Source organism: Podarcis cretensis, assembly GCF_951804945.1.
Source record: "Podarcis cretensis genome assembly, chromosome: 12".
In the NCBI taxonomy this organism is placed as follows: Eukaryota; Metazoa; Chordata; class Lepidosauria; order Squamata; family Lacertidae; genus Podarcis; species Podarcis cretensis.
Genome location: NC_137181.1, coordinates 26,916,657 through 26,978,204, shown reverse-complemented (window position 1 = coordinate 26,978,204; position 61,548 = coordinate 26,916,657). Strand labels below are relative to the sequence as shown.

The following is a 61,548-nucleotide window of genomic DNA, read 5'->3' as shown; positions in this document are numbered from 1 at the left end:
AGCAAAGTGTCTTGGGCCAGCCCTGGATGTGAGGCTAACGCAGGGCTAGCACAATGCCCTTGACCAGCCATGTCTAGGAGAATATAGAATACTGTATAGAATCACACGACAAAGAAGTGGGGTTGATGTGTATGAACATTCCTTCTCCCTCATCACGTGTCCTGGGTTGAATGTGAAATTGTCCTAAGTTTGGTTGGCTAAGGCAAGAGGGATTTCTCTAGTACATGTACATTCAACCATGTCACCTCCCAGAATCCCAGCCAAGGTGGCAGAAGTGGCTATAGGCCTTAATAATGCAGCCCCCTTCCGCGGTCCTCCTGATGGACCGACTCATGCATCACGTAATAGATGAGACATATTAAACTTCTACCAAATGGTGGCGCCAAAAGATAGCTGCCTTCAGAGGCAGGTTTTGCATTAGGCCTCTCCGGCAAAGCCTTGACATCTCCCAACTTTGGTGGGAGGGAAACAAGACTTCAGTATTGGTAAAATCGGGAAATTTCACTGTTACTTTGAGAGAAGTGCATTGATTTTGTGTCTGAATACTTTGCGCTGCTGTATCCATTAGTATATCCCATTCTGTTTAGGACTTTGTGAAATCAATGCACGAGATCAGGTTCAACTATTTGCTCAGTCAGGGACTTTTTGTATGGCCTTAGACCATGGGCGTAGTCAGGATTTATTTTTTTGGGGCAAGCATTATGTTGAGGGGCAGAACTGAGTACAATGCAGTTAGCTAGTTAAATAATTTTATTTATTTGTTTGGGGGGGGGGAGCTGCCCTCCTGCCTTGGATAGTCTGTGTTTTCCAAAATTAAGATATAATTCCAAAATTAAATATAAAAATCACAGCCTTTGGCAGACTTTCAACCTGTTCTTAAAAGTTCAATTAGAATTAGTGCAAAGTACTGTGTGAATGTACCAGCTTGCCATGTTAAAGCAGACTGAAAACTAAAGGCCCATCTATAAGGATAGAAAAATGGACACAATTCTAATTGCTTCTGTTTTCATAAACTCTATTACAGCTGCTTTTATAGATAATTGCACACTGAACTCCTACAAACCTATGTAACACAAATGAAATATTTATTCTGGTGTAACACATTACATGTTTGTACAAGAATGTCAACAACACAAAATGTGCACCCATCTCTGGGTCTACATTGTTACAGCCAAGTAGACAATAACCGTACAATAAAATTCAGTAGAACCTCAAATTTAATTTAAGTATTATTCAAATTTAAATATCATTCATCTGTATCTATCAGCTACAGTTAACAAGTAACACTTAAATAATTAAAAAATTAAATCATTTGCCACATTTTAAGCACAATAAAAAAGTTTATTACAATTATGGAAAACAAATGTTACAAATGTCATTTCAAATGTTTTAAATGCATGTAAATGATATTTTGAAAGCACACATGGACTATATTAAGCAGTGGTACAGCATTATAGTGCATTGTAATGAGATAAATTAAGTTATATTAATTTTCAGAAGAAACTAATAAGATAAATATTTGAAACTCTCAAAAAATATATATAGACCAAAAATATATCAATCAGCCATTCATTTTTAGGCTGTGAAATAATGTATTATATGGCTTATACCCCAATCCAAAACCTCTTACATTGGCACAGGCTCCACTGAAAACATTGGGAGAGGTGTTCATACAATGGCCCAGTTAGAAATATTTATCTTGATTCAATAAACCATAGTTTATTGTACTGAGAATGAGTGCTGTAACATGTGAATGTGTTTTCTCATCCTTTCTCTTGTGCATCATAATGGAAACATGGGGTTTATTAAACCAGTTACCTGTTACACCCATACCAGGTAGCTGTGGTTTAATATCTGATTACAAACCAGGAAGGCATATTGGTTTGCAGCCAGAGATTTAACTGTAGCTTCCTAGTTCAGATGTAGTGGTGAAATAGTTTAACAAGCTTTGGAAATTCTCGTTGAGGCATATGAGAGAAGCAAAGAAGGAAGGAGAAGAAGAAACCATGGAGACACAATTATTGTTTACAGTGCATTAAACAATTATTTATTTGGAATGAAATTGTTAACATCAGAATTGGACCAACGTCTTCCAAGATCTGTGTATGGCCAAGACGTACACACATAGACAACAAAATATGAATATCTGGAGAAAAGCTTGATCTGATGAGTATTTCAGTAAGTAGTAGCATTTATACAGCACAAGCTGGCTTGGGCTAATAAACATTGAAAATATTGGATTGTGGTTGTGTGCATTTTATAATTACTATTTTATAATTACTGTAGATTGCAGGATCTGAGCCACAGTGAATTTAATAAAATGGAGTGCAATTCTGCATCTTAAATGCATGCTTGTAAGGCTTATTTGCATGAAAAGGACCTGCATGCATTCAAGTGGGTTGAAAATTGCTCCGTGAATAGTCAGATCACTTAATGTGTCAAAACCCTATATGTAGCATAAATATTTTAATAGTACTCTTCTTTGATTTTATCCAAAAATACAATTTTATTAATATACCTATCTTAAATAAATTTTAAAATAAAATAATATCTATGCTATTATATAAAACCTTTTGAAAAATAATTCAAGATAGCATTTCCCTTAAGACATTTTTGTGGCCCGAATTGAGTATGACATAACGCTGCCATTGAAGAGTTTACACCCACATGCTAAATACCATTTGGGATCCAGAACTCTGAACTTGCAGTGGTGTTATCATGTTTAAGGGGGATACTTCATGCATAAGGGTATATGCACACGTACAGAATATGGCACATACTAAGAGCACCACTCACAAGCAGAGAATGAGAATCCCCTGCATATATGGGAATAAGCATCTGATTCCATCCACACCATACATTCAACACATGGCTTTCCCCAGAGGATCCTGGGAACTGGAGCTCACCCCTCACAGAACTACAGTTCCCAGCACCCTTAACAAACTACAGTTCCAGGTTTCTTTGCAAGAAGCATGTGGATGTGACTGATGTAAGAATGTATGCATGTGGCCCTTGGCCGAACTTCAAAAGCCCTCTATGAGTCATTAGTATATACTTCTACAAGAGGAGTATTAGAAAAAAAAGTTGGTCAACCCAGTTTTGGCTCTGTTCCTGCCCATACGGCATATAGCCCCTACAAGTTACCCCAGAGAGAGTGCAGCCCTTGACAAAAAACTAGAACATCCATTGATTTCAATGGGACGAATTACATGGTCCATAAAAGTGCTCCATTGTGGTGACGGTTCTTCAGTAAGTGCAAGCAACGGAACCAACAAACCCCAGGTCTGCCCTTGAGCTGGAAATGGCAGTCTGGTGTCTGTGGTTACCATAGGTGTATTTCTCAGGTGCTATTGTAAGTGCATCTTGGCCAGGAACAGGGCAGCACGGAATCATTGTCTATGTCAGGGTAAGAAACCTTTGCCCTTCTGATGCTGCTGAACAGAAACTCCCATCAGCCTTAGCAAGCATGGCCAATGGCGAGGGATTATGGGAGTTGGGACATTTGAAGGGCCACAGGTTCCCTAACCTTGCCTTAAACTGTTCCACTGTTAGTCGATGGTCCCATTTAATTTGGTGTAGCACATCTTATATTGGCACAGCATTTAAAGATCAGGTTGCTAGGCACTTCCTGCCCCGCCATGCTAAGCAACAAGTTCTAATTTTCAATTTATTTTATATATTTGAATAAAAGTGGCAAAGGAATTAGTACCACCTGTGAAGTAACAATGGTTGCAATGAATTATTTTGGATTTAAACATTGCAAGTAGAAAATCAATCCTGATGAAAACTGGTGTCAATGGAAGTCTTTATCCCCAATGCTAACAGATGGGGTGGGGAGGCAAGATTTTAAGTGGGATTGTGGCTGGGAAGCAAAGGGTTAAACCTCCATGTGCTGTGTTCCATTAAAAAACCCCTCCCTGTTTGCTATTAAACAAGAGCCCTATAATACTCTCCAGTGTCATGTTCAGTGCTATAATTAGTTTAGCCCTCAATACTTTCGTTTACTATAATCTAGCTAGACTCTCACTAAACACAAATATTTGCACAAATAGTGTATCATAAAAACACAGCCATCTACCTTGCATTCTTTGGGGCTGTAGAAAAAAATTAAAAAGTGATGGGAATTTTTGTTTTGAATGTTTATTTGACCATTTATGCTGGCTTCAGATGGTAATAGCAGAAACAAACTAGTGAAGCTACTTGCAGTTTAGCAAAATAGTAAACAAAATTCTCGTGGGTGGACATCGATAGTGCAATAGGGTCCCCCCCCTTTCACCCCATGCCCCCATGGCTCTGGGTTGTGTGTGTGCTGACAGAACAATTGCCATAGCACTACAATGAATTCCTACCTAAGCGTCATTCCAAAATTTTAGGAACCTAGGACTAAAGTTTCAGAGTGGAACTTTAGGTGTAAGGTATCATAATTATTAACAAGGTGTTAAAACTATGAAGATTTCATTTTAGCACATTCATTGCAGATGATTTTGTTTTTCACACACAAACAATATATCCTTTGTGCGATGTAAAGCATTTTAAAAAGATAGTCTGTAGCAAATTATGAATAACCAATGGACTCCCCCCCCATAGTTACACAAAAAATAGTTATCCCCCCAATTATGCTAAACACGTTAAAATCTTTCTGAGCTTATTGTTCCAAAGGCCTCAGTCCAGAGATAGGTGGAATCAAGAAGGCATTGTACATGACGGAGCTGGCCAACGTGGTGCCCTTCAAATGTTGCTGGACTGTGCCTTGCACCTCCCCTGACCTCTGGCCCTCCTGTCTGCGGGTTATGGGAAGTGGATTCCAACAACATCTGGAAGGCACCATGTTCTCTATCTCTGGCAAATGACTACTGTGAGCATAGAGAAAGCACTTGCAGTACTGTCAGTGTTCACGGGTCTGCATCCTTCTTATTTAAGGTGCTGCAGAGTCCTAGTCTGTGATTCAGTGGCTCTGCACCCACATCTCTACTGGTTAGTCATAGACAGAGACCTTAAGTGCATGGAAGGCTTACAAACTGTCCATTTTCGTCTATTTTTAGCAGCCTCCGGCCTGCCGTTATGCATGTAAAACAGGAATCCCACTTTCATAGCGCCCTTACTGCGAGTGTGTTAAGCGCGACTGTGAAATATCTATTATTTGTAATTTTGAGCCAAATAAATACAGCCATACCTCGGGATGAATACGCTTCAGCTTAAATATTTTCGGGTTGCGCTCCGAGGCGACCCGGAAGTAACGGAGTGTGTTACTTCTGGGTTTCGCCGCTCGCGCAATGCTCAAAATGATGTCATGCGCGGAAGCGGCGAAACATGACCCGCACACACACGTTTTATGTTCGCTTCAGGATGCGAACGGGGCTCCGGAACGGATCCCGTTCGCATCCAGAGGTACCACTGTCCGCTGCCATGTCTAGTTTAGTCTATTAATGCCCCTTACTTTCATTTCATTGTTCACTAGTGCTTGTGCTAACTTAGGTAGTAATCTACCTAGCAGAAACCAGCAGCCTTTTAAGACCGTGGATTTGAGCACAGTTATAAATAGCTAGCTTTGTAAGGTTTGATCTTCTTGCAATTTCAAAACACTACTGATCATGTAAACAAAGGGTAAAGACTATGGCAGCCTTATCAAAAGCTGGAAAACAACCATATACTGTACTTCAAAATATCATGGTGCAGCAGGAAACAGGGCAGCTGCAGCTTCTCTGGTCCCCTCATTCACCATGTCATGGCTGGCTCTGGGTGAAAAGTGTACTGGGAAACGTGGGCCCCTTCCTCTGTCAGTGTGAACTGATTAGCTGCGATGGCAGTGCTCCCAATGGTGTCCAAGTCCAACTGGAAACAATGGAACAAATGCTTGCAAGTATGGGTGAGGTTGAAGAAAGCTCTCTCCTGCAGCCTTTCCTCCATTTGGCCACCATTTAAGCCTTCCACAATGCCCCAGAGCAATGCTAACTTGTGCATTATGGGATGTGCATTAAAAGGTTGGCAAGATCCACCTGCTTGGTGCTCCTCAGTGTGTAGAAACAGGATCTTGTTTCAGGGGAGCCAAATTCAACAGTGATTCTTTGGGCAGGTGCTTACACCACACCTCCAACCTACCATAATGGATCAAGGTTCCAGGCATGGCATATAGCAAGCAGGAAAGGATGTAGATAGCTGGGCCAGGGAAGGAAAGGATAGGACTTTTGTAACATTAATAGATTTAAAGGAAAATGACTGATCTCCAGCGCTGAATCTGGCAGCCTAAGGGAAGACAGCTGTAACATTATGAATGGTGCAATGCTAAGAATCTTCACTCAGATATAAACCCCATGGAGTTCAATGGTATTTATCGTCTGGTCAATATGCTTAATAAACCCAAGTGTGGCAGAAGAGGTTTGAGAACGCATTTTCTCTGCCCAGACAGCAAATCTTCAGAATGCAGGGATGTGCTCAAAGACATTTACGCCACATTAAAAATGTTATGTCTGCACTGACCAACACTGCCCACTTCCTAATAGTTTACAGCATATCATCACTTGTTTCCCACAGGTTTCAGTCTACAGTAAAGCTTCTATGAACTATATCACTTTGAAAGGACAATGCTGACAAAGGCGATAGCGTCATTGTGGACTCACATTATAGTAACCCTTTCTGGTGAGGGATGTGAACCAGTTCCACTTCCATCTTCCATAAATTGTCTTCTTTCCCATCCTCTTCTTATCCGCCTCAATTTCCTGCTTATGCACGGCAGGAGCAAGAATACCTTACCCAGAATTACTGTGCATGGCAAGACAAGTGCAAGAACAAAATTTGGTGGTGTGTAAAATCTGTAGTATTGTTCCTCAAAGGCTCTTTTCCACCCATAAATTAACACATGGAAAGTACTTATGAGCAGAGCGACGTATCCAAGAGTAGACTGAAAATATTGGGGGGGGGAGGAAACAGATACAAATTAACACTCTGGAAACCCAATTAGCAGACATAGCTAATAAACTATTTAAAATTTCTGAAAAAGACTGAGTTAAAATCAGCACACGTTGTAAGTACATTTTATCTGCCTGGCCTTCAAAAATGGTTGAACAAGGTTCAGTTCAGGACATGGGTATTAAAAAATACAACGAGCTTGCTTTCAGGATTTCTGCTGGTTTAATAAAAAGGTCGCTCCTCATTTTTATTTTTTATTTTACTGTGATGGCCTGTCAGGGAACTGCCATCGGAAGGGCAGGCGGTGGAAGGGCTCACGGAGGTTAGGAGAGACTCGGCAGCAGAGGAGGGAACCAGCAGGGGGAGAGAAGGAGCTCCAAGGGAAAGTGAATCAGAGGGATGGCTCAGAGAGACTTCCAGCGAAAACAGTGGGGAAGTTTCAGGACCTCCTATAGGGACACCCAGCCCTCGCCGGAAACTGTCGCGCCGAGAATCCAGAAGACGCGTTTCCGTTAAGGAGCTTCTATGTTGGAAGCGTTTCCGCAAATGCCCACTGTCGGATTCTGCCAGCGATTGAGGGAGTCATGTTTAAGGGGCTCCGCTATAGACAGAGCTTTGATAACCAGGCCAAACTCTGAGGGACTAAGCTTTACGCACAAGCAGCTCATCATCCCATCACATGGCCCAATATGTATTCTGATTTTTCAAATTAAGTTCTGCAGAGGAAAACTGAAAAAGCAGCTCGGAATATGAAAAGGAGCATCCAGAATGCTCCTCTGGCATTTTCGAAGGTCTCTAGGGGCAGAAACCTTTTGCTGGAAGAGCAGACTGTGTGAGATTTGCTGGACTGATAACGAGTCTGGGAGAAAAGGGATGAAAGAGGCTGCTCACTTGAATCAGCAGGTATGGTTGCATAGAAAAAGGCGACAAAAAGCAGTATCAGAAAGATACTGCCAGATATCTTTAGTGATATACATCACAGCTTCTAGCCCTTCCTGGATTTGCTGGTGCTTGGTGTCCTCAGCGGAGATGTGTTGGTTTGTCATATCAGTGTAATGCAGTAGAATTGTGGATAATATTCTAAAACTGTGTAAGTCCTGAAAAGAACTGCTTAAAGCCTCAACTGCTTATCTCAAACACATTTTGGGTGAAAAAAAATTCAAGGAAATGCCCTTTGACCAAGCATTTCTTAGATTTGGAATTCTTGTGAAGTCAATTTACCAGAATGAAAAAATAAAGAACACTGCCTTACAGTGTATTCTTACACGTAGTTACTTGGAAGGAAGCCTTCCAGGGCGGTTTTTGCTAAGTACTAGCATTTAGGAACTTGTTGACATTTCTGGAGCAATCCTGTTAAATATCAACACTGAAGTGCCTTCTGATAGATTAGCTTCTAATATTGGGTTTTGCTACAATACACACCTGGATAAAACTGAATTCCCTCCAGTTTAACGACCTGCTTACTGAAGGAATAGAAGTTACAGCCAACAGAGAAAGCAGCCCCAGGCTCATTATTCCAAAGGAGACATACATTTCAATCCGCCAGACCTCTTCCTCATTCCATGTATTTTCAACATCCGCATGGACCTGAAGAAAGAGGACGAGAATTTTTTAGAACATGGAACACATTTGTATAAGAGGAGTTTTCATTCATTCCGGAGACTTGTTGGGTTTCTAAGTGTGCCTGGTGGACTGTCCGGAAGCTGGGAGGAAGGGGTGGGGGGAAGCTGGTCAGGATTTCCAGTGACTGTGAAGAGGCATTCATGCCCTTAATAGGCCTGTCCCTTCCTACAACTAGGAGGAGGAGAATAAACTATGCAAAATGGAAAACAGATGCAAATCTGAGTGATTTATACAGATCTCAGAATTCAGTGCTTAGGGGCTTGTTAACAATCTCTTGGAATGGATGCTACACTGAAGCTAAGCAGGCCTAGACTTGATCAGTAACCTGAACGGAAGACCACTGGGAACCCCATTGAGAATCACAGTCTCCAAGTTATTTTCCTTACCTGCTGATAAGCCATATTGAGGAACAAGTACCGTTCGGACCTCCTCATGGGCAAGCAGAGGCTGTAAACCACGTGCACTGTTGCAAAGAAAAAGCTAAGCAGTCCAAGCTGTTTCCTACACTGCAACCAGCTCTCTAACCAAGGTGGAAATCGCCTGTACTTAGTGCCAGAATAAAGTTGATAAGCAGCTGCCAGCAGCCCTGATAAATACACTAGAGACAATAAAGTGATAGCAACAACTGGCAATGTCTTATTCACGATCTCAATAGGAATTTTGTAGAAATCACTCTGCTGGTTCCTCACGTAAGGATGAATTACATCTCGGATGAATGAATAGATGAAGAAGAAGGTGGCCAGGCTGACAGCCACTATTACTGGTCCTTTCCACAGCGTGAACAAGCGAAGAGGCAAATTTTCAATCTCCTTTGCAGATGATAAAGCGCCCAAATCAAGAGGAATGAAGCTGAGTTGACGGGCAAGTTCCATAACTTGATGTCGAGCTTGAAAATTATTACTACATATGTAGACCTTTAAAAAAACAACACACAAACACACAAACATGATTATGATGTACCAATATAAAGATGAATTCAACAGCTGCAATGGACTAAATTCGTGTCCTCCAGATGTGGCTGTACCACAATGCCCATCAGTCCCAGCCAGAATGGCAAAAATGAGAGTTCAACAACATCTGGCAGACAACCCATTGGCTACTCCTGAACGTAATGGTCAAACTGCAGTAGATGCTACTAGCAGATAAAAGTGCCCAGACCACTTTAAATGCATAAATGATTTTATATGTTTAATTTGTTTTCATTCATTGTTGTCAGCAAGGTCATGTATTTCACCTTACTTATGTTTCCAGTGACATAACTGAATGTTAAAGTTGCTATAATGATGAAACTAGGGAGTTCTCTCGTTTTGTTTTCTAGAAAGCATTGTATGGAAAACTAAAGCATTCTCTGCAGCCAGCTGCTTCTGGTCAAATGTTGTCTAGAGCACTGATGGAATTATTTTGTGATAGTTGACCAAACAAATTATTTCAGAACCAGATATTCCATTTCCCCAAGCTTTTTTCTTTAGAAAAAAATTAAATTCTATGTTTTACATACCATTTTACATATGGTTTTATTATAGTGTAAATAGTTTGGGATGCTTCAAGTGAAGGGATTCATTAATAACAATAATAATATTTTATCTCTGTGAGCCACCCAGAAAACTCTGTTGTTGGATTGTTAGTACTGCAGCAATAACAGTAAAGATGATGACGCTTTGGCATCCTTGTGTGATGTTCTTCCTCAATTCAAGCTCAGCAGCACTGATGACTGTTTACAAGCTAGCATGCTGAGCAATGTTTACTCTCAGTGCTGGAACAAATATTGAGATTGGCAAGACAGTCACAACTATTCCAACCACTATTTTCATTCCGCTTTTTAAAAAGACATAAATGCATAGCTTACCTGTCTGCTAGCATCTTTGGGTCCTAACTGCAGCGCCCAGGCTGAGATAACGTTGAATCCTTTGACAACAAAAGAATCTTGGAAAAGTGACTGCAAGTATTCTGCATTAGATTCTGGATACTGGTTAACTCTCATGTTATTGCTGACATCTACAAGGATTTTACCAACAAGCAGGTGTTTGAGGTCCCACAAAGCAGCATAGTGTTCTCTGTGTATAGCAACAAAAATCAAATTTGCTTTTGCTACAGCATCTTCGTGATGAGTGACATCAACCACATGTGGAAAGAACTCAGCAGCAAATTTAGGGTTTCTGCTTCCTATGACCACATGGTACCCACACCTAATAAGCCTAATGGTCAGTGATTTTGCAAAATCTCCACTTCCAATTATGCCTATTGTGACCTTGCTGGTGTCCTTGATACCGTTTACACCATTTGGCAAGAAAGTTTCATTTAAAGATTTGGGACTTCCCATCATAGAAATTGATTCCATAACTCAACAGGATGAGATTAGAGGGCAATTTTCTAAAAGAAAACAGAGAGGAAACACACGTAGTTAATATGAACCCATTAACACATCCTGCATCATGAAATATTTTTTTCCCTACTTTCACACATTCCTCTACAAGCCAGGCAATTGTGTTCTAGCACCAGATGAAATAAAAACAAAAAACCCCGATTACTGTACATATGATGGCTTGGATTCCAAGCCATAAATAGATTTGTTTATGGAATTGGGTTTTCCCATCTAACTCTTCCCACTAAGACCTCCCCACATCCCCTGATGATTCACTCCAGCGGAACCTTCTAGAACACAATGGAATTCTCCCTCCCATGTAAGCAGGCACAAGCAGAAGGCACCTCCCCCCCGCCACAACCCCTATGTTTATAGGGTGGGGGAACCTATTTTAGGCTGCATGCCTGTGCTGAACATGGCCATAATCAAAAGTGCAGTAGACTAGCTCTACACACATTCACACACCCCTCTCCATCCTTCATCCTGACAAGCAAGAGGCATCATCAAGGTTCAAGGACATATTCCACATTCTAGCCAGGCAGAAACACTTGGGTTGAGAAACAGGGCCAGATTGGGGGTATGGCCTACAGAAGAGTTCTGAGGGCCTGGATGGTTGCCCCTTGGCCTGAGTTTCCACAATCCAGGTCTACACAGAGAAAACCACCTCCATAAATAGCAAAAGAATTCAGCAGACATCAATAAGGGAGAAAACACATCTTTCAAAGATGCTTGGCAGAATCCATAAAAGATCTGAAATATATGACCCGAGAGAACATTCCCTACAGAATTCTTGAGCTTGAACAAATTTATGTCTTCATTGGAAAGCTGAGATTCTGCAGGTACACATTTGTCTGCCAAAGTGTCACCCACCGTTGCAAATTGTGTGAATCTTTGTCTACCACAGCTGGCGAAGAGTTCAGTCACTACCTCTCATCTTCATTTCCTTTTCTGTAACATAACGACAACCATCCAAGCAACCACAACAGCACACCAATACAAACATTATGTAGCAGTTATAAAGCCTGGCAGGACATTCCCCCTCATAAATACGCTTGCTGTGTTGCAGGATGACACCTTGTGCTTTTCCATTGTTAACAATGGAAACAATCTGCACTTAGGATTGCGGCCTAAGGCAGTGTGCCATTCTGATGCTGAAGCAGACCCACAGCATTATTCCACACTGAAGATACTGGCGTAGCCCATGCTAACACAGAACAGTGTATATATAGAACAAGACACACATTGTGTACTGGTGCATCTGAACCAAAGCATAGGATATACTATAATAATGTATAAATAAATAATGTGATAAACTGAAAGTTGGTACTATTTCAGACCCTATTTATGTTTACTGGTATTCCATGGCTACCAAAGTAGGGCAACCACCTAATTCAAGTTGATTAATTGTACAAGATTTAAGTTGCAGACCTACATAAATTTATACGGGAGCAAATCCTGTTGAATTTAGTGGGATATACTTCCAAATAAACTTTCATAGAATTGAATTGATAGTCTGCCTAAAATTGCATGAAAAAAAGCAGTAGCTCTAAATAAAAAAACATAGATGGTGCACACCCATCAGACATTATCTTAGAAGAGGCATTAAGGTAAAGGTAAAGGGACCCCTGACCATTAGATCCAGTCTTGGACGACTCTGGCCTTGCGGCGCTCATCTCACTTTATTGGCTGAGGGAGCCGGTGTACAGCTTCAGGGTCATGTGGCCAGCATGACTGAGCCACTTCTGGCAAACCAGAGCAGTGCATGAAAATGCTGTTTACCTTCCCGCTGGAGCAGTACCTATTTATTTACTTGCACTTTATGCTTTCAAACTGCTAGGTTGGCAGGAGAAGGGAACGAGCAACAGGAGCTCACCCTGTCATGGGGATTCGAACCGCCGACCTTCTGATCGGCAAGCCGTGCAATCAATTGTTGTTGTAAAATTAAAAAAAAATGTGCTGCCTTATTAATGAGGAGAAAGTTATTAATTTTATTTAACATGTTTCTAAACTGTTTTTTATGCTTGGTAATCCTCCCAAGGCACTCCCAGAGTAATCAATAAAACAATACAGTAACATTGCACAGAAATACTATTACTATATTTAAAAAATCAGCAGCATATAAATAAACTGAGTAAAGCATCAGTGTGTTAGTCAATCAAAATCTAACTGATTAATTGACTAAATGTTACAGCCGTACATTAAAGGAATTCTGTATGCCATTCTACCTCCTCCAGGAATTTATATATTCATTTGTCTAGGAAAATAAAATGTAGAAGGAAGCATATATAAAAATAAACAAATAAAATGTTAAGGGAAACTGCAAAGTCAAAGGCAACAAAACCTTAAACCAAGTGCCAAATGGCATGTAGGATTGTGATAAGGGAAAAACCCACAATTTCTTAACTCTGAAAAGCTATATTTTCTAAATGTCATTTTATTACCGAAATAACTTGCTAGCAGTTGTTGTGCTTTACTAATTTTGAGGAAATGATTCACTCTTAAATGTGAGTTGCAAATCCAGCAGGAATTGGTCAACAACTATTTTAGCCAAAGCAAACTGAGGAAAAAAGATTTGTGTGTCCTGGAAATGTGATTCACTCAAGCAAATGACGAGATTGCATCCTATTTTTTTGTATTTAAATCTCAAAAGGTACATTGTGAAACACCCCAGCTATTTGGTAACATTTCTTTTACGAGAAATGGGCTACTTTTAACATTAAAAGAGGCCAGGGAATTGAATATTGAGCATTCACTTCATTTTTCATGCTCTTTGAACTAGTAAAGAAACCTAAACAGAAACTTAAAAATTCCACTGTTTACCACAGGGCTTATACTCAGATCCCAAATACACTGCTCAGAAAAAAGGCCAACATTTCCAAACCTTAGTTGCCAAAGGCAGACCTTCAGCTTTATATCATAACTCTGAAACACGAATCCCAATTTCGAATTTCTCTTTTAAATACTGAAATCTTAATCCTTTTGTCAGCTGCCAGAACGTCAACAGTAGAAAAAATTGCACTGTCTTCAGTATTTGACATGCCACTTTTTAAGTTCAATAAAATAAGGGAAGGGTGGTCAAATACTGCTATGCTTGGGAAAGCAATGAGGCCATTGGGTGGGTGGGTGATGTGTTGATGTACCTAAGATGCTGCTCATTGGATGCTTAGCATGACTGTATAAATTGCCATCATAGTACAACACGGGCGGGACATTGTAGCTTTCCATACTGATGTTGTTGTTGGGACTCCCATCAGAACTGGATAATGGTCTGAGCAGTGGCGGATTGGTGCCCATTGAGAATGATAGGGTGGAAGCAAGGGAGACCAATGGTGAGTGGAACCAGAACCACAGAACCAACTAATTCTAGATTTTCTCCCAGTGGGAACAGTGGGAAATTTAAAATGATGGTTGTAGCTTATTGCTGCTGCTGGTGGGTGGGTAGCCTGTGGCTGGGTGAGACCCACGGTTGTAAGGAGAGAACCAGTACTGCTGAAAGCCTCCTCAAACCTGAAGTTGGCCCTGTGAGCTATGAACAGATGCTTTTGAAAAATTACCTTGTTGGATCACATATGCAAATCAGCTCCCGGTTTCTGATGCCAGCAGGGATCAGAGCGCAGCCTGTGAAGAATAAAAAGAGGGTCTTAAAAGGCTTGTTCCTTGCATGTTGTGTACAGCAAGGCTTTAATAGTAGAAGTCCAAATTTCTGATGATTTATTTTCTTCTAATGATCTTGCATCTGACTCCCAATGGGACAGGATGGTTTTCTTAGAAGTCTAGAATTGCAGGAGAACCTGGCATGAACCAGAAATCATTTCCCCTAAGTTTTCAGGCTAGCTCCACAAACCTTGTGCAGAGCCATGTGCTAAGTAAGTGGCTTAGGGGGATGGAGTCAGATGCAAAAGACAATTTGGCGGCCAAATATTAACTGCATGACATGATATTATATAAGCCAACATCTGAGTTACTACAGATCAGTGTTTTCAGTTTGGGTGGTAGCTTTTTGCTGTTTCTATTGTTCCACAACTGGGAAACTCTTGATGATCTATTTTGAGTAATTGGGTCTACCAGTAAATTAAATCTACTCCCTGCCCACTCTAGTCATAAACAAAACTGTCAAAAGCTATAAAGCACTCTAGAAACTTGAAACAGTTCTCCCATTTTTTGAAAAAACCCGCAACCTTAAAAGTATTTAACCCAGAAAAAACCCTGCCTCAATTTTTATGCATGATTTGACCTGGCTATCCTTTACAAATCTATGAACATTTCAAGTCATTGAAAAGCTGTATACTTTTCAGAGTATACTTTTCAAAGTTTTGAGCTTGGGATTGAAAATGGACTACAAGAGGATTAAAATTCCAGGAACAATGACTCTTCTCCATTTGCCCCACAGTGATACAGTGGTATTCATCTGAGACTGCATAGATTTTTTAAAAATCCAGATAAACACTTCAAAAGGAACATCAGGTCACTGAACTATTAAGAACAAGAGATGTTCTTCCTGTTGCTAATGCATTTGTTCGGCAGTGCATTTGGCTATAAATTTAGATTACATAATTTTAATCAGAATTTATTTTTAATCCAACAAAGTCCTAATTTTCCACCTTTTCTTCTTCCATCAGAAGAATATGGAACCAGGGATGGCAGTGAAGCAGAAAGGGGAAACAAACTGAAGTAACAGAAATGATAATTTTGGGGGGGCGGGGGAAGAACATAAAAAATGATGGTCTGGACAAAAGGAAGCTGGAAAAGTAAAATTTATCTGTACTGTTGCCATGTGCAACTAATCATTCAAAGATCTTTCAGTAAAATTCAAGTCCATCTCCTACTATATATTTGCCTAAGTTTGTCATCATGCACTTTGGTCACTGTCTGATAGATGACATTGAGAACTATAGCATGACAATAGCTCTTGGAGAGCTGCTGTGGCCTTTGCAGTAGCACTGGAGAAGCTGTGGAGGAAGTCACAACAGCCTGTGTCAGTTCCTCAGCAACCGCCCTGCTCTACAGCTGCTGCCCACCTCACCAACGATGCTGTTTCAACCTCAGCAGAAGGCACAGAGGAAGGAAGCAATGGGTGAGCAGGATGGAGCCATCCTGGCCTGTCATGACTGTTCATGGCACCCCCTGGACCACCTGCCCTCCTCCTTGTGCAAGAAGATCTAAGGAGATGGGGGTGGGTGGGAGACATGGCAAGCCCTAAGTCAGTGGGGGGAGTTGGTTTGGCAAGGTCTAGAAGGCACTGGGGGCTTTGGTGAGGTGGGGGCAGATGGAATTGGTATTCCTTTGGACCTCCAACATTGGGTAAGGGACAAAGGAAAAGCAGGGGGAGAGCTGCAAAAGGCTGAAAGGATTAGTGCAGCGTAGGCTTTCTCACCCGTCCCCCTTCAACCTCTGATGTTGGGATTTGGGCAAGTGAGTGGAACAGACCACCTGCCAATCATGTCGCATCACAATTATGTCAATTATGTCATGTGAAGGTTGCCCTTCCCACCTAAGTTGGCCCCTGGGGTGGAAACCCTAAAAGATTATCCAGCTCTGGTCTAATGGCTGGGTGGGTGGGGGGTTGGCATGGTCTTGTGGGGGCGTTTCTGAGGGGTGCAGTGGGACAGAGTTGTAGGCGGGGTTGGCTGGCAGGGATGGAGTCCCAAGTCCGTCTATAAAATCTGTGGTCTCATAGTGAACCATGACTCATATTTAACCAAGGTTTTATTACAGCCAAGAGGTATATAAATCTTGTGAAATACAAAAAAATAAAAAATTAGCATGGATTCAGGGACAGCTACTTTTTGTAACCATATCTTTGTATGGTGCTATGGCTTCTGCTGTGACCTACTGGCTGAAGACTAAGGTCCAAACACATATGAGCAGAGGAAGTAGTAAAAGTGTACATAATAAAGCATGCTTGACCAGGCTATTTGCTAAGTTGCTTCCCTCAGCAGTCCTGTTCTGTCCCACAAAATTGAGAAATCAGGGAGCTAGAGCTCAGGAGCGGTGAGTTGTGTTAATTGGAACATGCTGCCTTTTAGCAGTCTTGTGGTTAGGGACAGGACATCTGGTGTGGATGAGTAATGTCTGATTTATTAAAAAAATGCTAAGCACAGTAAAGTTGTCTTAACTAATTAGGTGAAGGGTTAAAGCAAACAAAAAAGTGACATGTTTACTTCTGCTTGCTTAGCAACTTTACAGGAGCTCAGAATATTAATGGTACAATTAAGTGAGTGGCTAAACTGCATACAATCCTATTACAGCTGGAAAGTGCAGAAAAGACCGCTGCAAAAAAGAGGGAGTTGAGCTACTTAGACAGTTGGACAGGTGGGTTACCAAGGTTCGCATGAGTGCCACACCCTTCAAGCAGATGCCCTAGACATGACCGTTGAGCTTCTAGGCCAAGGATGGAGAACCTTTTTCCAGACTGAGGGTCCTATTCTTTTCTGGACAACCTTCTGGGGCCACATGCCAGTCAGTGGTGAGAACGGACAGTGGCAAAAGTGAGCCTAGCAACAAGTGTAAATTTTACCTTTGTACAGTAGGCTAGTTTATACACAAACCAGCCTCTATCCTTCACCCAAGCAAACAAGAATCATTTTCAGAGTTCAAGGACACATTCCAGCAAAAAACAACAACCCTACTCAAGGTGACTGTGAACCAGAGCCAGAGAGGGGCATGACATTGAGAGACTGCGTGTGGCTGGGGGCTGTTGTGGGGAGAGTCCTCAGGGCCAGATAGGGAGGCTTGGAGGGCCCTGGGCCTGTGTTTATCAACCATCAGGGACACACTACTTATCACTGTGATGTGCACGCTTACCACATGATAAGAAGACTGTGCTAATGAAACCAGGCTATATTATCTGCTGACGTCCAAGTAGCGTCTGCCCATTCTGTTGTCCAACCCAACACTCTTTGGCCACCTTTTTCTCCTATGATCCTTGTTTCTCATTTTGTCCCTGCCTACCTTCCTGTTTCACTGTTGCTTCCCCTGTGTGAAAACATAAGAGTCGTCATCTCCTTGAGACAGGGAGCAGTCCTCTCCCACTCTCTAAAACACCATCCACGTCAACAGCACAAACAATACCCACTCCTCCATATATCTCCCTCTCCACTGACTAATGGTCTCCTGTTCCCTTCAATGACTCCAGCACTATCTCATTGCTCCTTGCTGCTCCCTATGTGTGCAATTCCCAACCTCATAACATATACTGTATGATATAACCGCTCTTTGTTTCCTTCAAATCCCTTGTCAAAGCTCACCTACAGGGCCTAGACTCATCGTATTAATCCTAATTCTTAACCATAAGCAGGCTTTAATAATGTGCAAACATGTTTGCCTGAATTCTTCATTCTCTCCCTTTGACTCTCCTTCCCTTGTTTCCCTCCATGGACAAGGCAGGGCACGGGAGGGCATCCCCCAATAAACCTTAATCTTGACCCCCAGCTTTATTTGTCTGTTTGCTTGAGTACGTTTCTAGCACTTGCAGAACCTGAGATATAAGAAGATGAGAAGAAGAAGAGTTTGGAGCTTTATCACTACCCGAAGGAGTCTCAAAGCAGCTAACAATCTCCTTTCCCTTCCTCCCCCACAACAAACACTCTGTGAGGTGAGTGGGGCTGAGAGACTTCAAAGAAGTGTGACTAGCTCAAGGTCACCCAGCAGCTGCATGTGGAGGAGCAGAGGCACAAACCCGGTTCACCAGATTACGAGTCTACTGCTCTTAACCACTACACCACACTGGCAAGCCTTATCCTTCCCGTGGATGACCTTGTTTCCCTCACAGTTTTAGACTGCAAACTCTACGGAGGCAGGCTCCTATCTGTTCTCTGTATTTTATTGTTTATTTTAATTATTTACATACCATCTTTAAGATCACCTTTCCCCAAGGAACCTCATAATTAAAACAAGTATATTGTTTCAATAGGAAAAACACACATAACAAAACATGGCAGATAGCAAACTTTGGAGTCATATTTTACTAATGTTTAAAATGTTACATTATAAGGTGCCGTTTATACAGATTGTGCTTTATAAGCAGCTAATAAAAAATATTAATTCATGTTTCAGAAAAGTTACAGAGTTGGGAGAATCCGCACAGATCAAAGTTTAACATTTTACCACATTTCTGCTTTGGAGTAAAGGCCTCTTTGTTAAAATGCAGCAGAAAGATGAGGAGCTTGTGAACCTCCAAGTGTTGCTGACTCCAGCTCCCATCAGCCCCATAGCTCAGAAACATCCCCACCTCTCACTTAGCAAATAAGTACCAACCTACCCTGCGGCAGCTCCCTTTGTGATTGTATGATGCACTGATTATTTGTTCATGTTCTGGCAATTAGTTGACTATGTGGTTATGTGCACACAGAGGTTAAGTTACCACTTTGTAAGTGATTAGTCTTGTCTTTATCCAACCACCACCTACAGAAGCAAAATATAAATGCCTTTGTCTAACTGAGAAGCAACAAGCTTTGAGTCTGGGCACCCATTCCACCCAAGTGATCAATTCTGCAAGTGGCTTTATTCAGAAGGCAACCACAAAATCCATCTTTAAGGTACAGTGGTACCTCTGGTTAAGAACTTAATTCGTTCTGGAGGTCCGTTCTTAACCTGAAACTGTTCTTAACCTGAGGAACCACTTTAGCTAATGGGGCCTCCCGCTGCCGCTGCGCGATTTCTGTTCTCATCCTGAAGCAAAGTTCTTAATCCAAGGTACTATTTCTGGGTTATTGGAGTCTGTAACCTGAAGTGTCTGTAAATTGAGGTACCTCTGTACATCATAGCTGTCAACCATCCCTTATTTGGCGGGAAAGTCCCTTATCCCAGCGCTGTTTCCTGCTGCTGTCCCTTATTGATTATGTCCCTTAAATTTACCAGGTTTCAAAGGAAGCAGCTCCTCTCCCTCCCTCCCTCCCTGCCGGCCAGGGAGGAGGGAGGCTCCAACTGTGTTGCTTGGCTGCGTTGCTCACCCAATAAGGAGTCTAAGAACGACTGGGGGGGGTGGAGCTTGCATGCCTTGTGCTGATCAAATTGGCCGCATTGCCTGGAGACTCGCCTTTGCTCAGCGCTTCCCAGCGGAGAGGTGACGGTAGTTTTCCTTGCTGCATCCCCTTTGCCAGGTTGCTGCGCTGTGGGAACCACCTCTTGAGGCTTCGTTTCGCTGCTGGCTGGGCTTTCTGCCTTTGGCTTGGAGGGGCTCAGAAGTCGAACATACCTGTGCTAGGAAAATCCCTTATTTTGGCCCTTATTTTCGAGGCTGCTGGTCCCTTATTTTCAAATCTGTAAGTTGACAGCTATGCTGTACATGAGTGGGAGACTACCCTCTGTATTCAATCCAAGCAGCTTTTTCTATTACCTTTAGTTAAAGGCTGTAGCTCAGTGGTATAGCATCTGCTTTGCATGTAGAAAGTCCCCTTCAGTCCCCAGCATCTAGTAGGCCTGGGAATGTCTGTCTGAAAGCTGCTGTTACTCAGTGTTAACAATATGGAGCCCTGCTCATGACCTCTTGCAGCCACCATCCTATTAATTTCATCTCCCTTTCACTTCAGACACTGTGCAACCTAGGGACACATCCCTTGACCTCTGTGGTTAAACACACACCTTCCTCTTGGGCTGTGTTAGAAACTGAGATATGAAAGCTAGGCGCTAAATGGCACCTTAATCCTAGGTTATGGGTGCAACAATGGAATGTCTAGGCATGCCTTTTATAACAAGAATACAGTGGTATTTGTCAACTGCACATTGTAAAGAAAACGGAAAGAAAGGGACAAGCGACCAAAGGCCTTCTATCAACCTGTAACCCAGAGCAACCAGATCCTATAATAATTCCGCTTTGATCGCGCATGCCCTGTGTCCCGTTCCGATAGCGCTGTGCTGCTTTGCCCTTGACTGGCCCGGAAGACGATGGATGTTAGACAACACGAAGACTCCAGCTATGTTATTCTTCTTAACATATAAAATGAAATTGGGTTACGGGTGGGGTGGGGTAGGAATCTGGGAATCTGCAGGGATGGTTTGCAGTGTGACTGGAAACCGTGCTATTACGCGTCGAGTACAAACCGGCGCGAAAGCGCGCGCGCTTCGCCGCGCGGCCCGTTCCCACGCCACCCGCGCTCTGCTCGGCCAGGGCTTCCCCGTCCTCCCGCCTGGTTCTCACGCGGGGGCGCCGTGTTAAAAACAACAACAAGCGCAGCCCCCTTCTCGTCCTTCCGGGGTTGCAAGGGCAGGAGCCAAGGCGCCCATTGGTGCCCCCCGCCCCGTCCCGCGCAGCTCACCTCTTGCAGCGCCGGAGTCGCCTCGGCGGATCTCCCTCCCTCTCGCCTCCCGCGCTCCAGCCTGCCTGAAGCTCCCGGCAGAGAGGCGGGCGGGCGGGCGGGCGGCGAGCGGGGCGGGAGGAGGAGGAGAAGCGTTTCTTCCGTCCCTCCCCCGCCTCGGCCCGGCCTTCCTCGGGATTTTGGTGCTGCCAGCAAGTGGGTCGCGCAGGCCGGGCCAGCCGCGTCTTCCTCGTCCTTTCGCACGGCACCGAGAGGCGGGGGAAGCGGCGGCGGCGGAGTCACGGGGAGCGAGGCGGGAGACGCCGCCGTCTTCTCCGTGCGCGTTGCGAGGTGGAAAGAGGCCGGCGACCCGCTGCTCCTGTCACCCAAGGGTGGGTGGGGGTGGGTTGATGGATAACCGCGCAAGGCCCCAAAGGCCTGTTTATTATTAAGGGGATCTCTTTCTTTCTTTTTAATTCCCGGCTTTCCGATCCTAACTGCCCCCCCCCCCGAAAACCTCAAGGCAACTAACATTGTTCAAAATAAATGAATAAACATACACACACCGCTAAACCAACCCGCTATTCAAACAGCAAATCTAGAAACGGAAGACAGCAGATAATTTCAGAGCAAACAATCCCTGGGCCGTCACGTGTTCGCTCTGTATTAGCATTTTTCCTTATTATTTTCAGCATTCTTTGCGGATAGCAAATACGGAATGAAAACACAAAGAAAAGTAATGCAGCAAAGGGAATTTGCGTATAATAATAAACTTTTTTTTTATTCTTTTACATGGGCAGTGCAATCCTATAGTATGTAGCTGGGGGCAGCAACGCTGCTCAAGACCAGGGGCTGGAAACCACAAGAGAGCACACTTGCGCTGGAATCCCAAAGGCATCTGGTTGGCCAGAGCAGGATGCTGGACTAGATGGGCCAGTGGCTGCATCAAGCAGGCTCTAAATACTGTGGATTTTTAAATGGATAGTGAAATTTGTGAGTTTGGACCTATTGCGTCAAAAATCAGATGAAGTCATGCCAAAGTGATGTTTTGCTCCACCATCTTGAATCAAAAATGTGCCAGGCACCCAAATTTGACTAACACCACTCACTCCCCCGAGAACCCTAATGCCAAGTTTGGCAACAATATCTCAAGAGGTAACTGAACCTGTGCCAAAAATGAGCAAAGTCATGCCTAGGGTCTCATCCACACTTTTGTTTGTTCCATGATTTTTGTTCTTTTGTTCCACCGCTTTCCTCAGGAAAATCTGTTTACTGCTGAATTGGAACAAATATCAGTTGGGTTTTCTGTGGATTGATGGGAGGCAACTTCGTCAATTTCTTCTTATTTCCTGTATTGTATGTTATTGCATTACAAGTTGCATTCCCTAAAATTCAGACTGTAAAACAATAAAATAAAATACAATATAAAAAATATACAATTGAAAATAAATATTAACATTTAATGCAAACGTGCTACAAACCACCTGAAGCTGGCAGACCACTGGTGGTCCACAGACCAGTTTCAGATGCCTTGCTCTGGCAAATAGCCACGTTTCTCTGAAGCATATTTCTGAGGGAGTCCTAAGGGTCTGTGGTTCAGGTAACCTATCTTAGATTATATGAAAACATGTTCCTATCTTGACAGTTCCCATCAAATCCATCAGAATTCTTCCAAGACAAATGATATTTATAGGAACCTCTGAGGGAACAGCTCAGTCAGTAAAGCATGAGACTGTTAATCTCAGGATTGTGGGATTGAGCCTTGCACTAGGTGAAAGATTACTTGATAGCTGGTGGTTGGACTAGATGATCCTTGCGGTCCCTTCCAACTATACAATTCTATGTTCTATTGCATTCTATTGATCCAGAGTCTGTGGCTGCCGGTGTGATCCTAACAGTGCACATTTGAAAGGAATCACTAATTGCAGTTTATGCAATGGCGGTGGTTGGTGTTCATTGGGACTGGCAGTGCAGAAGGCAAATAGGCCAAAAGCCAATGGCAGATGCAGCCAACTAATTACTGCATTGTCCCTATCCTCCCCCCTGTTGAGTTACACAAGGAAAATGCTGAAACTGAGGAGGAGGAAGCTGACAGCCAGGGCCACTCCCCGGGCTGGATGCAAGGGAGAAGGCAGGCAGATGGGGGCTGGCTGACCTTGAGATTGGGAGCGCAGTTCCCATTTGCCACAGTCCATGCAAAAGACACCTAAAGCCTTGAAGTTGTGGATAGTGATTTTATACGTATGCCATTCTACTCCGACAAACCACAAAGTTATTAGATCAGCAGGCCACGTTAGGAACCGGTTCTGATCCTGAGCTTTTCAGTATTTTTCTTCCATAAATACATGCTAAGCTCTTTTCTCAGATCAGATTAAAAACACATGTCTAAATGTTGAAAGGTCCCCAAAATGAGAACACAAATTCCCCCTATGATAAAGTGTGCATGGATGAGCTGAATTTGTTTATAGCGCTCATTTAATTTTTAGCTTGTCAGCAATAAAAGGTTTTGAGATTACATTTACGGGGTCATTTATTAACAAGCAAAACAAAAGTGGGCCCCATTACCCTTCACCTTCTGCCATTTTATCTCTTGTAGGCCTTGAACTATTAACCTTTACACTTTTCTCTTTTATGTCCACTTTTGATGTAATGTATTCTCTTTCTCACTATATGTTATCTGGTTTGACCCAGTAAATTTTTTTTTTAAAAAAAGTTAAATAAACCTATGCTGCAGTCTTATACTCACTAATTTGCGATAAAGACGCATTAAAAAAGGCAGGACTTGAGTCAACATGGATGTGGATTCTGCTGTTAGTAAACTATCAGTGATCATAAAATAAAAAGCAAACACCAGAGACGGCTCTGTGGCACATTCACAACCTTTATTTTTTTTATTCATAAACATAATTTATAGGCTGCCTTTTAAGGCGTAGCCCTTACACAACATAAAACACAGTATGAAAAAATTTACTATAGAAGGAACATTGACATCATTTTTGCAAAATGTGCTACTCAGTGGCATGCCATTTTAAATTGATTAATTTACAGGTGCAGTACCCTTTTTGTGGTCTGAGGGCCACATTATCTCCTGGGCAACCTTTCAAGGAGTGGGCAGGTGCAGAGGCAAAAGTGGATAGAACTGGAAATGTAAACTTTACCTTTATACAGCAAGCTAGTACTCCCTTCTATCCTCTAGTCAGACGAGCAACATTACCAGAGGTCAAGGACACATTTTAGCCAGACAAAAAACACCTAAGGAAGGGTGGTAAGCCATAATAGTGAAGGGTGTGGCTGAGGAGAGTCCCAATGGGCAGATGGAGAGACTTGGAGGACTATGTTTGGCCCTGAGGCCCAAGGTTCCTCACCCGTGGATTAATCTAACCAGTATTAAATATTGTTCCTTGGCCTGTGCAGAGCTTGTCTGAGGCCCAGGGCGGGAGTCTTCTTAGAATAAAGTTATAAGCTCAAACAAAAAATCCGGGCCCTAGTGGGCCCCCCAGCCAGCTTAGCTAGGGTTGCCATATCTCAAACGGTGAAAATCCGGACAGAAAAGTTGTATAGTTTGGCCAAAGACGTATGGCAACCCTACCATAGCCCTCCAAGGCCTGGGGCAAGTGGACCCACCTGCCACGCCCCCCTGTAGAGGCCTGGTTACAGCCATAGTTCTCTAATGTTTTCCTAAGCAATTGCATCCTGCACATTTTGAGTTTCCTTTATGTTCTTTTACTGACATAGAGAATTGTAGTGTCCTGAAACCTTCATCACTTTTCAACAACAAAAGGTCAAACTCTCCAGTTTTCTGTGTCACAGTGCTTCGTTGAGTCACAAACTTATCTGACAGGAAGCTAAAACTGGTTTTGATTGCAATGCTTGCCATGAAAAAAAATAAAGTAGTTTGCCCAGGGGAAGGACTTGGACTTTTGCAAACACAAAGTCTAAACAAAAAACAAGTCCTATATTAAGGACTGCACAGATTTGGCTTATTTATAAAAAATAATATGTTTTGAATTTTTTTTTTTTGCTTCTTATTTAATTTAATGTCTATTTATTTACAAAAACACAGAAATACATATCATAATAACAAAAATAATATCCTCCAGAGTTTAAAATGCCATAGTTTGTTTAATTAGGTCTGGAAGAGCTAAAATGTTTTTGCCTGGCAACTAAAGATGAATAATGAAGGTGCAAGGCAAGCCTTCATGGGGAGAGCATTTCACAAATGGCGAGCCACCGCAGAAACGGCTCGTTCTTGTGTTGCTGTCCGGATCTCTCATGGAGGAGACACACAAAGAAGGGCCTCAGATGATGATCGCAGGCTTCAGGTAGGTTCAGATGGAGAGGTGGTCCTTGAGCAGTATTGAGCCAATTTAAGTATTTATAGGTTGAAAACAGCACTTTGAACTGGGCCTAGAAACTAACTGGTAGCCAGTTAAGTTGGGCCAGGATTGGTGTAATATGCTCAAACCATCTTGCCCCAGTGAGCAACCTGGCTGCTGAAGTTTCCAAACCATCCTCAGAGGCAGCCCCATGTGGAACACGTTGCAATAATCTAACCTAGAGGTTACCAGAGCAGATGGCAGAAGTTCGGTTACCCCTACCCAGATGAAGGTGCTACCTGCTGCAGTTGATGAAAGGCACTCTGTGCTACCAAGGCCACCTGAGCCTAAAGTGAAGGCAATGGATCCAGGACCCCCAGGCCGTGTACAATATACTTGTGTCCTGCTTTTGGCAATCTTGACCAGATCCTTACTTGCTTACCTTCAGCTGTGCTACAGCATTAAATGCCAGAGACTGTTTGCAAGAAATGGAATTGTTTTATAACAGTAATCACCATCTAGCTTGTTGGAGTCGCGTGACCATGAATCAGCATTTTTTATTATAGGTCTTAGTGGCTCCTCCTATCTCAGATATGCCTTCTACTATAAACAGCTGGAGAGGAGAGACTGACCTGTCTCCCATTAGCGACTCCAGCAGATCACTACAAATATATATAATTTTACAAAGGACTAGCACCAGCATGTGTTTCCTGTTCCTTCTCTCTCTCTTCCCCTTCTGTTTTGTGTCTATCAGGTTAATTGTTAGCCTGAGAGCACAGACTATTAAACTTTAAGCACTTTACTAATAAATAATTCCTGCCTTGTAATTTCAAAGCCCAGTTTAACCATGATCAAGGCACGCGCAGCTGGGATGGTATATTGTTAAGATGGATAAAGAAAGCGCATCTCCACTCACGGTCTGCAAATGAATGGGTCGCACCATGTTAGATGAACTTGAACTGCTCATCTATTTGGATGCAAATCTTTTCTGCACAATAGGTTCCCAATCCAGTAAGGGAATTGGATTGTATCCAACGGTGGCGTTATTCTGATGGGAGTCTCTGTTGGGTCAGAGGACCTTTCATCAGCAGAACGGAGAGGATTCGCCCATGGCACCTTTCTTGCTGCGTCAATGGGTCGCTCAACATTCCAGAGACTGTTTGGAGGACTGCAGAGGGAAATAATTAAAAATAGTCTCCCTCCCCAGTCTGCTAATGGAAGCCTTCACTAGATCAAATGGACTTGCATTGGTGGGTGAAGACAATTGGACACAACCCATAATGTGACGAAGGTTGTTTCTTCTTTGCTTGATCTGACTGTGGATGAGAGAACTCATCTCAGGGTTAATTCCATAGCACTGGCTGAATTGTGTATCTTTCATGTGCGCACATGGCACATCTCATCACGTCCACATATTAAAGTCTACTATGCTAAATTTATCTTGCTTAACAGTTACTGACTCATGGTCTTCAATTAACTATTTATTAGCCTCTGCCAATTAAAAAAAAAACCAATCTAAAAAGACAGACAAATCTTTGTTTTATATAAAACTGCTGGAGTATAGAAGTTTTATTGTTTTAAATACAATAAATGTGAAAAAACACACATTTTCTACAAGTATAGCTGAATTCTTATTTACAGTACTCAATTTACAACATAATTTTAAGAAATGCAGACTAGAGGCAAGAGTCTCAAAATGAAACAATTCTTTGGAATCCAAATTACTGTTGGCGAAGGGCTCAATCCCCACCTCACTCTGGAAAAATGTCTTCTAAAAAAATCAAATTGCAAAACATATTCCAGACCAATCCATGTCAAATACTCTTTAATACACATATTAGTTTTTATAGAAGTGAAATAAAACAATTTATGCGGTTAAGCAGCTCTCTCTTAACACTGTAATCTGCATTCACCCAAGACAGTTGAGTCACAGAAGTCCAGGACCAAAAAAAAGGACACGGGTGGGAATCAGCCCACCCGTCCAATTCAAGGAATTCTCTTGCCAGTGGAAGAGGAATTTCTGCCAAATCCTCCTTTACCATCAGCCTGAAAAAAGCTGCTCCAGAGGGTTAGGAACCTCCTGAAACAGCAAGGGAAGTGATGCAGAAGACTGCAGCAGAAAAACAGCAAAAATAGCCCCCCCTCTAACAACAGGAATTTCCACTGCATAGGAATCCCTCCGGTGAATGGAAGAAGCCCAGTATCCAGTCCCTGGTATTTAACTTATGGAATTTACTGGCACAAAGATGTGGTGATTGCAAGTAGCTCAGGTGAATTTAAAAGACGATTCTAAAAATCCATGGAACCCTCTTTCATCAGCTGTCAGAAATGATAGCTAAACACAACTCTCCTTGGATTGAAGCAATATACCCTTAAGACCCTTAAGAAGGTTATCCTGCATGTTGCAGAGCAGTATGCAAGACTGCATGGATCCTGGTCTAAACCCAGCAAGGCCTTCTTATGTTCTTAAGGCTGAGCTTGGTTTGATACAAAGGTTCTGTGTTGTTTAAATTATTAAGTAATCAGGGTGCATCCCATGATCTAGATATGCATTTGGATCTTGTTAAGCACAGGAGAGCTCATTGGGTTAATAATAAAGAGATGGTCTCTGAGCACAAAAGCATGTACATACTGATCTACTCCAGCCACTGAAATGAATTGAGAAACTGTTTCTGGCAAGGCAGCTCTGTGTCTGCATTTTAAAGTGTTATGCATTATTTATTGTATTGCATTTTTTAAAAGATCTGATGTGAATATAAACACTGTTGTGATAATAGTTGTGTTATTATTCCACAGTTTCCCTGAAGAGAAGGTTGTCATTGCTGTACTGGTATTGAAAAATCTTTGGTATTTTTAAAGTGAAGTTCACATATGGGGCACCTGAGATTTTAGTTTCCACATGCATACTTTAGCCTAAGCTCACGTAAACTTGTAATGTTAAGTAAATTTTCAGAAAACTACCTATAGTGAAGATATTTTAAAATACATCAGTAGAAAAAAACAATCAAAAAACTTTTAACCGATGTAACCCAGAAGCCTCACTGAACTCAGTGCAGATTACTCTATGTAAAAATAAAGATGACTTGTTTCCTTATGGTCTTTTTTTTTTAATGAATATTGCCAGCAAAGTACATGCACATTAAAAATCTACAGTCTGGAAGTTATCTGTGTACTACTTGCCAGAGCATTAGCATCACAGCCAGATCTGATCTTCTCTAGTCTCTTCCTAAGGCATGGCAAAAGCAGGATACCTTTACAAGTCAGAACCACAATTGGAAGAATGACTGCCATCATAAAAGTAGGGGGAGTATACCATATAAACTGGCCTATGTCAATCCACTTATTCCATGCAAACACTAATGCATGAATGGTACACAGCAGCAATGCTAAATGTCCCATCTTGCTCTAGAAAGAAAGAAAGAAAGAAAGAAAGAAAACAACAAGTTAACCTTTAAAAATGAAAGGAAATTAAAACAAACTATAATACACACTGCTGCATAGTCAGGGTTTTCATCAGACAGGTGGGGGGCATCTGCCTGTGTGCATTTATCAACAGTTTTCCATGCACATAATATGCAGGCATGGAGATAAATGTCATCTGCTGATTGCTGCAGATAAAAGCAGTTGTTACAGCACAAGAATTAGTGCTTGTTGAAGAATGCTCCTTGTTGTTTTTGCTGCATATTCAGTCCTATGCCAAAACATTATCTACCTTATATTTATATCCCCACCTTTCTTTGCTCATGGAACCCAAGGAGACAAACATGTGGTTTCCAGGCAGTCACCCATCCAGAATCTGACCAGGACCAAACCTGCTTAGCTTCAGCAAGGTGGTTGCCTCATGTGCTTAGAACACTGAGCTTCCTAGACAGGGGTCAGCAAACATTTTCAGCAGGGGCCGGTCCACTGTCTCTCAGACCTTGTGGGGGGCCGGACTATATTTTGGGGGGAAAAAGAAAAACTAATTCCTATGCCCCACAAATAACCCAGAGATGCATTTTAAATAAAAGGACACATTCTACTCATGTAAAAACACGCTGATATCTGGACTGTCCTTGGGGTGGATTTAGAAGGTGATTGGGCCGGATCTGGCCCCCGGGCCTTAGTTTGCCTACCCATGTTCTAAGACTTAGGTCTGCATAAGACAAATGGAACTCTACCACAGCCGACTTGAAATCTGGTAGAGTGATTTTGTATTTTCTAAACTTTTACTATCATTATTATTATTATTTATTCAATTTGTTAGTCGCTTTATCTCGTCCAGGGCAACTCAAAGTGACTTACAAACGAACAGACAGACAACACCCCTTTATAGATACATAAAAATAAAGAGGAAAAAGAAATACATTAAAAACATTCCACCCACTTCTAAAAGGACTGGTTATAGGGGAAATCTCTTGCGTGGTGCCTAAATTTAATAGATAAGAGATTCGTGCCACCCGCATTCTATAGCGGAAGGGTTGAGATCTTTGGTCTGTATCTTGACTAACTCTCCCTTTGTTTCCAGTGCAAGCTGTGCCAAATTTCCTTCTACTGGCCCTGGTGGGTTCAGCACTGCTCATTGCATATACAAAATGGGAGCAGGGAAATTACTTGCAAGTGTCCCAGTTTGCTGCATCAACCAACAGATTGAAGTGCATCCTTATAAGCAGATTTACATATGGAGAAGGCTCCGCATGCCGCATGGGCAAGAATCTGTGGCACTCCAGATATTGTTGAATCCCCCACACCCACCAGCCCTATTCAACATGGCCAACGACCAGGGATGGTGAGGGTAGTAGTCCAGCAATATCTGGTCACACAAACTCTTTTATGCAAGGAGCCATCTTTGGCTCTAATCAATTTCCATCTGGTGGTATGGGAATATGATCGCATCAGCAGCTATTTGTAAATGTCCAGTGCCGGATTACAGGGGGGGGGGTGTACCCTCCCCCCGTTTTTCAGATCTTCTCAATTGGCAATACCAGAGAGTGAACATCAAATCTATCACAAAGAGTATGTGTTTTACCACTGATCCATGAACAATCTACACCGTTTTGTTTATGTGTACCTGGATATAATGAAACTCTCTCCAGGTCAGCGAGTGGCTGACAGATGGAATTGACGTTACTGCCAATACAGCCAGCAGAGCAAGCCCCAAAATTCCTAGAGATACATAAATCTCCATTCTCCAGACATCGTGTTCAATCCAGGCATCTTCCTTTTTCTGCTTCACCTGTGGACAGAACACTACACTTTAAGAAGTGTTAGAATGACAACACAAGTACACTTAAGATTCCATGATGAAACCCCAGTAAGAACCAAACTGTATAGAGATTTTTTTTTTTTTTGCAATTGCAGCTATCATGGGAATAACAGTGGGATTAAAAAATAAATAAAAATACCCAGTTGGCACTGAAGTTTCCCCATCCAAGCCTGTATGCATTTCACGGATGGGATGAAAGTATCCAGGTGTGTGAACCAGTCTGTATCTTGTATAGATCATTGTCAGCTAACTAAAATGCTACACAAAACAGGATACGCTGGGATTCTGTTGATATTTTCTGTTCACCTGTGCATGCTACAAATTAGAGCACGGTCCCATTTCAGATCTTTAACTGCAGCATTGTTTATACTGATGTCCCCCCAAAAAGTGCCATCAGCCCTAACCATAGGAAAGTCAATTAGATGGAGAAGTATTTACTTCAGCAAAGTTTTGACCCCCAAGGAGACTTGTTCCAATTCCTTTTTAACTTGTTTTTCCCAGCAGGACTGCATTATTTGCTGACAAACAGAATTTCGTCTAAAAGCTAAACACAACCTTTGGCAAACTGTAATAAGAGGTAAGCAACGCTAAGAAGCAGTATTTTAAGCAGCTAATCAGTAGGCGTACTTGGCAAGTTTTTGCGCTCTGCCAGAGCAGCCAATGAGTCTAGATGTTTTCAAATAACCTGCATAATTGGCCTATATACAGAAATGAGCTGCCGTGATTTCAGTATTTACAGTTAGAACTAAGGTGTTGAGGTGCAAAGGAGGTCTGGGATCTGGAAACTTTCAACAGCAGGCGCAGGTTCTCCCACCTTGACAACTGCATCTGCCAAAATTCTCTGGAAGGCATAATTTATACGAGGAGAAGCCAACACAGGGCTCTACAGATGTTGTCAGACTGCAGCTAATCCCTGACCATGCTGGCTGGGGCTAAAGGGAATTAAGGAGCCAACATCTGGAAAGCACCACATTGGATATCCCTACCATTTTATTATTTTTGGCTATAGATATGGATAAATCAGAGATCTGTGATTTTAAAAAATAATAATAATGAGGGCTTAAAATATAAAGTCAGGTAATCAGTAGCTATCAAAACATTCTGTGATAATGATTTCCAGACATTATTCATGCTGTGGGGAATTGTATTTCTTCTTCTTCTGGACCATCTGATAATTAGTTCCATTGAATGAACCTGGGTACAAATGTTTTGGGATATTAATCTTTGTATTTGTTCTCTCTGCTTTATTTGTAAGTTTATAAACTTTAACTATGTCAGCCCTCACCTTGGTGTTTCCAACTCACAATTTCTAATCATTTAAAGGTGCAATCCTATACCCACTTACCTAGGATTAATCCCCATTGAACTCATCGGGACTTAATTCTGTATAGGATTGCAGTCTGTTACACTTTTGTATAAGGCCATCATTCTACAATATTCATTATGGGACTGGGAGACCCACACAGCATTCCAGATGCCAGCACACCATCAGCTTAAACCGATTTAATGGCATTATGACAAAACAAAATGGCGTACCTGTTGATATGCCCAGTTCAAGAGTTTGTATCTGTAGGATCTCCTCATTGGATAGCACAAGCTATAGCAGGCATGTAATGAGGCAAAGAAGAAGCTAAGAAGTCCAAACTGTTTCCTCGATAGCATCCATCTGTCCAACCATTGTGGAAAACGTCTATACTTGGTTCCATAGTGGAACTGGAAACCTGCAGCCAGTATTCCTGGTAAATAAACCAGAGCCAGCAGGGTAATCGAAACCACTGGTAAGACTTTGTTTATGACCAGGATTGGGATTTTATAAAATGCATTTCCTTGATTAGTTACAAGGGGATGGATGACGTCCCTTAGGAAAGTGTAGATAAAGGTTAACAAGGACAGTACCAATGCTGTCTTCACCGGCAAATGCCATTTAGGGAAAAGGTCGTGTTCGCAGTGCTTACTGGGAGGACAGTCAAACTCATCAATACAGATTCTTTTATGAACATGGGGGAGAGCATCTGGTGTGCCAACCACTTGTAAATCCATCACCTGAAAAGGAGAAGATACGATACATAAACCTAAGAGGTATTTAAGAGTACTTTATCCATGTTGGTAGATTCCTTGCATTGCTGACCTTTGTGGACTCATATATACTCTTATCTGAAACTGTTCTAATTGTGCACGAGGTTTTAGGATGCAAAATGTAACTAAAATATCAATAATGAACTGAAGCAACTTAAGGCTGGTTCCATTGCAGAGTCATGATTTTCACTGATGATTTTTAGGCACCAAGGTTTATTCCCAGAAGGGAGCCACCTCCGCAGATTACATTTCTTCATCAACCCTTTGTAAAGAGGTGGGAAGGAAATGCAATTCAAAACATGTAAATGGGAACGGAATGTAATCTCTAGTCTTTACAACACATTTATTCTTGTGTGAAATACAAAAAGGCACAGTAATGCCATTTTTATCTCCTGGACCATTGCAGATCCTTTGATCTGTGGTTTGGAGGTGGACATATCAGCAAAAAGAGAGGAGTAGGGTTGCTGTATCTATACAGGCAGGGCTTCCATACCGGGATGTGTTTCACAGCAGGTGCTGCTTCTGTCATGGTATAACTGAAATCATGGGAAAAAGCTGTGCCTGCTCAAATTCACTCTTTTACATGATGATAGTTCTTTCCATTACCAATTTTCAAAGCAGCAGCCATGTTAGCTTGCCCTAGCAAAAACAAGGGAGAGAGCCTTGGGGCACCCTAAAGGAAGCAAATTTGATTATGGCATAAACCTCTGTTGCTAGAGCACAGTTCTTGAGGTACACTAAGTGGGAAATTCAGTTGCAAAGTGTGGCATACACACACCAAAGGACAAGAAGATCTCTATCTCTCTATATATAAATGTTGAGAGTAGAGCTTGTGACAATTCTATTAGAGTTTAGAGTCATGTGAAATGTTGTTTACACATTTCCAACTACTCAGCATTAGGAAGGGCAATTTACTGGGCTGCCTTGGCACCTAAGTGTTTGTCCTTGCTAAAGCTGTTCTCTTGAAGCTTATATGACTATATGTCCCCATTCATTTTCCTAGCACTTTCCCTAAACTTGTGAAATTCAGATGAATGACAAGTAAGGTCAGATTCCAACCCTAAGGTAACAGAAGATATAGCCAAGTTCCTTGCTGTAGTCATCAAAACTAGATCGCAATTATTAAACGTCACATGTTTTGAGTCGAAATTTCTGTATTTTTAGCAATTTTAATTTTAGCAATTTTAATTGTTTACAGATTGAGGCTGCAATCATAACCCTTTAAATTACACAGGATTTACTTTTGAGTAGGCATGAATTGGAATGCGCTGTTATGCTCCCATTTTAAAAAGGTACCATTTGTCTCCATGTCTCATTTTGTTTTGCTGTGGTTGTCCTGATAACCCTACACTGATTATGGTCTGTAAATAAAATTGCACTATTTGCAAGGGCCTGAAATACTTTCCCATAGATTTTATTTTCTGGGGAGGCTGCAGATAAAGAGCCTGGGGAGTAAAAGCTCTTTGAATCTGGCAGGCCAGAGCACCAGAAGGATTAAGTGGGTCATTATGTCCCCTTGCCTAAAGCCAACCTAGCATGTGTAACATAAATATACAAACACACACACAAATAAAGATTACCAAATTGTTGAAATTCTCCCAAGTTCTTTCAGGATTCATTTTCTGATCTTCATTCTGTTCCATGTTCTTGACCAATGACTGTCCTGCGCTCTAAGGCAAGAGGATCTCTGCAAGACAATTTTCACATGGTCCATTTGTTTGTATCATGCTATGTATACGCAGTTGGTACTTTAGAAATACACATAAGCAATCAAATGAACTGTCTTGAGTTACTCTTGATGAACCTGGGGACTATCATAGATTTTGTCTTGTCACACAAATCTGAGAATTAAAAGTACGCATGTTCTATAAGTGAAATGATCTGAATTCTACACAAGTATTTTTGAAACACAACAATGACTCACATGATCTTTAAGCTGTTTCATGAACAGCCCCCTTCACAAACACCCAAACTGCGGCTCCAAAAGCTGTAGGGTTCTTATCATCTTCAATCTACTTCTTATTGTTCTCCTTGGGTTTAGTTTTCTGCATGAATCACATATGGCAGGGCTAAACAAATGAGCATGAGCTGATGGAATCCTCTTATTTTCCCACAACTCCAGAAGAGAGAATAAAGGCTTGAAAATAAAAGAAAATATTTCTCGCTTCTATTGTCCTTGAAGGGAGCAGACTTTACCAAGGTGACAAGAGAAACAAAGGAATGAAATAGAATCTCCACTCAAAGGTATCTGCTAGTCTTGGCCTATCTTCCTCACATGGGTATGATTTAAAAAAAAAAAGGGGGGGGGAGACAGATTTCTGTGTATCCCAGATTACAGCTATCATAAAAGACCAAGAGGCATGATGCCAGGGTCTATGTTTTGTAAAACAAACCCAGACAGCTTAAGCAAGTGGTATCTTCAGACTGGTGTACCAGAGACTTTTCAGAAGTGTCGACATCATGATCTTGCCTCACTCTACGCAGATGTTAACAGGCAAAAAAATGTTGCTAGGGATAAAGTCAGTTTCAAAAACTCTCTTGGTAGCTGTTTAAGGCTGTTGAGTAAAGCAATTAAAGAAACTCTGTTTGTTATAGCCCTTCATGTTCACTATAGAAAATGACCAAAACAAGAATCTGCAGCGAGGTTAAAGCACAGTTGCTTGGTGTCACAGTTGTTTTACACAGCCCCAGGACAGTGGCGGAGGAAGGGGGGTGCACCCCCGGGGTGTCATCCCTGAGGGGGGTTGACATTGCAGTGCGGCCCCCACCAGGGATGCTCGCTGCGTGGGCGGCGCCCTCTGGGTGCGGGTGCCAGAGCAGCTAGCTCCGCTTCTGCCCCAGCACCCTTGATCAGGAAGTGAACATGTACAGGGCTAGAAACCTCTGACTTTCCCAAATGAGATTCTTACCTTTTTCAAGCTATGGTATATCATCTGCCCTGCCCACATTTGCCTTTGGCCATGCCTACTTTCCCCTCTGACCTTGCCCACCATTGGAATGCAGACACTGGAAGTCTGTCCACAAGGAAACATGGCTCCTGCCGGGTGCGGGGGGGGGGGGGGGGGAGGATCCTCTGCCACCGCCTTATGGCCCAGGACCAGAGTATCTTAAGAACTGCATCTACCTGTACAAGTCTGTCCAAAAGTCTATAGGTGCCCTGTTCTATGTACCATGGTTATTTGAAGTACTGCAGGTGAGCATGTTACACAAGGCCTTTGGGGCAATGGTGCCACAAGATATGTCCTGCCAAAGGAAGTCTGTCTAGCCCCATCATTCAATAAGCAGCAGACATACTATTTTCCAATATGCTTTTTCTCATGCTGCCTTTAACTGTATCTCCTCTCGCCCCTTGGCTGTTTCCTTCCTCTCGACTATTCCTCAACAGTAGAAGCTATTCCCTCCTCTCTTCCTGCTGATGCAGCAAAAGGACTGCTCTAGGCAACCACCAAGACTTGTCTAGCAATAAGCCTGGCTTTGCTCATATGCCAAGAGTGATGTTGTAAAATAAAACCCTATGTGGAGAGCCAGTGTGGTGTAGTGGTTAAGAGCAGTAGACTCATAATCTGGGGAACCGGGTTCGTGTCTCCGCTCCTCCACATGCAGCTGCTGGGTGACCTTGGGCTAGACACACTTCTCTGAAGTCTCTCAGCCCCAGAGTGTTTGTTGTGGGGGAGGAAGGGAAAGGAAAATATTAGCTGCTTTGAGACTCCTTCGGGTAGTGATAAAGCGGGATATCAAATCCAAACTCTTTTTATCTTCTATGTGCTCATAGCAAGCTCCGAGCACTGATTCTTAGGTAGTCGGAAAGACACATCCAAGCACAAAATGGAGGTACACAGCGGTAGACATCGGGACACCCCAAGGGTTGCAATAAATTGGGGTATTTTTAAGAAGTGGGGGTAATCAAAACAGTCGGTGAGGATTTTTGTGTGTTCAGTGGCTAGAGAACATCTGAGCGTCTGTTGGGAGCTGGGAGCAGAAATCATGACAAAGATGGGCTGGAATGGAGTGTCCTCGAAAAGGGTATATAGCTAGTTGGCTGGCACCCTGATCAAAAGCACTCCAAACCACCAAGGTTTTTAGCTGGGGCAATCAGAATAAGATCCACTATTTGACTATTGATTCAAAACTCTAAAATGTATTTTATATAACTGACTTATTATTTCTATTCTTTGTATATCGTATTGTTGTTTTATTGCTATGGCCGATGGCTGACGCAAATAAAGATTCATTCATTCATTCATTCACTCACTCACTCTGAACCATGACGTTTCGTGGCAGGTCCCGTTGAGCACAATTACTTTTGCTTTCTTGGCAAACCCTGTAGAAGCCGCTGTGATTTAAAGCCTGCCCTGCAAAGCTTAACCCGATAAAGTTTTGGCCAGGAGGCGCGTGCTTCTTGTAAACGTGTACAAAAGCAAACACCTCTCCCCCAACCCCCTTTCGAGGGTGTTCTGTACCTTATGACGTACAGAAGAAGCCCGTCACTGCCCACCTATCGCCCCTTGTTGCCGTCACGGTTTCGTTTATTTATTAAGGCATTAATGAAATCTCGTTTGCACCGCGGGGTGGCGGGGAAACGAGCGGAAAAGCAGGGAAGGCTGCTGGTGGAGGCGAGAGCCGGCCGTGCTTGGAAAGCGGAGCTCGCCGTCCGGAGAGAGGGGCTCGGAATTTCACGGCGCCTTCCCGGGCTCCGCAAATATTTGGCTAGCCAGCCCGCCTCCCGCTGACATCCCGCCCTCCCCCGGAGAAGGAGGAGTTGTTCCGAAAGCTCGGGGACTTCTCGGCGCTACTTACAACAACTTTTCTCCGTCTCGGGGCCCGGGGCGACGCGATCCCGAACTAGCACGCGGAGACCCAGACTAGCGGCTCCTCTGCGGAGCCCGCTCGACATGCAGCCGCCTACCCCGCCCTTGGCAGCCCCGCCTTCGGCATCTCTCCCTGCCTGGTCGGCTCCGCCTTTCCTTCGCCTCAGGAGCCGGCGGATCTTGCAGGGTGTCGCCGGCCAAAGTTGTGTTGTTTGCTTAAAGGGGAGGGGGGAGAATCACTCTTGTAAACTGTTGCGCTTGGCGTAAAGATGTCGGCGTGCGCGCCGTCTGCATTTGGCGGCCAAGTGTCCGTAAGCCCCGCCCCGGCACACGACTCCAAACACTTGCAACCCCCCTGCCCTACTGTGAGATAGTATGAACAGACTTTAGGCTGCAGTCGCATTTCCTCATTTTGCTGGGAGTGAGTCCCATGCAGCAGAATGGGTTTATTTCTAGGTAGTTACTCATAGGATCGCGCTGCTGCTGTCGCGCGTCGTGCTGCACGTAGGCGCAAGAAGTCTGTACTAATCGCAGGGTCGTAGTTTTCAAGCCCCACTTCGGGGGAAAAAAGCCTGCATTCCAGGGGGTTGGACTAGAACACTAGGTGATATATGTGGTCCCTTCCAGCTTCACAATGTGGACACATGTTTGTAGCCTATACTTTCCTAGGCTAGTCAGCATATAGGATCACCAGTGAGCGGATTACCAGCACACCACACAGTTATGGTTTACTCCCACAGTATCTTGGGAACTGTAGTTTAAGGCTGCTGGGAATTGTAGTTTAGTGAGGGGTAAACTACAATTCCTAGGATTCTGTGGGAAACCAAGTACACCAAACTTTTCATGGTGACATGCTTTTTAGACATGCATCATTTGTGACACAGTAATTTAGTTTTACTAGCAAACCAGAGGTTGAACTAACCATTTTCCAGCCACAGGAGGAGCATGGGGAGCCTTCACACCACACACACACACACACACACACACACGGGTTGTGTGAGACCCCAGATGGTGAGAAACAGGGCCAGCAAAGCAGGGCCTCTGAGGAACAAGAGCCAGTGTGGTGTAGTAGTTAGACCTGGGAGACTAGGTTTCAACTCCTCACTGGGCTGTGAAGCTCACTGGCTGACTTTGGGCCAGCCACTGCCTCAACATACCCTACCTTACAGGGTTGTTGTTGGGATTAAATGAAATGGGGAGAGCCATGTATTCCACCACTAGCTCCTTGGAGAATGAAGCCAACAAATAAACACAAGGGAAATACCTACTTGTGAGGTTTGCAGAATGAAAATAAAAACAAACACCAACTCTGAAAAGAGGCAAAACTTCCAGGAAACAACAATGAAGACTTAAGTCTTGTGGACCCAAATAGTGAGCTAGAACACCATAGAATCAGAACTCTTCCCCAACCCCCTCAGAAAGTCCACATGGGGCTGAAAAAAGAAAAACCAATACAATAAAGGCATGGCCAAAGGGAGGGTGATGCCCACAGCAGCAATGGGGCATTGTGGAGCAACGAATCATAGAACTGTAGAGTTGGAAGGGACCACGAGGGTCATCTAGTCTAACCCTCTGCAATGTAGGAATCCTTTGCCCAATATGGGGCTCAAGCCCACAACCCGGCAATTAAGAGTCTCATGCTCTATCAGCTGAACTATCCCAGACTTCCTGTTCACTAGGCCTGTTGTGGAAGTTGGAAAGAATGGGTAATTCTGTGGAGAAAGATGACTGCCCTTCTACAGCTCTGCTCTTCCTACCATCTGTGCCACGACCTGCAGACTTAGCATTACTTTGAAAAATAAAAATAAGCAGATTGGGTTATTTATCTACTAGTCATCCTTGCAGAGAACCAGGGTGACAAAATTTTCCACAACAAGGTTAATGCCTATCTTGCTTGATCAAGTGTTGTTTTGTGTTTGAAGACTTAAAAGAATTTGAGACTTTCTAGTTGCGTGTAGATAAATATAGTGAGTTGATGTTTGTTGGTTTGTCTGTTGGTGGTGCTTAGTCAAAGTGCAGTTCAAAATATGAATAAAATACGTCTCCACCCCAATACAAGAAAATGAAGACTGGCCAGGGAATCATATTTGCTGAAGCAAGTGAATTCAGAGAGAGAGAGAAGAGGCTCTAACCCACAAACCTGTGAGCAAAATAAAGCCATTAATCTTTAAGGTGCCACAAGGCACCTTAAAAGGAGTTGCCTCCTCTTGTGTTTTGGATCACATGTCAGTTTGTCCTCAGGGTCGACAATCTATTTTAAACCAGTGGCAAACTGCAATGGTCTCCAGTCACAAAAAGGTGGCTGTGAGGTGTGGCACAGCACAAAATGGCCGCCACAACTACAAGGATTGAAAAAGTCGACTGGAAGACAAAAGGGTGCTGGTGTGCCCCACCCACCCCCACATCATAAATGGAAAGAAGGAACCCAAATCAGCCACCGCTGCATTCACAGAGAGCAGCCGTTTATGCCTGTAATCAGAAGGAAGGGTTGGTGTCCAAACCAATGAAATGTGGGCATGTTTAAGGATGTGTGTTCAATGTGGAAGAGGCTGAGCCAGTGCAAACAGGAACCGATCAGGAAGAACGGGCTCTTGTGGATTTTTGAGGGGACATTTCCTGAGATCTTTTGTGGCGCACCAAAGGCACTGTGTTGGTGACCCCTGCCTCAGGTGTATATTGGGTCAGCTCGCCACTCCATCCACTGTGTATTAGACAGATTATTCTGATAAAACAATTAAAAGGCAACAAAACTGAAACCTTGTGCAAGCTTACTTGGGGAGTACGTCTTACTGAATTCAGTCACCTGGACGAAGAAATGCTCAGAGTGGAATGGTGCGCAGGCAAACCATCTTTGCACAGAAGGGGAAAACTGCTGGCAAATTTGAAAGCATCTGGAAAGATGTAATGAACAGGCCATGCGCTTAGGGGAGCCAAGCCTCTGTAATACTGGCCACTACCACTCTCTTAGATTGTGCCTAGCTTTGAAGCTGAGGACGCTTGAAAATATGGGCTCTCGTGAGCAGGAAAGTATAGTCCCAAAGTCTACTAACCAGACTGCCATCTAGACTTTGCCCTGTGATGTCCATGCAGCTCATTTTACCAATCTATAGGTGCATCAACATGGGACTTTATAATGTGGATTCGAAGCAATGTGTACCCAGGGCTTTTTTTCAGCTGGAAATCCCTGGAACTGAGTATCGGCACCTCTCAGGTTATAAGAGAACAAGGAAGGCGTTCATGGTGAGTTCTGGCACCTCTTTTTCTAGAAAAAAATAGCATTGTACCTCATTCTTTAAATGGAGATAGGCAGTGAAGAGTTCTCTAAGCAAAAGCACTAAAAGGGTGTATGGAGGAAGATGAGACGTACAACACTTAAAAACCTTTGGTTCCTTGTCAGAGAAGTTGTAAACATCACTTTTATTTTTGGCAGGAGGTTTTAGGACTTTAAAAGGTGTAAGAGACTTCTTTCTTCCCTCTGAGACACTCTGTGTGATAAGAAACATATCATTCTGTCTGTGTGAGGGCTAGTACAGAAACTTAGGGATGGATAATTATTTGGGCAGAAATATGGAGTTTTTCAGAGTGGGTGGGTGTGGATTTTTGTTACAAGGGCTTCCTATAGCTACAAACAAATTAATGGCCCTGTCAAATCTGAAGTGCTTCCCTTTCTCCCATACATCTTCCATCTTTATCTCAGATGTTTAAAACTGATACTGTGGGGTCTAGAATATATATTATAGATGTATGTGGGTCTGTATTTATTTTGATTTATGTTTATTTCCTTTCCCTTTCCTTTGTTATGCTCAGCACTGATTTACAGCCTTGTTATTCCACTTTTGCTGTAAATGGGGATGGGGCAGGAAGAGGGGTTAATAACGTGTTTCTCCCTATATATCCTAGCTGTCACATCTTATCTGCCAATGCTGCAAGTTGCAATAATTTCATGACTTTTGAATGCTGATGGAGAAGTGTCTTATATATTAAAGCACAGAGAAATCAAAGGGATTGCATACGACTTGTATATAGTATGAAAGGGGGGGGGGACTTCAATAAATCTTTTAAAATTTAACTGGAAGATAATATATAATAAGTAAATAAGTTAAAAATGTAAAACAAGCTACCTCAGTATGGTAATGGACTAAGGCTGTGTACAGCAGGGGTCAGCAAACTTTTTCAGCAGGGGTCCGGTCCACTCTCCCTCAGACCTTGGGGGGCCGGACTATATTTTGAAAAAAATAATAATGAGCGAATTCCTATGCCCCATAAATAACCCAGAGATGCATTTTAAATAAAAGTACAAATTCTACTCATGTAAAAACACCAGGCAGGCCCCACAAATAACCCAGAGATGCATTTTAAATAAAAGGACACATTCTACTCATGTAAAAACACACTGATTCCCGGACCATCCGCAGGCTGGATTTAGAAGGTGATGGAGCTGGATCCAGCCCCCAGGCCTTAGTTTGCCTACCCATGGTGTACACACTCGTTTACTCTGCATCTACTACACGCCACCTGCTGGTTAGGGAAGCAATGTACACACACCATTAGCTGCCCACAACCCATGTTTATCCTGCTGTTTGTTTCTTTTCTAATTAATTTTTATTGCTTTTCAAAAAATTTAATAAATTAACATCAAATTAATTCAAATTTAATACAAATTTAAAAGTTGACTTCCCACTCCAGAACGTTGATGTTTCTCTTCCCTCCCTTGTTCGCTGCTCAATGTCACATCAATTTCCTAATTTCATTTCAATACTTAAAATACTTTTTATCCTGTTGTTTCTTATGACATACTATGTTTCAATGGGTTTCCTACCAAACCAGCTTCTGTCGGATTTGAGAAAAAGAAGGATTTAGCTGTGTTTTAAGCTGGACAGCGTGTAGATGGCCTAACTGGACCTTTGGTTGCAACTGCAATTTTCCCATCTGGTGCCACCGCCAAGAACCAATCTGAATTGACTTCAGCGTGCAGCATGCAGAATTCACACGGTTGGCTTTCCACAGATGGCATTTCCATGGCCTGATTTTCCCAGTGGCCTTCTTCATGTGCCAGAGGCTTACGAGAACAGACTAAGAAGATTGCCAAATATATACAGTGGTACCTCTGGTTATGAACTTCTGGAGGTCCGTTCTTAACCTGAAACCGTTCTTAACCTGAGGTACCACTTTAGCTAATGGGGCCTCCCGCTGCCGCCATGCGATTTCTGTTCTCATCTGAAGGTAAAGTTCTTAACCCAAGGTACTACTTCTGGGTTAGTGGAGTCTGTAACCCGAAGTGTTTGTAACCCAAGGTGTTTGTAACCCGAGGTTCCACTGTATTCCCTTTTAGTCCTCTCCGCTCACTTACAGGACAGAGCAGCAATGCTAGACTTCCAGTGGCGGAGCCACTCCTGCTTATCAGAAGGGAGGGGGGGTAGGAGTCAGGCAGGGGGTGGTCAGGAATGCACAGATGTGCCACAGGGAATGCTGGCTTGACTCTGCTGGTTGACCTATACACCCCTGACCTCCCCTACCACCTCACCCTTCTAAGCTTTGCAGCTACCATGAGGCTTGTGTTGCAGCTCTGTCCCAGTGGATAACATAGCCTACAACATTTCTCCGATGAAAATAGGGACACCTTATCCAACAACAACAGCAGCAGCAGCAGCAGCAACAACAACAGCAACATTTATACCCCTCCCATCTGACTGGATTGCCCCAGCCACTCTGGGTGGCTTGCAACATATTAAAAAAAATAAACATTAACAGGGCTGCCTTCAGATGTCTTCTAAGGTTGTATAGTTACTTATCTCCTTGGCTCAGGGATTGCATAACTTCGTACCCTCCAACATTTCTTTGATGAAAAGAGGGACATCCTAAAGAGAAGCGGGACATTCCAGGATCAAATCAAGGGTATGTGAGAGGTTGTGGCTTCTGTTTGGAGAATGTGCACATTCTCCACAACTCTCTTTTTACCACATTCGAGCATCTTTAAAATATTTTTTTTTAATCAAATTGTAAGAGTAAATAAAAGCATTATAGAACAGTGTGGTAATTTTGGTTGGCTTGATGAAGTATATGCTTCCGAGTCATCTGCCTTTAGATTAGTTCTATTATATATTTCATTGGACTACATAATGCTTACAGTGATACATTTATTATGGATGACTAGTAATGACATTATTACTTGCACGTAGTGTCTGACATTTTAATCACTTGTAATTCTTCTGCAAGGAAACAATTATAGTAACCAAAACAGGCTAAATGCTAAAACAACCCAACCACTTAATTTGCTGTTTGTTTCTAGGAGCAAGGAAATTGGTATATTATTCATTGTTTAGGAAAACATTGTTTTGCAAAAACGTTTGAAGCTCCTAGGAATTTTCATGATCTGTTGAACAAATGATTGTCTAGAATAGCATGTCTGAAGCTGATTATTCCATATTTGCTATTTATTATTCCTCCTACTTGTAAAGTTCCAGAAATGCAAAGCAGGGATAGAACTGACACCATATGATTAGGTGATTTGCCAGAGAAGTACAGCAAAATGGAAACAGCTAAAATAAACAGAAAGCTAAGACCCTGCAGCCTCTAAAATAATCTCACTTGGCATTTAAATAATAATAATAATAATAATCTTAATTTTCATTTCTGATATTTCTCTCTCTAGGTTAGCTTTTAGCCATGGATGAACAGACTTCATGCATGCCAGATTTCTTTTTATTTTTTATTAGAATGCTACATCTACCACTCAGGGCCAGGCTGTTTACAGTCTGCTAACCTCTAGGTTGGATTACTGCAATGTCTTATACACAGGGCTGCCTCTGAAGATGATTTGGAAACTGCAGATGGTGCAGAATTGAGTGGCCAGATTGCTTACTGGGGCAACACGGTCCAAACATATAACACAAAGCAGGTCAGAGGGGTAGCACAGACAGAAGAGCATGAGACTCTTAATCTCAGGGTCGTGGGTTTGAGCCCCATGTTGGCTGAAAGGTCCCTGCATTGCAGGGGGGTTGGACAAGATAACTCTTGTGGTCCCTTCCAACTCTACAATTCTAGCACAAATTCTGGCATGACTGCACAGACTACCAGCTGGCTTCTGGGTTCAATTCAAAGCGCTGGTTTTTTACTTTTAAAGTCTTATATGGCTCAGGACCCAATACCTCAAGAACTGCTCCCACTTGTACCACCCTGGTCCCTGTGTCCGTAATCTGTGTGCCACTCTATAAGCCTAGAAGCATTGAAAAGGAAATGGATTTGGTGGGCAGGTGCTCGGGGGCCGCAAGAGATTGCTTTTTCAAAATTGCCATTTGAAACCAGCCCAGGGGCAGCAAGTGGCCTCCGGGCTGGACTTTGGACATGCCTGACCTAAATGATAGCCCTCCATAATGGCTCTTTTGCTCTTGATTGCAGGCTCCTAGGCTGCTTTTCAGTAAGTTGTTGTGTCAAGGAAATCTGTAGATTAGCATTTTGCAGGAACATTTCCGTGCTTTGGGATCAGTTTTATTTCTGAGCTTGGTCAACTGTCCATTTTCTGCTGTGTGGAATTGCCTCCCCCTTCCAACTTATCCAAACACAGGTATAAATCCTTCCTATATTATGTTTTTGTCATGTGACTGAATGACCTGAAGAAGTCCTACAGTGGACAAACAGCTATCAGTTTCTTATGGTCAAGCTTTTTTTCATAGAGAATCTACCAGCTTCAAAGCTGTCACCACAATGTTCAAAAATCATTGCAATTCAGTAGCAACAGTTACTGTAATGAAATATCTCATAGTTAAGTCATCCAGCAGTCTGTCTTTTTTTCCCCTTCTGAACTATTGTGTGAAGCAAACGAAGAATATCTATCTATCTACCAGTATCTATCTATTTATGATATCTTAAAATTATTTCACAATAGTGCATTTATTAAAAATTTACATGTCAGGCCAGCAGATGTCTATGTTGGCTTAGCAATGAAGAATTTTTCTGTCAGATTCATGACAGTGTAGATATAGCCTTATTCTTTGTTGAGAAGCAGGATGCTTTTCTTTCTGTCAGCTCTACTACCCTTCTGTCCTGAGTGCACTGTCCTTTTCTGCTTGGTGAGAAGCAGGCCTGGCCCAGGGGCCCAAGCTATTTTGCTGCCTAAAGCAAATGACAAGATGGCACCTCCTCTCATTCCATTTACAGAAGCTTAACTGGATTGGCAGTGGCATCTTATTTCAGTGCTGGCAATGGGATAGTGCCCTTCAGTGGATCCAAGGGCAGCAGGCTAGCTGAGGGGATGCATGACAGACTTGTGGCTCACCTAGCTATGATCTCAACAGAAGGGAGTGATTGAGATGCATTGGGGAAGGGAGAGCTGGAAAGCTGCTTTAAAGCACCTGCTGCCCCATGCTATGGTCCTGGTCTGGATCTCCCCTCCCACTTCATCGCAGAGTAAGTTTGACCAGGAGCTTTGCACTCAACTTAATGTAAAGGTTGATTTTGGAACTTCCTCCTGTTGAGAGAGTGGGGGACCCTGTGAAGGCATCTGCTGGGGTAGCTCAGTTGGTAAAGTATGAGACTCTTAATCTCAGGGTTGCGGATTTGAGCCCCACGTTGGACAAAATATTCCTGCATTGCAGGGGGTTGGACTAGATGACTCTTGCGGTCCCTTCCAACTGTATGATGCTATGATATTATAAAACATTTCCATGTTGAAAGACTCCCAATTGTAAAATTAGAGTCCCTCCTATGTACTTCCTTGCTTTTTCCGTTGGGATCTCCTTCCACATGTTTATTTATGATACACATTTTTTAAAAAAGAGGTGGAAAATATACATACTGCCTATATTAAAGGTAATGGGTTTCAAAAAGATTTCAAAGCACTCGGTATTTCGTTGTTATTATTTATTAGGAACCTCAGATGCAACCCTTTTAAACCAATGGAGCATTTTAAACAAATGAAAGCAGAATAATTTTCTTGAATGTTCTCTTTCTTTTGCACTTTAAAAAACACTCCACTTTGTGGAAGTCCAGTTCTGCAAAGCTGCTTCTGTATCTTGTTGCACTTTTGCATTGGTCCGTAGTGTGAATGCTTTCCCCCAGAAATTAATCACAAGGTGGCAGTCAAGAGACACAGAAAACCCATATCTATCTGCCTAGGCTGTGGGATTTGCACAAACATAACGGAATGTAACCTTTTCTATATGGGCACTCTCTCCATACTGTGTATGCAGACACATATCCATTGACCCCCATCAAAAATGCCATGCTTATTCCAATCAAAGATGTAGTATATTCAAAAACATGTTTTCAAGTAGGATACTATAGAAAGAAGATGAAAGGATCTGTGTTTTCTAACTAACTCATTATTCTGGAATGAGGGTTTGTAGGTAAGAGAATGTTTATGCAATCATAGCCAATTAACCAGCAAGAGAGCCTTGGGTGTCATTAAAAGGAACCAAAAGAAAAAGTGAAAGTACGGAATGCAAAGTTTCCCGCAAATGAAAACCGTTGTAGCGTGAATTCCTTTGCCTCAGGTGAACCACTTCACCAATATTACAGTGGAATTATACTGTAAATGGGTTTCTCGCTCCGTTTCAGGGCAATGTGTCCCTCCCATTAACCAGCTCTTTTCAGTAGGATTGCTTAGAATCATAGAATTGTAGAGTTGGGAGGGAAGCAGAGGATCACCTAGTTCAACCCCCTGTGATGCAGGAATTTGCAGCTGGCCCATACAGGGATTGAACCCATGACCTTGGCATTACCAGCACCACACTCTTAACCTTGGGCCAGTCATTGTCTTTCAGCCGAACCTACCTGACAGGGTTGTTGTGAGGATGAAACAGGGAGGAAGAGAACCCATATATGCCCCCTTGAACTCCACGGAGGAAAGGTAGACAACAAATGCAATAAATAAATATCTGCAGCACCTGACACATAACCAATAATCAGGGGATATGATTGGAAAAAACTTCACTCGCCAAATTTGTGCATCAGGCATGTTAAAGGCACAGAAGCGCACACAGTAAATTGCTAGCAGTCTTATTTAGGAATGGTTAACCCTTGGCTAAATCAGAGTTTCTAATGTGGGATGCCCAGTTCTTAATGTCTCTGAAGACATATCTGGTTGCCTTAATGGGCCCCCCTTCAGCTTCCCTCTCTGGTGGCAGCCGCGGCATCTTTCCATAGCCAGTGCTGGAAGGAGCTGCTGTTTCTTGTCATTGCTACAAGCTTATTTGAATCTGAACGGATGAGATGCAGACAGAGCAGAATGCAGAAGGTCTCTTGATGTTGCGGGGCCGGAACTCCTGAATTGGGGTGAAAGTCAAATCAACAGGAGCTGGAATATGTTTTGAACCAAGGCTTCCCTTAGGGAAGTCCCTCCACCATGAAAATATATTCCTCTTTAGGAAATTGCCCCCAGTATTAAACCTGCATTTCCTTATACTGTCTCACTGCTTCATAGTTCTATCATGAAGAGCACAACAAAGCACTGGAAGATGTTTTATTCTGTCGATATGGCCAGATAGTTGAACTGTTTGTACCTGGTCATTTACATGGAATCAAATATGGCTGCATACACACTTTTTTATTAAAATATTTTCTTGGATAACAAAAGTACATACAGCACCAGCGTCTCTGTTTTTAAATCACAGATTCCTTCATACAGGTCAGTTACATTCAGCGTGAGATATTACTGTTATAGGCAGCAGGGGGTTGGGGGGAAAGAGATATGGGGAGAGAGGTGGGGGGAAGATGGGGGAGAGTTAGTAAACTTTCATTCTTTTACATAGTATGTGAGTGGAGTTTCAGCATCCCATAAATATATAACTTATTTGTGTTGGTGGTGCAAGAGGCCAAAGTATAACCAGATGTTTGAAGCATACATCTTACCCCAAAGAGTTCTGGGAACTGTAGTTTACACCTCTCAGAACTACAGCTCCCAGCAACCTTAAACCACAGTTCCCAGGATTCTTTGGAAGACATGTGTTTTAAATATATGGTATGTATGCAGCCCTCTCTTGTGATAATGACTAGCCACTGGGTGTCCCCATCTCAATGCTATGAAAACATAACGTTATCCAATACGAATTACCCTACCTGACCATTAAGATCAGCCAGGGATGCCCTCCTTGTTGTGCCATCAGTGGCTTTGACTATTCAGGTGCTGACAGGTGACAGAGCATTCTCAGTGGCAGCCCCTAGACCAGGCACCCCCAAACTTGGCCCTCCATATGTTTTGGGACTACAACTCCCATCATCCCTAGTTGACAAGACCAGTGGTCAGGGATGATGGGAATTGTAGTCCTAAAAAACATCTGGAGGGCCAAGTCTGGGGTTGCCTGGTCTAGACTATGGAACTTCCTCCCGATATCCATTCAGTTGCCTTCCACACTGGATACTTTGTAGCTCATTGTGAAAACGTCTTCTTTTCGCCACTCCTGTAGAGCATAGAATTTGTCCTTTGTCCTTACTGCTGTTTTATTCTGCTTGTTCTGTATGTTTTTTAAGCCAGCTTTTCTGTTATTACTGAATTCTATTCCTATTATGCTGTATTTGTTAGCTTCACTGGGCTCCTTTCGCGAGAAAGGGCAGTGTATAAATTCATAGAAAATAAAAATAAAAATATACTGAAGAGTTGTGGAGTGGATAATCCTCCACTGCCAATCTGAGAACTCAGAGGCAATTTTGCAACTTTTCTGTGCTTTTCTGTTTTCAGTTTAATTATTTAACAAAGCCCATATTCTCTATATGACTCACTCTGGTCAAGCTGCTGGCTGAAGTTGAGGAACGAGGGAGATATTATCTGGATGAATCGCCTGCCTTTTGCTCTGTCTGAATGCAAAAGCCAAATTCCCCCAGCCCTCCTTTATATTTGTAATGTAATTCTGAATAGAAAACAACAACAGACTGCTTTATTTACAGGGTCCCCCCCCCATCTCAGTCAAACTTTGCATTGGTACAGGTTTTTCCCAAAACAACTCAAAGGGAGGAAAACAGCGCCAGATAATAACATTGGCAAACAGTATAAGGGAGACCATGTACCATCTTCCACCCACCCTTTGACAGAATGTTGGGAAACAGAACTGCATTTATTTGTTACAATAAGTTAGGGTGTGTACACACCAAAGCTCACTTAAAGGACATGGCTAGGAATCCTAGGAAGTGTAGTTTACCTTCCACAGAGCAATGCCCAGCAATCTTAATGGACTACAGTTTGTTTGGTGTACAGGCAATAAACACCAAATAAATACAAAGTACAATGCAGACATAGCAAAACAACCTCGGGGGTGGGGTATGCAGTAGGAAAAAAGAGAGGGCAATGCACATGCACACAAATACTTTAAAGTATAACAAAATCCATAAACAACAAGAACTTGTTAAAAATGCAGATAATTTTGATTAAGTCAGAACTCATGTTCCTTTGATAACTGTAACCTAATTTTGATGGCTAAAGCAAAGAGCTTGGTAGTATTTTCTGTGATCTTAGGGGGTGGAATCTGCACTTAAAATTGAGATGTAAAAGTCATCTCAGATTCCCCAGTTGTAGTGAAAGTACCATGGAGATAAACTGGGATCTTATATCCCTATAAAAATTACAGGATAAGAGAACATGGGCTAATGCTTAGCCTTAGACTAATTCTCTTCTACAAGGATAAGCTCTCAGATGCCTTAGCACCTGTAAATCAGTGTTCTATAAGTCATTTAGATATTGCCTTTCAGGATACAATCAAGGCACTCTTAGCCTGCCTTCCCAGATTTCCTGGGATCCTTCCCACAGGGTACAGGGTTGTGGAATGGAATTGCAGTAGCCGGCAGAATGCACTGGACAGGGGGGCTATTTTGAAGTTGCCTTGAGCTTAAGATGAACGAGGAAAACAACTAAATCTTTCTGTGTTACTAATTCCACGATATGGGTGTCACAGAAGCCTTCCTGCTGCTCCTGGATTTGGGAAGGTTACATAGGCAACACTTCATCCAATGAAGCACATCTCTATACAGGCAACTCCCAATTCATGTGGGGGTTACGTTCCAAGGCACCGCGCATTTAAGTGAAATTGTGTATATTTGAAATACAAAGCCTGCAAACACTCTGTTCTGCTCCTTTTAGTGACATATTTGTAACAGTTTTGGGTCACTTATGGGTTTGGTGCAATGCACGCATGTGTTGTCGAGCATGCCTTGAACATGCGTAAATGGGGTGTTGCCTGTACACACTTAACATCATACTTGGTTTATATGTTACATTTACATCCCATTTTTTCCCCAAGGAAATATATTGCATACTTTATTTCCTCACCCGTTTTATCCCCCACAACAACCTTGTGAGGTAGGTTAGACTGAGAGATAACAATTGCCCAGTGTCAGCCAATAAGATTTATGACTAAGTAGGGAGTTGATTTTCAGTCTCCCCGGTCCTAATCCAATACTCTGATGCAGGCCTCTGCATCCTGGCAATCTCCAGATATTTTTTGGACTACAGTTTGCTTTATGCCTGATCATTGGCCATAGTGGCTGGAACTGGTGGTACAAAACATTTGGATGGCACCAGGTTGGGGGGAACGCTGTTCCACCCTGCTCCACCACCCTTAAGCTGTGATTCTAATGGTTCTTAATTCTTAGTAGACATGCATAAAATAGTCTCTAGAAATTGTCAGAATTGCACCATGATGCTTTCATTCTCCATATGGATGAACATGCAAATGAATTATTGGGCAGAATTGGTCAACAAAGCTGCCTTGGGCTCTGCAAATTGTTTCAGATGCTGTTCTCTGGGTAGATTTACTCCTATAGCCAACACGTGTGAACCTCTTTTCTGCTTGAAAAGCTGCCTTTTCAACTGAAAATTATGCTAGCTGTAGGTATGTTAAATGGATCTCTGCTGTCTACTTCTCACTGTCTTTCACATACACTTGTGGTCTCTGATTGCTTTCTTTTCCCATGAGCACAGCATTAATCATCTTGGCAGCTCCAGCATAATGTAGCTATTGTTAGTGACTAACATTCTGGTTATGAATTGTTAGGTGCTTTATACAGAGATTGTTGTTGTTGTTCAGGCACCCAACTGTTTAATGCAAAAGCTTCACCGTTAGCACTTTGCCTGTAGCTCCATGCCCTGGAAAGTCCTGTGCTATGGGCAATCTTGACCATGCCAAGGCATGGAATCACAAAGGGCATCCTCCAGTCTGGTGCTTTATTCTGCAATATTTTTTCTCTGCAATAACTGTGTGTCAGATTTATTCTGCTTTCACTTGTTCTGAGATACTTCCCTGTTGCTACCATGCTATTGCTGTCTGGAGGGGCTATGATGCAACAAAAGTGGGTCAAAAACAAAGCAAAACATTGGCATAAAAAGTTGCAGGAGTTCAGCGGGAAGTTACATAATATGCACTGACTGGAAAGAAAGCAGAGTGACCACCCCGGTACTTTGGCAGGTGTAAACTGTATTGAAAGCAGGATCACATATGACCGCCCCAATAGGATCACGAGAACAAATAATTATGGACACGCAGTAAAAAGGACGCCGAGAGGGGCCAACGGAGGAGGTGTAATATATGAACCAAGCACTCGCTGATTTAATATATAACAGTTTAACACCACTTTTCTGGAGCTCAAAGCCATTTAAAGAAGAAGAAAAATAATAAGTAACACCACAAATAGAGAAACAATAACAAAACAATCTCGATGGAATACTTTCCAACGCACTTGGCACTTACCCCGCAAATCCTAAAGTCAACCAAAAGTGGACTAATGACCTGCAGCCATTTCTTATAATGTGGAAAGAAGCCAAACTTTGGGCGATCACTCTGAAGCAGGGATGGGCAACTCATGGCATTCTAGAAGTGGTTTCATTCCAGTTCCCATCAGATCCACAGGCATGGCCAATGTTCAGGGTTGGCAAAAGCTGTAGACCAACAACCTCTGGAGAGCTGCAGGTTCCCCACCTCTGCTGTAAGTAAGGGTTGCCTTCCTAACAGCTCCAGTTCTTGCTTTGTGTACTGCTGGAATAAGAAGCAGGGCCTGATGAAAAGAAAGCAACAGGCTACTATAGGGAGAGGTGGTCTCAAAGACACATGGCTCCCAAGCAATGAAAGATCCACCTTGAATTGGGATCAAAAGCATACTGGCAACCAGTGCAACACAGACCGAATATGCTGCTTTCATAAGGAGATGAGTAGCCATATTCTGTACTAGCTCAAACATCTGTGTTGCCTTTAAAAGGAAGTCCCATATAGAGTGCAGTACAGTAGTCAGGCCTGGAGGTTACAAACTGTAGTCAAGCATAGATCAGGGTAGCAAGATAATCTCTGTCCCGTAAAAGGTGGAGCCTTCGTCATGTATTAAGCTGATAGCAACTGCAGCTACCTGCCTTTCGAAGATGAACAACCAGGCCACAAAGCACTGCGAAGTTCTCTCTATACAGAAGGGAAAGTCATGGCTCCTGAATCCCAAGCAACACCAACCTCTTCAAGGCCCAGGAGCACCCCAGAAGCATCACCTCTGGCGTGTCTAAATTCAGCTTCCATCTATTCACTCTCATTCATCTGACTAACACCTTGAAAAAGTAGTTTGGGAACAGAAATAGCAGATGCCAGGTGCCTGGTAGCGTAAATATGGAGTCAGTCTGCTGATGACACCTCACCCCAAAGTCACCCATGATTCATACAGAGCTGCATATAGATGCTTAACTTTGGAACCAGTTAACAGTGATGCATAGAGGATGCAGCTGGCAGCAATTTCTGCAGTTGTAGCAGTGGGGAAGGAAGCCCCTGTAATCACGGGAATTGCCTTTGCCTACATTTGTGATTGCTTTGTTAACACATAATTTCTGTCCACACACTTGTCTCAGAGGACAGTTGGGACCGCTCATACGTAACAGAAATTAACTGGCCCCGCTAATCCATTGAAGGCTTTCTTAGTCCCTGAAGACTGGCCTTTTTTCCTTTTTCCTTTTTTTTAGTCATTCCCTGTAACTAATCGTAAAGTAATTTACAATTTAACGTTTATTTCTCCTCAATATAAGGACTAATTGCATAAGAGCTTGCTTGATGCACTGAATAATTGCTGTTACTCTCTGTTCTGGCTTGCTGTCAAAACAGAACCCTTCAGATTCCCCCTCCCCCATAAATTCATGATTAATAAAATGAGTAAAAAAAGCAAACACACAACAAAACACAATCCTTAGAGGCTTTTAAGAGGTTTTATACTTCAACCAGTCCACATTAAAGCGGGTGTCTTGCTAGTAGTACTTCAACACCCAAAGTGTTTTTCATTTCCGTCTTTTGTTAAAGGCAGCCACCCACTGCTCAGAGTGAGGAAGTTTCTAATAAGAAGAAAAGGTGAGTCTCACTTTAAATTCTCGGCATGCACGCCTGTGCAAAGGCTTGATGGGACCAAAAGGGGAAAAAAACCGAACAAAGCATTAAATGGTACTACAATATTAATACTACTGCAAAAACACTGGAGAAGCTTTTTGGAAAAGAAAGCAAACACCTTCAGATGATTATAATCTACAGTCCTAAATTGTTCATTTAACGCTGTCCTTGTTGCTGCTTCGTAAGTGCAAAATGACTTGCTGCTAATTTCATTTTTGCCCTCTGCTCGTGTAGAAACGTTCCTGTAAACTGACATGAACACCCTGTGAATTTGAATAGCCGCGGCTTGCTGTTATGAGATCCAGTGGCAGAACAGGTGTGCTTTGACTCAGTGAAGAGGTGGCCTTTTGAGAATAACTCCTGCACAGGTTGCACATAGCTCAACAACCCGCCAGATACTTTAGGTCTGAAAAGCTTTATTGTTCTATTTGTATGATAGATTGTAAAGCACAAATACGAAGATGGGCATATGTTTCCATCTATTCTGAAGGTGAATGAAAGATAAACTAAAAGAGAACATGAGGCCATTCATGAGACCAGTTGTAGATAGTCAGATGGCAGTTGTGTCAATAACGTTTGAAGTTTGGCATAATCATATGGTCACCTCACCAGAAATCAGGTTTGTGGTAATATAACATTGCCCATTAGGGAAGTAAATGCCACCTTTTTACTGATGGTACTCACCAAAATAAATTTCCCACCTTTAGCTCATGTATCTGAAACTTCCAGTCACCACCCCAATATCTGAGCAGTGCAAGATTCCAGGGGTTGTTGGCGCTTTCCCAGGGTTCATGTTTCCTTCGGAATGAGTAACAGCGGAACTCGTAGTGTCTTTAAAAAGGTAAAGGTAAAGGATCCCTGACAGTTAAGTCCAGTTGCAGACAACTCTGGAGTTGCGGTGGTCATCTCGCTTTATAGGCTGAGGGAGCCGGCGTTTGTCCACAGACAGTTTTTCTGGGTCATGTGGCCAGCATGACTAAACCGCTTCTGGTGCAATGGAACACCGAAACCAGAGCAGCGCACGGAAACGCCGTTTACCTTCCCGCTGGAGCGATACCTATTTATCTACTTGCACTTTTGGCATGCTTTCGAACTGCTAGGTTGGCAGGAGCTGGGACTGAGTAACAGGAGCTCACCCCATCATGGGGATTCGAATCGCCGACCTTCTGGGCACAGAGCCACTTCCTTTGATACCTTAACAACCCATATTTACTAGCACAGCCATTCCATCAATTTGAATTCTTACTTGGATTTTAACACTTGCTGGAGCCAGGAGTTAGAAGGGTCTTGGCATACAGTCGATGCGCCCCCCCCCAACTCATAACAATATTTTATTTATATATTCATAACTATATAGCCCACCTTTCCTCCAAGGACCTCAAGGCAGTGTTTGCATGGTTCTCCCCCACCCCATATTATTATCATAATATCCCTTTTTGGTAGCTTAGACTGGAAAAAAAAGTGCCTAATACCAATGTCACCTTCACAGCTGAGTAGAGATTCGAACCCTGGTTTCCCAGAGTCCAGCCTAATCCTCTAACCACTATGTTACACTGGCTCTGGAAAATCTACATTTGGACAATGACACTTCTATTGTTATTTCATTTATATCTCACCTTTCTTCAAAGGAGCTCAAGGTAACATAGATAATTATCTCCCTCTCCATTCTATTCCTACAACAGCCCTGTGGGTTAGGTGAGGCTGAAGGATAATGATTGGCCCAAGGACACCCCAGTGACCTTCATGGCCGAGTAAGGATTTGAATCCTGGTTCCCCGGCCCCTTGTTTGACACTTGGTAACTACTATACCACCCTGAAATTCTTCCGAAACTCACTATTGATGCTTTTGTGATGCTTACAAGACTGTCATTGGCCACACAGGCCCCTGCTCCAAAATTTAGGAATTGCTTGTTGCGTGGGAATAGCATAGTTAGGAAAGGATGAGATTTGGAATTGGTTAAAATGGGAGCAAAGTGTAACAAGAGGGATTAAGAGAGGCCTCAAAAAGTGTGCCACACTCTCTATGAATAGTCCCTAAGTTGTCCTCTGAAGAAGTAGTTTTCACACTGATCTCCAATAATGGGAAAGCCACTAATGTGAATCCATCTTGAGCTGGCATGGTAATAGCATTGAGAAATGGGATTTGCTTATTGAATACTGCTGAACGTGCTTCCTATCCAGGATGAGAGAGGTAAAGTGGGGGGGGGGGGACTCTGCCGTTCAGGCTTTATAATTATGCTCATATCATGTTTTTAATTAACATCGAGGGCACCTAGAACTGGAGACAGGGAGTCTCTTATGATGCATTTAAATCCTAACACACAAATCAAGTTTAGCATCATACTGTTAGGCTGCAATTCTAAACACACTTACTAGGGAATAAGCCCAGTGAAAAGAATGGAGCGTACTTCTGAGTCAATTTGCTTGGGAGCACGCTATTAGTGAAGGATATGCATTTAAGCAACCTTAGCAATGACCTTTATCTATTGTTTCTTTAGAGCATTTGCTATTGGTACTTATTTCTCAGTTGATCGGTTAAATCTCTCCCCAGGGCTCCAGTCCTTTTAAGAGGTCTGAGGAAGAATATTCCTCCAAGAGCAGCTTCTCAGTGCTACAGTGATCAGGGATGGGGGGGGGGGATTCAATCTGTTGCATGTTGCCATGCTTAGAAACTTGTTTTGGCAAGTGTTCTTTCTCCCCATTGCTGTTACACAGCCTTCTAGTCATTTTGGGCACTGTAGACACTCCAGTTGTAGTCCAAAACATCCAGAGGGTATCAGGTCAGTAAAGACTGCTGTAAAATCATGTTGGGAGATGCTGAGCTGTGAATATTATTTATTTATTTATTTATTTATTTATTTATTTATTTATTTCCATCAATTTACTGTACATCCTTCCTTTCTCCCAGGTTGGGATTCAATGCAGCTTACAACATTTCAGAACAGCGTTGCAAAATGCAAAGCGATAAAAACAAGCTAGCTAAAAATAATAATTCAAACGCATCGTGTCAAGTACAATTGTTCAATTGTACATTGAAACAGAAAATAACTCTGTATAACTGTATGTGTACTGCTAAATGCTTAGCATGAAAGCTTCCACTGTAGCTAAACAAAAGACTTTCAGAGAGCCTAATAGTTGGTAACTAACTTAGAATGTATCTCTTCTGCTCTGACAGGAGATGTTTAACTTAGGTTACATCTACAGATAGGTAGCCGTGTTGGTCTGCCATAGTCAAGACAAAATAAAAAAATTCCTTCCAGTAGCACCTTAAAGACCAACTAAGTTAGTTCTAGGTATGAGCTTTCGTGTGCATGCACACTTCTTCAGATCTGAAGAAGTGTGCATGCACACGAAAGCTCATACCTAGAACTAATTTAGTTGGTCTTTAAGGTGCTACTGGAAGGAATTTTTTTATTTTGTCTTTAGGTTACATCTGTCATGGATGCTTTAGCTGAGATTTCTGCATTTCAGGGGGGTTGGACTAGATGACCCTTGTCTCTTCCAACTCTACAATTCTATGATTCTATGAAAGACTTTGAATTTCAGCCCTATGCATATGTTAATCTGTGGGCATCCATTTTGTGTGAGTTAGACTTTTGCTCTCTCAAGCCACCAAAGAGTGTGGTGTGCTAACGACTCTCTGTTTGCAGGAGATGCAGAGCTTTGTTTTCAGCTCTGGTTAGAAGAAATTCATATTTCTAAGATGCTGTACCTGTGCTGGGCTCAGCACATGACATTGTGCAACTATATGTGGGTGTAACATTGTTTTGTGTCTGTTCTGTTAGTAAAGCTTTTGAACCATATTTTTGCACTGGACAATTCTTATTTCAAGCACAGTCTGCTTTTATTCATCCCATTAATTCCAAATGTGCGATATTAACAACCACAATATATCAGAGCACATTTTAAACCAGCAATTGAAAACAGTTTGTCCTGACAGCATCCCAATGACTAGCATTGCTGACTCCTTAATTTTCAAAGGCCTGTCTAAGGAAGAATGTCTTTGCCTGCTGGAGGAAGGATACCAAGGCAGGAATTCCACACTATGGGAGCAGATAATGTTCTCTATAATGTTCAACTGAAAATAGGGCAAACATTTATGTACACATCTTAGTTCATTACTAGGTTGAGACTGGTGCTACTCTTTTGGCTTGGGGCAGGTCTATATGTTTCTCTTTTTGTTTTATTCATTTGGCATTTTTCTAAAACATTTAAGAAGTAAAGCAAGCAAAGAAATGGAGACAGCAGGCTGTGGACTGTGAAATGGATAAAGGATGGAATGGAATGGAGGAAGCGATGCAGGTCATTAAGTAGTCAAAAAGGAGAAAGGCTACAAGCCCAATCTTGGAACAAGCTCCACTTATGTTGGAATAAACCCCATTCAGTCCAGTAGGACTTACTGTCTGAGTAGACATGGTTAGGATTGCCCTTTCAGTCCAGAAAACGATTTTCTATGCTATCTATGCAGAAGATGTAATGAGTAGTAAAAGAGTAGAGGAGGTTAGAGGATGCAAAGTGAGTACCGTGGCAGAGCCATTGTACTCTAGATTGCTTGCTACTGATTAAATTAGTAGCAGGAAACAGGTTCAAAAGGCAGTTTGGCTTTGCTTTTGATTGCACCTTAAGAAGAGCAGCTTCTTCACTTCATCTGCTGTACCATTAAGCTGTTTTGTGGACGGCTCGATTCTGACACTTCATGAAATATATAATACACATTCACGCTGTCTTGACAGTAGCCGAGAAAATAAATGCTACATAGACCGTGTTTAGGATAGCAGTGCATCTAGCTATGTGTTACTGCCACGGTTCCTTGTTTTTTAAGATGAAACGACAGGCACTGAACGATAAGCGATGCCTTATCTGTTCAGATTAATACCTGTATATGCAATGGAGAAAGGAATATTATCAGGGTGGTGATGTAGGACTGCAAGCTTTGGACCAGCCATTTACTCTGTTGGCAAGGTATTCTGCTGGTGCATGGAGTAAGTTGCCTGAGATCTGCTGACAGGGGTCCTGGGTTCAAGCCCACTGACACTTAACATTTACAATCAAAGTTTGCTTCAGAATACCAGAACTACAGGTGGTGATTGTGCTGAGAACTGCAGGTGAGGGTAGGGCTTTTGTGCTTATAGGCTTCCCATGGGCATCTGGTGGCTCAGTGTGAGAACACAGGGTTGGACTGCAAGGGCCTTTGTCCTGATCCAACAAACTCTTCTCTTGTTCTTAATGGTAAAGGGACCCCTGGCCATTAGGTCCAGTCGTGGCCGACTCTGGGGTTGCAGCGCTCATCTCTCTTTATTGGCCGAGGGAGCCGGCATACAGCTTCCAGGTCATGTGGCCAGCATGACTAAGCTGCTTCTGGCGGACAGAGCAGCGCATGGAAACACTGTTACCTTCCCGCCTGAGCGGTACCTATTTATCTACTTGCACTTTGAGGTGCTTTCAAACTGCTAGGTTGGCAGGAGCAGGGACCGAGCAATGGGAGCTCACCCCGTCACGGGGATTTGAGCTGCCGACCTTCTGATCGGCAAGTCCTAGGCTCTGTGGTTTAACCCACAGCGCCACCTGCGTCCCTTCTTTTGTTTTTATGGCTCAACAAATAGAGCTAGCATAAAACTTTGAAAAAATTCAGCAACTTTTGGAGTTTTGAAAATGTTTGAAGTGTACTTGTGCCATTTGAAGAAAGCTAATCGTAAGTCTCATTCAGTTTTAAGTGTCAACTGTTAATTCAATACTTCCCCACCTTTGCATTTTTAAAAAATGCATTTAAAATGCATTAAAAAAAATACAAAATCCCTAAACACAAGAACCTCCACAATCAGGAAGTTTAGAAAAGGGGGGAAGGGGAACAGGAGTATTTGAGAATCTTTCTTCTAGACTAGATTTTTCTTTCTAAATTTACATTTATTCTTTCAGTGGTGAAGCTGTACTTAACAGAATCTGTTAACCAGCCTTTGATATGTTCTGAGATTTAAAAATGCCCCCTTCCTGACAAGCAGTGTGAATTGCTTGTATTCTTGTTCAACAGTTACTCCACATGCCAAGTCCGGATGCTTCTGTTGTGCTTGCTTTCAAAGCCCTCAGGTAGCCTCCAAGTCTGATTTTGCATGTCTGAGTTCTGAGGCTACAATTGCACTGAATGAATAAAATAGTCTCAGCAGGAGAAGGGGTTCTTAGACAGTAGCAGGCAGTGAATAGCTGAGGCTTGTAAGTTTTGTGAATGAATAAGCTCTGCTCCATGGTCAATATGTGGCTTATATCTCTAGGAAGCATAATGATCAAAGCATTTTAATGGTGTTCTATGGACCGTTTCAAACTTTTTTATTTTATTTTAAACTCATTTGTTGAGCTAATTAAAAAGAGAACACTGAACTTGAATCCAGAGCTAAGGACCACAATATACTGTGTTTTGTGTGTGTGTGACTTCTGCATTTCACAAGTACATCCAGGCACATCTGATGTAGGAGCTGGTCCTCGGACTTGGAAACTATCAGCTGCTACTTTGCAGGGGCAGAGCCAGTTTCTGCTGCTTATAGGAAGGCAGAAGAAGGAATGGTGGACCTGATGGTACAGGGGCACAAGGAATGGAATGGGCAAACCTGGTCCCACCATTAAGCACAGTCATGCAGCTGTGCATATGGGGCAGGGTGGGGGCAAAGCATAAGAAAATAGCTAGAAGACCCTGCTGGATCCAACCAATGGTCCATCTAGTCCAGCATCCTGTTCTCACTGTGGTCATGCCTGTGGGAAACTCTCAAGTAGGACCCAAGCACAAGGGCTCTCTCCCATCCTGTGGTTTCCAGCAACTAGCATTCAGGAGCATGACTGCCTCTGACTGTGGAGGCAGAGCATAGACTGTTATTCTAAAGCAGCAATGCAGCAGCAAGCAAAGGCTATAGCAGCCAAGTCAGCTGCTTGTGGCTGGAAAGCCAGACAGGATGTAAGTGACTGTTGCCATGGAAACAAAGGGGCAGTCCATTCTGTACTGAGCACCGGATGTTAGCTCAGTGTGTGTGTCATATGACCTGTACAGGATGTACATGGGTGGAGTTTGGAGTTTCTCTCTGTTTGTTGAAGAGAGCAGACATGTTTTCTCTGTACTGAAGTGAAAGACAGGAATAAAAGCAATGTAGGTACATTTCTGTCTGAGTCTGATTCCCCTCCCTGGGGAAATGCAGGGAGCAGGGAAGAGGAGAAGCAGTTGGTGTGTTTTTCTCACAGCCTGAGGAAAATCGCCGGAACGGACCTCGTGTGTTTCTCCTGCCGGGAGTCGCCGGAGGGAGGTCAAAAGAATTCAGCCGGTGCCTGGAGAGATAGGCACATACCTCTGACCGACCCTGAATTCTGACATTGGTAGCAGAGGATGGTTGCTACGATCCATGGGAGTCTGCATCAAGGAGACTGTATTCATCCCTCTCCATGGAAGCCTGAGATGGAAGCTGATTCTCTGCAGCTAGAAGCTGACCAGAAGAAGCTGAAAGCCAAGCTACGGAGCCCAGGTATGAGATTTTCGGGCTTAAGAGTGTGAATGCAGATGGATTAATTCTCTGCTTCATGGGAGCAACGTTTGGGAAAAACAGCTCCGAGAGAGAAGAGTCTGCATTCCTAACATTCCTGTGGTTTTTCCTGTCCAAGGAAAGGAATGT

The 61,548-nt window shown here is 42.7% G+C and overlaps 2 protein-coding genes across 10 annotated transcripts; both read right to left on the bottom strand.

Moving 5' to 3' along the window:
• Positions 1-1,064: 1,064 nt before the first annotated feature.
• STEAP2 (STEAP2 metalloreductase) lies at positions 1,065-22,443 on the bottom strand. Of its 5 annotated transcripts, none has more exons than XM_079948335.1 (7): positions 21,693-22,443; positions 14,446-14,509; positions 11,762-11,839; positions 10,376-10,899; positions 8,916-9,443; positions 8,329-8,493; positions 1,065-6,898 (listed from the first exon to the last, which is right to left on the bottom strand). In XM_079948335.1, exons 4-7 carry the CDS (start codon positions 10,865-10,867, stop codon positions 6,614-6,616), a joined length of 1,470 nt encoding a protein of 489 aa, XP_079804461.1. In that variant the 5' UTR covers positions 10,868-10,899; positions 11,762-11,839; positions 14,446-14,509; positions 21,693-22,443; the 3' UTR covers positions 1,065-6,613. The 5 variants fall into 5 exon arrangements, with proteins under 5 accessions (XP_079804461.1, XP_079804463.1, XP_079804462.1 ...); XM_079948337.1 differs by having other exon boundaries at positions 11,762-11,834; XM_079948336.1 differs by lacking the exon at positions 21,693-22,443 and adding an exon at positions 21,148-21,442 and having other exon boundaries at positions 11,762-11,834.
• A 4,533-nt stretch (positions 22,444-26,976) lies between these two features.
• STEAP1 (STEAP family member 1) lies at positions 26,977-41,713 on the bottom strand. Of its 5 annotated transcripts, none has more exons than XM_079948389.1 (6): positions 37,561-37,909; positions 34,688-34,900; positions 34,344-34,450; positions 32,224-32,730; positions 30,493-30,657; positions 26,977-28,847 (listed from the first exon to the last, which is right to left on the bottom strand). In XM_079948389.1, exons 3-6 carry the CDS (start codon positions 34,404-34,406, stop codon positions 28,590-28,592), a joined length of 993 nt encoding a protein of 330 aa, XP_079804515.1. In that variant the 5' UTR covers positions 34,407-34,450; positions 34,688-34,900; positions 37,561-37,909; the 3' UTR covers positions 26,977-28,589. The 5 variants fall into 5 exon arrangements, with proteins under 5 accessions (XP_079804515.1, XP_079804516.1, XP_079804517.1 ...); XM_079948390.1 differs by having other exon boundaries at positions 34,688-34,832; XM_079948391.1 differs by lacking the exons at positions 34,688-34,900; positions 37,561-37,909 and adding an exon at positions 41,693-41,713.
• Between the last annotated feature and the right edge of the window lie 19,835 nt (positions 41,714-61,548).

Bases quoted from the DNA above. Each gene is read 5' to 3' on its own strand.
- STEAP2 (XM_079948335.1), bottom strand. From the start codon at position 10,867: ATGGAATCAATTTCTATGATGGGAAGTCCCAAATCTTTAAATGAAACT. The intron at 9,444-10,375 runs GTAAGCTATGCA...GTTTTTTTAAAG, and splicing joins CCAAAGATGCTAGCAGACAG to GTCTACATATGTAGTAATAA. The intron at 8,494-8,915 runs GTAAGGAAAATA...CTCTTTCTTCAG, and splicing joins TCAATATGGCTTATCAGCAG to GTCCATGCGGATGTTGAAAA.
- STEAP1 (XM_079948391.1), bottom strand. From the start codon at position 34,406: ATGGAACAGAATGAAGATCAGAAAATGAATCCTGAAAGAACTTGGGAG. The intron at 32,731-34,343 runs GTAATCTTTATT...TCTCCTTTTCAG, and splicing joins GGGAGAATTTCAACAATTTG to GTGATGGATTTACAAGTGGT. The intron at 28,848-30,492 runs GTACACATAAAC...CTTTCTTTCTAG, and splicing joins GAGAGTTTCATTATATCCAG to AGCAAGATGGGACATTTAGC.